General features: G+C 56.0%; 2 protein-coding genes across 8 annotated transcripts; one reads left to right on the forward strand and one right to left on the reverse strand.

Moving 5' to 3' along the window:
- The first annotated feature begins 13,425 nt into the window (after nucleotides 1-13,425).
- On the forward strand, nucleotides 13,426-21,076 carry DGCR6L (DiGeorge syndrome critical region gene 6 like). 2 transcript variants are annotated; one of them, XR_014234368.1, is made up of 6 exons: nucleotides 13,426-13,719; nucleotides 13,807-13,967; nucleotides 16,624-16,765; nucleotides 18,944-19,044; nucleotides 19,912-20,052; nucleotides 20,585-21,076. XR_014234368.1 is itself a non-coding variant. In XM_082355175.1 (5 exons), the coding sequence occupies exons 1-5, from the start codon at nucleotides 13,610-13,612 to the stop codon at nucleotides 20,666-20,668; spliced, it is 597 nt and encodes a 198-aa protein (XP_082211301.1). In that variant the 5' UTR covers nucleotides 13,468-13,609; the 3' UTR covers nucleotides 20,669-21,076. The 2 variants fall into 2 exon arrangements, 1 of the variants encoding a protein (XP_082211301.1); XM_082355175.1 differs by lacking the exon at nucleotides 16,624-16,765 and having other exon boundaries at nucleotides 13,468-13,719.
- Nucleotides 21,077-21,625: 549 nt separating this feature from the next.
- Nucleotides 21,626-40,488, reverse strand: PRODH (proline dehydrogenase 1). Of its 6 annotated transcripts, XM_082355172.1 has the most exons (16): nucleotides 40,207-40,318; nucleotides 37,822-37,931; nucleotides 36,689-36,900; nucleotides 36,300-36,508; nucleotides 32,532-32,566; nucleotides 32,009-32,158; nucleotides 30,159-30,223; nucleotides 29,843-29,959; nucleotides 29,340-29,419; nucleotides 28,715-28,796; nucleotides 27,476-27,568; nucleotides 27,240-27,386; nucleotides 26,538-26,713; nucleotides 26,061-26,159; nucleotides 22,197-22,327; nucleotides 21,626-22,161 (listed from the first exon to the last, which is right to left on the reverse strand). In XM_082355172.1, the coding sequence occupies exons 3-16, from the start codon at nucleotides 36,713-36,715 to the stop codon at nucleotides 21,974-21,976; spliced, it is 1,599 nt and encodes a 532-aa protein (XP_082211298.1). In that variant the 5' UTR covers nucleotides 36,716-36,900; nucleotides 37,822-37,931; nucleotides 40,207-40,318; the 3' UTR covers nucleotides 21,626-21,973. The 6 variants fall into 6 exon arrangements, with proteins under 6 accessions (XP_082211298.1, XP_082211300.1, XP_082211296.1 ...); XM_082355174.1 differs by lacking the exon at nucleotides 36,689-36,900 and having other exon boundaries at nucleotides 40,207-40,312; XM_082355170.1 differs by lacking the exons at nucleotides 36,689-36,900; nucleotides 37,822-37,931 and having other exon boundaries at nucleotides 29,843-29,953; nucleotides 40,207-40,488.
- Between the last annotated feature and the right edge of the window lie 22,253 nt (nucleotides 40,489-62,741).

The following is a 62,741-nucleotide window of genomic DNA, read 5'->3' on the forward strand; positions in this document are numbered from 1 at the left end:
ATGTGAAAGCAAACTGAAAACTGTAAGACAGTGATGAAAGAAACTGAACAGACACAAATAAATGGAAAAATATCCTGTGCTCATGGATGCAAAGAATATTGTTAAAATGTCCATTCTAGGGACTTCCCTGGTGGTCCAGTGGGTAAGACTCCGTGCTCCCAATACAGGGGGCCCAGGTTGGATCCCAGGTCGGGGAACTAGATCTCACATGCATGCCGCAACTAAGAAGCCCGCATGCCACAACGCAGATCCCGTGTGCCGCAACTAAGACCCGGCACAGCCAAAATAAATAGATAAATATTTTTTTTAAAAGTCCATTCTACCCAAAGCAAGCCTGGTCAAATGCAGAGCAAGCCTGGTCAAAACTCCAATGGCATTTTTCACAGAAACAAACATTCCTAACATTTGGGTGGAAACACAAAGGCCCCTGAATAGCCAAAGGGATTCTGAGAAAGGAGAACAGGCTGGAGGCACTTCCCTCCCTGACTTCACACTACATTATGAAGCTACAGTCACCAAAAAGTGTGGAATTGGCATAAAAACAGGCACGTGGACCAGAGGAACAGAACCAAGAGCCCAGAAATAAACCTACGGGCATGTGGTCAGTTAATTCACAAGAAAGGAGCCAAGAACATACACTGGGGAAAGGACAGTCCCTCAATAAACGGTGCTGGGAAAACTGGACACCACACACTAAAGAACAACACTGCGCTCTGTCTACACCACACACACAAAAACTGCTAAAAACCCAGTTTTCCACATCAAGCCCTTCCTCTCCTGGGTCCTCTGAAGACTGACACCCTCAGCGGTCAGCCACGCACAGGAACCTTCTCCCCACTTTTCCGCACCTTTTCCTTCAGCGGCATCACCTCCTGGCAGGTCCTGAGGAGACCGGGCTCCTGTCAGCATGAACTGGACCCCACAGTGTCCCAAAGCTGAAGCCCCAGTGGGTCCTGAGGAGACCTGTTCCCGTCAGCTGTGCGCAGAGCCAGGTCCACAAGCACAAGCCGGATTCCAGAGGCGGGTCAGGGAGGCGGGCTCTCGTTCCCTGCCAGCCAATGGGAAAGGGCAGACCAAGCCGCCCTCACAGTTCAGCGGAGGCCCCGCCCTCTGAGGGCTGTTCTGCTACATCCATTCAACTGTGGAAATTCAAATTAAAATAGAGCCAAATGTCCCATGACTTCTCCAAAATAGTTGAGGAACAATTAACTGGAAACCGTATGAAATGAAATGACCGTAGACACTAACTTTAAAACTTACACCAAATTCACTAACAGGCATTTAAAATGCAAAACTGTTGGGACTTCCCTGGTGGCACAGTGGTGAAGACTCGGGGCTCCCAATGCAGGAGGCCTGGGTTCAATCCCTGGTCAGGGAACTAGATCCCACATGCGTGCCTCAACTAAGGAGCCCGCCTGCAGCAACCAAATAAATACATGTTTAACTAATAATAATAATAAAATGTGAAACTGTTAAAATTACAGAGAAACATAGAAGAAAATCTACATGACCTTGGCGTTGGTCTGTAGATCATGAGCTTGGAGTTTTAACACACAAAAAGCCAATCCACAAAAGAAAAAAATATTGTGGACTTTATAAAATTAAAGATTTCTACTCTGAAAGACCTTATTCAAAAAGTCAAAAGACAAGCCACAAACTGGAAGAAAAATATTTGTAAACAACATATCCAGTAACGGATTTGGACTCAAAATAGACAAAGACCTCTAAAACAACCCCATAAAAAATGGGTAAGGATCTTGTTGCAGCAAAAATAGAAATGAGACTTTTCTGATAAACAAGGAAGATAAGCAACAATGAACAGCCTGGGGAAACAGCATAAACAGGCCTGAAAGAGTTAAGCAATCTTGGTTTTTCTTTAGCTGTTACTACTAACAAACACTTGTAGCTGGACTTGTCCTTCACAAAGCTAATTACTCTCTGATTCCATATGAATTGGACCCTGCACCTGGCATTTTCTCTCGCAGCATTCTCTTATAGCAAATCACCCCTTGTAGCTGTTTACATTTCAGAAAGAAGGTCGCAGGCTGATAACCCAGAGATGAACGGACCCAATTACCAGGCTGCCTGATGCCAGAAGTGACTGATTTAAAATATTGCAAGAAGAAGAAGAATGCAAGACCTTCACCACTTTGATCCTTACCACTTATCCTGGACTGAGCGTTCCACCTATAAGACCCCCTGTAATTCCCCAGGACAGGGGGGCACAGTTCTTGAATCGATAGCCTTCTGTGTCTTCCCTTCTGCCTGGAAGGAAAATAAAGCCATCTCTCTCTTCCTCCAAAATCTCTGTCTCCATATTTCTGTTCGGCATCTGTGCACAGGGAAGCCGATATTTTGGCAACAATCTGAACAGACACCCCGCCAAAAAAGATATACAGATATTAAAAATCATACAAAAATTATACAAAAATATCATACTATTAGGGAATTACAAATTAAAATCATGAGATATCACACCACACCTATTAGGACTGCTAAACTCCAAAAATATGACAATACCAATTGCTAGAGGGTGAGGAACAACAGGAACTCTCCCTCATTGCTGGTGGAATGCATGTACAGCCACTTTGTAAGACAGTTTGGCATTTTTTTTTCCAAAGCTAAACAAATCTCACTTTGGGATCCAACAATCATGCTTCCAGTAGTTAGGCAACTGCTTTGAAAATCTATGTCCAAATTCAAACAAGGATGCAATTATGCACAGCAGCACTATTCATAATGGATGCAAACTTGAAGAAATCAAGGATATCCTTCAATAGATGAATGCATAAGCAAAGTGGGGTCCATCCATGTCAAGGAGAGTAGAATATGCCACCCCAAAATACGCCTCTCTGGCATAAGGATTATTTCAGTCTCATTTTTAAAAAAAGAAAGGAATCTCAGAAAACTGAGTACAGATTGCCCTTTTGTGAAGGACACGTACAATAGAGAAATCTCTATTTGTAAGGGTATGTCCCTCTTTGCACCAGAAATAGAAGGATAATTAAACCTCAAGTAACTCTTATCAATGTAGAAGTCCTGACTTAAATCTGCAAACAACCATACCCTGGTGCACTGTGTTTTGCATGATAACCTGCCATAACTGGCTTCCCCCGTTCCCCAAGGTCTTTCTTCTGTTTTTATCTGAAGATGATATTTAAGGTGATGGCTTTCGCCATTTGTAACCGAGCAGGACCCTATGGGGCCTTCTCAGGACAGGCCTTCCCCCATATCCTCTGCTTTAGCTCCTCTCTGAAGGACCTAGGTAATAGCATTTGATGCAAATTTCCTGAGTTGCTTTGCCAGTGTGAACCCCCCCCCCCCCCCCCCCCCCCGCCCACCAAAAGGGAGAACTATTTAAAGACCAGGAGCGCATAGCCCCAGGCCTCCTGGAGCCTAAGGACTGATAAAGTTAACCCCTGTGACTCCACCCTGCTGCCTCACCAGGAGCTAATCGGAGAATTGTGCACAAGCTCATCACGTACCCTGAGACCCCGCCTCTCCTGGCCTTTAAAAATGCTTTGCCGAAACCCTTCGGGGATCTCGAGGCTTTTCAGGGCATGAGCCACCTTGTCTCCTTGCGTGGCCTTGCAGTAAACCTTTCTCTGCTCCAAACTCCGACTTTTCAGTTTGTTTGGCCTCACTGTGCATCTGGCACACGAACTTGCATTAACAATTTCAGGGAGTGACTCAGTTTTTCTGGGTAGCTCCCCTGTATACAGGAGGTATACATGCTATTAAACTTCTGTTTTTCTCCAGGTAATCTGTCTTTTACTACAGGTGGCTTGGGTGGGGGGGAGGGCGGGTCTCAACAAAGAACCTAGAACGGCAGAGTGAAAATTGCTTTTCCTCCCATACACATGCAATGGAATATACTCAGAAAGGAGTAAACCATCAACCCGTGGAAAGATACGGATAAATCTTCAGTATATATTGCTAAGTGAAAGAATCCAGTCTGAGGAGGCTGCACACAGTAAGACCCCATTTATGACATACTGGGAAATGCAAAGCTACATAAATGATAAGCAGATCATGGGGTGGGGGGTTTGAAGTGTTCCATGTGATACTTTTGGATGGATACCTGTCACTATGCATTTGTCTAAGCCCATAGATATGTATAACCTAAGGGGTCAATCAAAATCAATTCAGATTTTGTTATTTAGGGTGAAGGAATATTGCAGGATGGAATACTCAATATGACAGAATCTAACTCTATCAGAAATGCATGGACAAAACTCTAGGGGATGGGGTAAAAGGTGCTGACCTAAGTTAACTTTGGAAATGAATCGAATCTGTAGACTAAAGGCAAAATGGACCATACGTAAACAGTGGGCTTTACTTTATGGAGTTCTCTTCAGGGTGTAGTAGCTAACAATTCTGCCCCCTTTTGAGTTCTTGCGCCTGAAGTAATAACAAAATTACAGAAGACATATTAACAGGAGAAAAAGAAACAAATTTTTATTCCTGCACACAGAGTCTCATTGAATTGGGTCCTAAGAATAGTCAGACCAACATCTTTTATACTTTTTTGACAAAGAAACAATAAGCTTATGAGGAATTGACAGGCCAAAGAAACTTAGGTTTTGGGTGCTCAGCTACTGAAGAATCTAAACAGTTTGGTCTTGGGGTCGTAAATTAAAGAAGTAAAAAGGTTTGTTTATGCAGGCTTCTGCACCTTGCACATGAGAGACTTATTTCATGCTTTCAGGGAGGCAGAGAGTCAGAGTGTCCCTCTTGCATCAGCCATTTATTAAGGAACTTTAATTCAAAATAATCAATATGCCATTGTGGAGCAGCCCTTCCTGAGACCCAAAAATACACAGAGGTGGGAATACATGCATATATTTCCTTGCATTATCAGCTGAGCACATTTACCTCCTGTATGTAACTTTTATTTATTTATTTTTTTAATTCAAGACCCATTTATTCTCTAGTTCTGCCCACATGGAGACACCCTCCTTGAAAAGGCCTTAAATCCTTCCGTTCACTTTAACACCTTGTGCTGAAAACACGTGTTCCAAGTTTTCAACTATGAGATCCACATTCTTAAAGCACTAATTCTTAAACCTCATCTAGATTTCTCCCCTTGCATGGGGGGAGATGACCCAAACACAGCGAAGAACAGCTCAGGACTGTGGGCTCTGCTCGCCCAGAAGACTTTGCAGCTCCCCTGACCACCCGGCTGGAGCCAGGATTAGGGCCCTGAAATGAGGGGCGCCTGCTGGGCTGCCACCACCGCCACCGGCCCCCTAACTCCTGTCCTCTTCACTGGCTTGCTGTCACCTCCAGTTTCCCTGGAGTTTGGGGATTCCAGACGGTCTCTGCTCACACTTCTGCATCACACCTGCAGCCTCAGCAGTGCTGATCCACACCACGGGGGAAAAGCACACAGAACTGCTTTTCAACATACCAACGTTCCACACAAAGGTTATTTTATAAGCCTGCAGGTTCTTTTTCATCAGAGGACATTCCCAAAGCCATGACTTGCCCTGGCTCCCCACTGCCCTTGCCGGCAGACTGGACGTGCGTGGCCGTGCGTGGCCGTGCTGAGTCGGGCACACCCCCCTGGCTCCACTCAGGCGCACTCTCCTGGAGAACTGAGGGCGGTGCCCTGGGCGCATCAGCAGGATCTGTCCTGAAGCCAGTCCTAGAGTGACAAGAGCCACACCTGCAGGTCTATTCCACTGACCAGCCGCACAGGACCGAGCTGGGCCCACGGACCTTGGTCTGGACTGTGTTGGCTGGTCATTCTTGCCTAGGTTCACAGGCCAACCGCCAGTGTCCTTCCTTTCCTGTTCATCACTGCACCAGCGGCTCACTCCTACCTGCTGCCGTCACACGCCTGGCAACCTCGTGTTCCGGGGCCAGCCAAGAACTGAGACCCCAGCAGGCCCCTAGTTCCCAGCAGGCAAACTCTCCATTAAACTACTGCTGCCTAGCCGTGTTCCCGAGGCTTCAGAGCCGGGAAAGTGCGGAGAGCATAGCAAGCCGCGGCGCCCCAGCCCCGGACCCGCGATGCTCCGCGGAGGCGCCGGAACCTCGTCGCACCACCCCCAACACAAGAGACCTCTGCGCCCGCCTGTCCTGCGGTCCTGGGCGCACCTCCGGCTACCGCGACCCTGGACGGAGGCGCGGGGCGCAGGGCTTGGCGGTCGGCGGCCGCTGGGGCGGGCGGGGATCCCGGCTCCAGCCCCGAGGCCGCGCGGACCCGCCAAGCCCACCTCCGTCTCCGCCGCCCGGAATTCTATATGTAACTTTTTAATACCATTTTCTAGTAAAAGGAAGAGCTCTTTGAAGAAATGGCTGACACTAGGACTGAGACAGTAAATATATGAGCCAGGACAATCTTGAATCTTGTATCAGAAAGTAAGGAAGTACCAAGAAAACAAATCCACAGGATGAAATGATGTCAAAGGAAAACAGGAGCCAATGTAAAGAGCTCTCAGTAGCCAAAGTGGGAATGAACTTAGCAACCAAATCTGGATTGCTGGATAATAACACAAAGTTTAAAAAAAAAAAACAAAAAACAAAACTATCCATAGGTGTCCATGTTGGTAAAAATAAGTAACTGCATAGGGTTTTTTATGAATGGGGTTGAATAGAAATCTCCTATGTAGAAGAATTCCAAATAATTGATGTAGACACTCAGCCATCCATGGAGTGTGGAGGTGGCGCTAACTCCTGCCTCCATAGGTGCTGGTTCCTAATGTGACTTCCTCCTAAAGAAGACATACAGTATGGAAATGGGAAAAAAATTAACTTCATTGTGGGGAAATCTGACAAGCACTACCTCAGGCAGGTGACCAAAGTTAATATTAACAGTGATAAGTTGCCTTGAGAGCCCGTTCCCTTGATATAAAGTGATGAGAAATCACTTTACCTCTGTGATCTGCTTACTCAAAACCCATAACTCAAGCCTAATCATGACAAAAACACCAAGTAAATCCCAGCACAGGACAGTCTACAAAATACCTGACCAGACCTCCTCACCAATGTCAGTGTCATAGAAACAAGGAGAGTCTGAGAAACTGTGAAAGCCCAGAAGGGCCTAAACAGACATGATGACTAAATGTCACGTGATACCCAGGATGGCATCCTGGAAGAGAAAAAGTTAGAATGAAGGAAACCCAAATGAAATATGGACTTCAGTTAATAATAAGGTATCGATATTTGTTCATTAATTGTGACAATTCTGTAGAAAACACTCTCTTGCGGTGTGATCTGGTCTCTCTCCAATCCTTTGTCCTGCTTTGGGGTGACCCCATTCACAGGAACAGTCTCTCTCACTGCATCCAGGGCCTCCTGGAGCAACTCCAGGCTGATACCACTCAATGACCATTTTACCAGAAAGGGTCTCTCCTTCCCATGAAAAGCCATGGTCTAAAATGCCTTTGGTTTGGGTCACATTCTCATTCTTGAACCCATCAGAGCACCAAGAAGATAGAACATAGGATTGGCTAGACGTGGATCAGAAGCCCATCTTCAATGTGGGTGGAATGTGGGGTCTGCCCTCTGGAAATGTTTGGATTGGAAGCAGGTAACAAGCAGTTCCCCCAAGGAAAGCTGAGCTGCTGGACTGGGCCATGAGAACAGATACCCAGTCAGGGAAAGCAGCTGCTTCTGTATCACTGACAGATCACTGCACAGCTGTGGAATCTGAAGCCCAAAGAAGGAAGGGGTTCAGTTAGGGTCAGGGGCTGCAGCCACCCATCCACGGCTCTTGCTGTCCTCCCTTGATGGCAAGAAGCTCTTCCACTTGCTAAAATAGCAACTTTGCTTTTGGTGGTAAACTCCAGGCTCTTGCTTTGGGCATCGGGTCCTCACATCAGAGACTGGCCCTGATGGCCCGTGTGCCTCAAAAGGCACACGGACTTCATTCACGTCCCTGGTGGTGGGAGCCCAGGAGTCACACCTGCCCCCTGGCCACATTAATCACCCATTCCTGAAGAACAAAATTGCTCATTTTCCAGTCTCTTCTCTCTCCTTTACAAAGAGCAGAGACCAAATACTGGGTGGTAAGTAAACTCTTGCTCAGTGAAGCAGTGGGAGCTTCAAGGGTTATTCCATGCCACACAATCCACAGTTGGCAAGCTTTCTGGAGGACACAGGGGCTGAGCCCTAAACTCACATGGCTCACTGAGACCATGTGGCCTCAGTGAGAAACTGCCCACAGGGAGGCCCAGTGTCCCCCATATCTTTGAGTCTTAATGAGTATGAGTGTCAAAGTTTATCACAACTGGAAAGCCAAAGAATTTTAGGGTAATAGTCTGCTGTTTGGATGTTGTGGCCAGGGCCGCACTCTATGTTTGGAGGGTTATTACCTCTCTTGGCCGGCTACGAGGCTGTGAGGGAAGAGACACTTCTCTCAATCACATGGATGTAGGGAATTGAAACATCCAGGGGGATGTCTACACTGCCTGGGAGCTGTTCAATTGCACAGCTGCATGGTCAGCTCAGTAATTGGCAACAAGAGCTTGACAGGGCCCAGGCTGGCCTGAGCTGAAGAACCACAGATGCCTGCCTGGATGCTCAGAGGTCAAGGGCTATCCTGTCTGAGACTTGATTTTCTACTGATGCCCGCTCAGATGGGACAAAGGATTCATCAAGTCCCAGGAGGGCCTCAGCAGCCCTCAAAAAGGCAGCACCTGAGGGCCAGCCAGTCACTGCACCCAGTCCTGAATAAATCCACACATGCCTTCTGAGTGCCCTCGCGTCAGAGCTGTGCTGGAACCTAGGACTGCCCAGGCAGAGTGGGGCCAGCACCATCCTTTCCAGGCAGGAGGGAAGGCTGACAGAAACTGCTTGATTTCTGATGCCCTCCACAACCCTTGACTGAGGTTGAGTTGGATTCAAAACAGAGACAAGTACAGACATTCATTCTCTCAGAGCCCAGACTCGGGGGCAGAAACACAATGATACAGCTCACCTACCTGACTAATGTGTGACCCTGGGAGAATAATGTCCATCCTGGAAGCCTCAGAGAAGGAGAAGGGGGATGAGGGTGGGTTATGCTTAAACCTAAATCTAACCCTAACACCACAGCCTATAACCCTAACCCCTAACCTATAACCCTAAACCTAACAACCCTAACCTTGGACTCTAGACCCTCGATCCTGACACCTAAACTCTAATCTCTGACCCTGACCCTTTAACCATCACCCTCTATCCTGACTCTCCAACCCTGACCATAATCCTAACCCTAACCCTGACCCCTAAGCCCTGACACTGACTCTGACCACAGACCTAAACCCTAGCAAAGTGGATACCGAGGGATGTCTCTATAATCTCTCAAATAAACCAAGGGAATAAATCTTTATCACCTTACATTTAGTAATAGTTTCTTAGATCTGACACGAAAGTACAAGCAATGAAAGAAAAAAATACATAGGATTTCCTCAAAGTTAAAAACTTTATCATCAAAAATGCTATCCACAAAGTGAAAAGACAGCCCACAGAATGGAAGGAAATGTTTGCACATTTTATATCTAATAAAAGTCTATTTTTAGAATATATCAAGAAACTTACCAGGGACTTCCCTCGTGGGACAGTGGTTAAGAATCCGCCTGCCAATGCAGGGGACACGGGTTCGAACCCTGGTCCGGGAAGATCCCACATGCTGCAGAGCAACTAAGCCCGCGTGCCACAACTACTGAAGCCCTCGCGCCTAGAGCCTGTGTTCCACAACAACAGAAGCCACCACAATGAGAAGCCCGCACACTGCAACGAAGAGTAGCCCCCGCTTACCGCAACTAGAGAGAGCTCACGTGCAGCAACGAAGACCCAACACAGCCCCAAAAAATTAATTAATTAATTAATTTTTAAAAAAGAAACTTAACGACAAAAACATAAAGAACTCAATTTTTACAATGCACAAAGGACTTGACCTGACTCTTCTCCAGACAAGATATACAAATGGTCAGCAAGGACATGAAAACATGTCAAACATCAGTAGTCATGATGGAAATGCAAATGAGTACCACGATTCAATACCCCTTCAAACACACTAGAATTGTTATTGTCAAGAAAAATAAAAAATAATGAATATTGGCAACAAGGTAGAGCAAATGGAAATTTTAACCATTGCTTGTGGAAATGTAAAATGGTGCAGCCTATGTGTATAATATTTTGATATTTCCTCAAAAAGGTAAATGTACAGTATGATATGGTGCAACAATGTAACTCCTAGTTATAGACACCAAAGTATTGAAAACAGGGGTTCAAACAAAAACTTGCACATCCATGTTAAGGGGAGCGGAATAGGACACCCCCATATATACCTCTTTGGCATAAGGATTATTTTGAACCAATTAATTTAAAAAAACAGACACAGGAGAATCTCTGAAATTCGAGTAGGAGTTACCCTTTTGGGGAGGGAAATTTACATTTATAATGGAAATCTACATTTATAAAGGTGTCTCCCTCTCAGTACCAGGAATAGAAGGGTGACTATCTCAAGAAACTCTTTTCAGTGGAGAAGGCCGGGACTTAAATCTGCATAACAACCATACCCTTTTTTTTTACTGTGCTTTGCCTGATAACCTCCTTTAACCTGGTTCCCCCCTCCCCTAACACCTTTCTTTTGTTTTTAGCTGAGGATGGCATTTGAGGAGATGGCTTGGGCCATTTCAGGGACTTACTTAGTTTTCCTGGGTACCTCCCAAATTCACAGGATGTATGTACATTATTAAGTTTCTGATTGTTTTTCTTTTGTTAATGTATCTTATAGGAGTGATCTCAACTAAGAACACAGAAGTATAGAGGGAAAATTATTTTTCCTCCCATACACATGCAATTAAATACTATTTAGCAATGGAAAGAAATGAACCATCAATCTATGCAAAGACATGGATGGATCTTACATGTATAATGCTAAGTGTGACAACCAAAAAAAAAAAAAAATGCAGGAGACTGCAAACAGGAAAAGGGTTTATTTGGGATCTTAAGAATTGCGTTTGGGAGTGTCCACTGGGAAAAAAAAAAAAAAGCACAACGTGAAAGTTGTGAGTTATGTTTTATTTGGGGGCAAAATGAGGACTACAGCCCGGGAGACAGCCTCTGAGATAGCCCTGAGGAACTGCTCTGAAGAGGTTGGGCCGGGGGTGGGGGTGGGGGGGTCAGTATATATGTGATTTTGGTGAAGGGAGATACGTACAATCAAGCACACATGTTGGCAGAAGATTGCAGCTGGTCATGAGGCGGTTGCTGCTAGTCACGAGGAGCAGATGTCTCAGTTAATGATTTTAGTGCTTTTCTTTTTTTTTAATTAATTAATTAGGCTGCGTGGGGTCTTAGTTGCAGCACGTGGGATCTTTCATTTGCAGTGTGTGGGCTCTTGGTTGCAGCACACGGGCTTCTATAGTTGCAGAGTGGGGGCTCAGTAATTGCGGTGCGTGGGCTTTGTTGCCCCGTAGCATGTGGGATCTTAGCTCCCCGACCAGGGAATCGAACCCGTGTCCCTTGCATTGGAAGGCGGATTATTAACCACTGGACCACCAGGGAAGTCCCGATGCTAGTGCTTCTTTCCATATGAGAAAATGCAAGAAATTGGGCTCATAAAATCTCCTGTCTGAAGACTTGTTCTGCCAGTTTTCCCAGAGCAGAGTGCCTCATTCCTGATCTCTACCCTGAACTCCTTTCAGGGTGTGTTTTGAGACTGCAATGGCTGGTGACCTCATCCTGGCAGAGTCAGATGGCGAGTGACAATTTTTAGGTGGCAGGAGACACAGATTCAGGTAACCCTTAAAGAGTGTGCTAGGGAAGAGAAAGGGTCAGGGGCTTATGAAGACAAAAAGACACAAGGTTGTTAAAAGTTGCCTGGCAATAATTGTTATTGACTCTGGAGGGAGTCAGAAAATATTTGTCCTTAAGAAATCACAAGTTTTGGGGACTTCCCTGGTGGTGCAGTGGTTAAGAATCCGCCTGTCAATGCAGGGGACACGGGTTCGAGCCCTGGTCTGGGAAGGTCCCACATGCTGCGGAGCAGCTAAGCCCGTGCGCCACAACTACTGAAGCCTGTGCACCTAGAGCCCACGCTCCGCAACAAGAAAAGCCACCACAATGAGAAGCCCGCACACCGCAACCAAGAGTAGCCCCTGCTCGCCACAACTAGAGAAAGCCCACGTGCAGCAACGGAGACCCAACACAGCCAAAAATAAAAAATAAATAAATAAATTTATTTAAAAAAAAAGAAATCATGAGGTTTTTTTAGGGTAAGGATTGTTGCAGCAAAAGTAAAAATGAAGTTTTCCCTCTCCTAAGAACAAGGAAAATAAAGGGAGCAGTGAACAGGCTAGAGAAGAAACATAACGTGGCCTGAGAGAGTTAATCCTAGTTTTATTTTAACTGTTACTGATCTGTAGTGTCTGTAGTTAGAATTGCCCTTCACAAAGCTAACCTGTCACCCCCAATCCTTTGTAATTTACATTCTGCACCTGGTATTTGCTCCCCCTGTAACCTCTTGTAGCAAATCACCCCTTGTAGTTGTTTGCATTTCAGAAAGGAGGTCGCAGACCGATAACCCAGAGACTAACAGACCCAATTACCGGGCTGCCGGACACAATTACCGGGTTGCTTGACTCCAGCGGTGACTGTTTTGAAATAATGCAAGAAGAAGAATGCATGACCTTCACCATTTTGATCCTTGTCTCTCACTTCGGACTTCGAACTCCCCATAAGAATCCCTGTAATTCCCCAGGAAGGTTGGCGGGGTGGGGCACAGTTCTTGAGGCACTAGCCTACTGTCTTCCCTTTGCCTGGCAAAGAAAATTAAGCCTCGCTACTTCCTATCTTCCAAACCTCTGTCTCCATATTTTTATTTGACATCGGTGCACAGCGAGCCAAGATTTTGGCAACAGGCTTGGGATTTAATCCTTGTAGAGGTAGATGGCAAGTGCCAAATTTTAGTTGTCGGGTTTACTGTTACCATTTTACTCTAGTCTTTGTGTAAAACTGAAAAGTCTGAAAAGAACCAATGTTTTAGAAGAAGCAGTGTCACTTGTAAACATCCTGCTACTTAACAGGACAGCCTCTTCTTCTCCACCCATGACTTGATAAGACAGGAAGCTCTCAACACACAGGCCTGGAGAAGATGGATTTCACAAGTCACTGTGAGTTAAAACTGTTCTAATGCAATGGAACTACTAAATACATATGCTTGTTCTTAAGAAAAATTATAAAACTAACAAATCCTTTTCTCCAGATATAAAAAATAAAATCTATTAATCACTACTGTAATTTGATTCCAGAAAAATAGCCAATTGAAGGAAAAAAAAGCACAGGGTGCCCATAGCACAGTCTACAATGCAGGGCGGGGCAGGGGCGGGGCCTCGGTCCACGCCCACCGCGCGGGCGGGGGAGAATTCTCAGAAATCTCGCGATTTTGAGGCTGTGGAGTAACGTCTCGGAGGTCGCGTGGGCGCGGAGGCAGGGTAAGGGGCGGGGACAACGCGGGACGCTGCTCGCTGGGGCCGAGACAGCCTCCTTCTGGATGACGCAAAGGCGGGCCGCGCCGTGCTCAGAACTGTCGTGAAAGGGGGCGGGGCGCGCCACGCTCTGGACTGACGTAGGAGGCGCGCGTCGCTTCGGCGGCGGCTGGCGGGGTGTGGGCGCCATGGAGCGGTACTCCGGCGCCTTGGAGGAGGCGGTGGACGGAGCCCGGCAGCAGGAGCGGCACTACCAGTTGCTGTCGGCGCTGCAGGGCCTGGTCAAGGAGTTGCCCAGGTGCGCGGCCGCGGGGCGCGCGGGGTGGGCGGGGCGCGCGGGCAGGCGGCTCGGCCCCGCCCCGCTCACCCCGCCCTCCTCCCGCAGCTCCTTCCAGCAGCGCCTGTCCTACACCACGCTCAGCGACCTGGCCCTGGCGCTCCTCGACGGCACCGTGTTCGAGATCGTGCAGGGGCTGCTGGACATCCAGCACCTCACCGAGAAGAGCCTGTACAACCAGCGCCTGCGGCTGCAGAACGAGCACCGAGGTGCGCGGGGGCGACGGGATGGCCCAGCTCCCCGCGCGGGAGCTCGGCCTGCCCCGGCAGTTCCGGTCTCTGCGGGCGGAGGCCTTCCCCGGGTACCGTTCGAAAGAAGCCCTTGAAATTGACCGGATCGAGGGCGCGGGGCCTTTGATGACAAATGGGTCAAGTCGGTTTTACTTTGTCAGTTGCACGGTCATCTTTTCGCAGGACATCCAGAAACTCCCTGCTCGCGCTCCCGCGTGCCCTCACTCCCCTTCCAGGCAGGATGGCCCGAGGCCTCTGTGCTTGGTCAGCCCACCGGCAGGTCTGGTGTTGGCGGTTGGCCCCCCGCAGTGTTGACAGCTCTGCAGCGCCCTTTAGTGTCAGTTCCCTCTCCGCCGCGCATCAAGTTCCCTTGCTCTTAGCCCTGAGGCACCCTCCAGGACCCGAAAACTTTTCCACTTGAGCCACGCGTTTGGTCAAAGCCTTGGGAGCCTTGGCCCCGCCCAGGCATCCCTACTGGGAATGGGAGGGGCCTCCGGAGCCCCTTCCTGCGAGGTATGCTGGGCAGCTCTTCCCGCCCCCTCAGATTTCCCACCTTTCTTATTTTATTTTTCCCAAACTTTTTATTTAAAAAAGGTTAAGTATTTAGAAAAGTTGGAAGTATAATATAATGAATACTTAACGTTCTCCAGCTACACTCAATAACTGAAGTTTTGACAAAGTTCTTTGTGTCCGTAAGTATGTGCAACACCACAGGGCTTCACCAGGGGTCCTCAGCATTCCTCTAGACGAGGGTTTTCAACAGCAGCACTGTTGGCATTTGAGGCTGGACAGGTTTTTTTTTTTTTCTTCTTTCTTTATTTTTGGCTGCATTGGTTCTTCATTGCAGTGCGCGGGCTTCTCATTGTGGTGGCTTCTTTTGTGGAGCGCGGGCTCTAGGCGCATGGGCTTCAGTAGTTGTGGCACGCGGGCTCAGTACTTGTGGCTCGCAGGCTCTAGAGCACAGGCTCAGTAGTTGTGGCGCACGGGCTTAGTTGCTCCGCGGCATGTGGGATCTTGAACCCATGTCCCCTGCTTTGGCAGGTGGATTCTTAACCACTGCGCCACCAGGGAAGTCCTTGGCCAGGTCTTAATGGTTATTTGCTGAATGTTTAAAAGCATTCTTGGCTTCTAACTACTAGATGATAGTGGCACCTTCCCCCAGTAGTGACAGCCAGAAATGTCTCCAGACATCCTTGGGGGTCAGCCTTGGTCCAGTACTGAGAACCAGCGATCTAGAACAAGAACGCTCTCCTCTGTAACCACAGTGGATAGAAATGAATCATTCCAGGGTGTGTTCTGACATTGAGTCCACGGTCACATACCGAAACTTGTCTCAAATTGTCTGTCCCTTTATAAGGATCCAGTGTGTGGTCATGCATTGCCATTGGTTACTTTGGTCTCTGCTTCTGAAACAGTTCCCAACATTTATCGTGGCGCTGACTTTTTGAAGAGTCCAGGGTATTCTGCCTTAGAACGTCCCCACTGTGGATCTGTTGGATTGCTTCCTCGTGTTGACATTTTACCTCTTTCTCCACTTTCTGTGTTTCCTGTAAACTGGACAGCATGACGATACACACGTTAAGCGTTTGTGGCAAAAATTCCTCCTAGTGATGTGAGGTCCCTTTCCTGTGGGGGCAGATGATAGACATCTGCCCCAGGATTAGTGTGTTTCTATCAGGAATGGATGTTGGGATTTGTCACATCTTTTTTCTGCGTCTATTGAGATGATCAAGTGGATTTTTGGTTACTACGGTGAAATACATTGATTTTTAAAATTCCTGGGATAAACTGCATTCCTGGGATAAACCTTACTCAGTCATGATGAACTATTCTTTTTGTCTGTGTTGGTTTGATTTGCTAAAATCTTAAGAATTTTTACTTCTATGCTAGTGATGGACATTGGTCTGTAGTTCTCTTGTAACATTTTTGTCTGGTTTGAGTATCAGGGTGATGCTCGCTTCACAGGATGAGTTGGTAAGTGTTCTCTTTGGTTTTCCAGAAGAATTTGTGTATAATTGGTACTACTTCTTCCCTAAATGTTTGGGTGGTGGTTGTCTTTGTACACATTGTTTTTTTATAATTATATTTTATTTATTTATTTTTGGCTGCGTTGGGTCTTCGTTGCTGCGCACGGGCTTTCTCTAGCTGCGGTGAGCTGGGGCTGCTCTTCGTTGCGGTGCCTGTGCTTCTCATTGTGGTGGCTTCTCGTTGTAGAGCATGGGTTCTAGGCGCGCGAGCTTCAGTAGTTGTGGCACAGGGCTAAGTAGTTGTGGCTCATGGGCTCTAGAGCACAGGCTCAGTAGTTGTGGCGCACGAGCTTCGTTGCTCCGCGGCATGTGGGATCTTCCCAGACCAGGGATCGAACCTGTGTCCCCTGCATTGGCAGGCAGATTCTTAACCACTGCGCCACCAGGGAAGTCCCTGTACACATTGTTATTGAGGAATGAGATGCAACTCACAAATCCAAAGTACATAGTTGGTGCCTTTTAATGCTCAAATCATGCCACATTTGGCCAGTGGAAGAACAGTGGGCTGGCTCCTGTGTCCTTTTTATGTGTCCCCATTATTGTTGGAGCACTTCTTGCTTTCTGGTACAGGAAGGTGTTCAGGCTCATCTTTTCTTGTTCTTTCCCAGCCTCAACCCCTCTTCTGACAGCCTGCCTCCAGCTTCCCCACACCAACAACCTTCCATCAGGATGGACCTTTCCCCTTTGCCACTGTAAAGCTTTCCCACTCCTCCTGCCTTTGACTGGGTCTGTGCCAAATGCAGATTGTCAGTAAGTAGTATTTGCTCTCGTTTTGGTGATTTTTGTTTATCTCCAGAGCTTAGTAGCTCAGGGAGCAAATCAAGCACTCAGAATAGTTTTTTCAAAGGGGGAGGGGGCAGCAAGGGAACAAGCCGTGTCTCCATGGAGCCCTGGTTCCTTTTAGTGGGGAGTTTTGATAACTCTTCAGACACTTCGCTTCTTGTCCTTTGGAAGGTTTTGTGCTGTCAGCAGTGGGAAAGTGCCTGTGACTTTCTGCTTTTCCTTTCTCTGACTTAGCAGGTGGTGGTTGGCTGCCATTGCTTTCCTTGGTCATTGCAAAGGCCAGGCCCCAGCCCGGGCAGTGGGCACAGCTCTCTTTTTGCCTCTGGTTGCTCACCCCGTGGAATCTGGAAGTTTGTAGCAACGTTGATAAATGGGGTGAAGATGACATTTCCCTGCATTTATCTGTTTCCTTGCATCCTGCCTCCACACATTGTAAACGTTAACTGGGGAGTGTCTTTCTCATCTCTGTGTTTATGGAAATGTCTTGAGGGTGGCCCTCAGCTTCAGACTCACTTAGTGTGATAACTGCCATAGTCAAGATGTGCACACACTGCGAAGAAACAGGAGATTGGGGAACCTCAGGGGCCCTACAAAGAAGGGCTGTAACGTGAGGTCTCTGCCGAGGACAGAGTGATGGGCTTGTGTCTTATAGCTGGGACCCCTCCTCACAGGGGAGATCTGGCCACTTGACACTTACTAGTCTAGGATTTTGGCTGCATAGTGCTGAGTGTTCTGTTTTGTGATTGGTTTCTTTCCATCCCATGCTACCTTTCTCTTCTGTCCAGTCCTGTACAATTAGTGGGGACTGTGGAAGCTTTGCTTGGTGGTCGTGGTGGCCCCTCTTGGAGCAACACAGACTTCCTGGCACATGGCCTCTGCCGGCTCATGCCATTTATTGAAAGATTAATCAATAGTCAATCTAAGAAAGAAATGGAAAATTTTAGTCGATCGAACCTGAGGATTCTAACCTGGAGACAGTCTTTCCGAAAGCTCTGAGGACTGTTCCAGAGAGGTGAGGGGGGGAGGCCAGTATATATGTGATTTTGGTGAAGGGGTACATGTAACCAAGCACGCAGCTTGGTAGAAGGTTACTGCTATTCATGAGGAACAGATAGCTTAGTTAATGGTTTTAGTGCGTTTTAAGTATGGGAAGATGCAAGAAACTGTATTCATAAAATTTTCTCCTGAAAATATCCAAGTGTCTGAGGGCCAGTTCTGCCAGTTTTCCCAGAGCACAAAGTGCCTCATCCCTGTCTTCACCCTGAATTCCTTTCAGGTAGGTCAGCGACTGCAGTGGTTAATGACTTGATTCTTGTAGAACTGGGTGGTGGGCAACATTCTGTATGTTACAGTCCCTTCTCTTTCAGTCTTAATTTCGACCAAGGTTTGGAAGGCATTTCATGACCAATTTGTCCCACGGTGTTAGGAATGCTCATTCCCAGGTCAGGTGAGGATTTCCTTGATAGGCCACTCAATGTGCTGTTACCAGACTAGGCCCTGTTAACTAACAGTAGCCCAAGGCCTCCGGGCCGCCTGTTCTACTAGTCTGTTATTGCCCTGTTGCTTCTTCCCACATCTAGAGCTACACTATTACAATCACTGATCTTACAGAACTATATATTTGGTCAGTTGTTTCAGGTCTTCTAGTCATCATTATTTTTGTTGGAGGCTCAGCCACACATTTGGTCATGAAAGAAACAATAATCTTGTAAAATAGGCAGAAATATAGCTAGTGACATTAATAAGGTCATCAGTAAGTATTTAAGCTGGGAACTCCAGCCCAGTATCTCCCCAGGTCGTCTGACCAGTCTGTTCTGCACCAATCGCTGTCTTTAAGGGAAATGATATAGTGGCCTTGTCCATAAAGTCCACCAAAGATGTCTACCCCCGTACCACACTCTTGGCCTCACCCTCCTCTAGTGCCCTGGAGCCCTGCTGCTGGAGAAGGGCTGTACCCTGGGTGAGGGCCCGCCTGAGTGGGCTGGGGGCTGGGTGTCCAGAGCTCCACCCAGCTCCCGGTGCAGGCCTCCCTCACGTCCACGCCTCTGCCCTGCTTCCCTGTGGTGGTGGGACAGCTGGAGCAGGCCCCCTCCTTCTTACCCCTCTGCCACCTGCTGATGCCTCTCTGGTCTTGTCCCCGTCCAGTGCTCAGGCAGGCGCTGCGGCAGAAACACCAGGAAGCCCAGCAGGCCTGCCGGCCCCACAACCTGCCTGTGCTCCAGGCGGCCCAGCAGCGCGAGCTAGAGGTAGGGGTGTGGGCAGGGTGGGCACCACCTGGGCTCTGCTGAGAGGGCCGTAGAGGAGGGGCTCCGGGTGGCTTGGAAGCTGCTGGCCAGCCTGGGCCTCAGCCCGGGGTGGGCCACGAAGGCTCGATGTGCCCACATGTGGCTCTTCACTGTTGGGGGTTTGGGGTGTGCTTGGAGTGGGTGGAGAGTGTGTGATCCCCCCACTCCCCTCCACCTGCTCCTCAAGACAGCAGCTCCTAATGGGCTGGGCCTGTACAGGGCAGGTGTGAGTGGGGGCCATTGTGCCCCGTGGCCTTGGGGATGAGGGCAATGGTGGGATGATGGAGCCAGCAAGTCCTGCTCCCAGGTTGCCTGGGAACAACGCAGAGGCCCACCCATAACCAAGAAGCCACCAGTGGTGGGGTCCATGTGGAGGTGTGTGCAGCGTCCTGAGGCAGCCCCAAGCCAGGGCATGCAGGGAGGAGGTGCTGAGCTGGGGTTGGCCGCAGCTCCAGTGGGGAGGAAACATACGCAAAGGCCCAGAGATGGTGGCCAGCTTGACAGTCAGCAGAGGTGGAGCCAGCATCTGGCCTGCTCATGGTGGTCCCGAGCTGTCAAGGCTGGGCGAGGCCTGGCACAGCAAAGGGAGGACACCTGACAGGAGGTGCTGGAGTAAGGGCATTTGGGGCAGGGCATCTGAGCCCCTCTGCAGGGTTGTGTGTGGCCAAGGAGGGACAGACCTGGGTGCAGTACGGGCTCCATCCGTAGTCTGGGAGCTGGATCCACTGGGAGGTGGAGAGGGGCCAGAGGAGGTGACAGGCCAGGAGTGTGTGTGTGAGGCACTGATGGGCAGGAGGCTGAGCCCCTGAGCTGCCTTTACCGTGGCAGGCGGTGGAGCACCGGATCCGTGAGGAGCAGCGGGCGATGGACCAGAAGATTGTCCTGGAGCTGGACCGGAAGGTGGCGGACCAGCAGAGCACACTGGAGAAGGCAGGGGTTGCCGGCTTCTATGTGACCACCAACCCGCAGGTCAGTGGCATAGGCCTGCCCCGGCACAGCCCAGGGGATGCTGGTCCCCAAGGCCAGATTCCATATGGGGTTTTAGCTGGGCGCTGGGGAGCCCAGGCCCAGGGTGTGTGGGGACAGGGTACGTGGTGAGTTAGGGAGGCTCCAGGAAGGGTTTCTGCGCTGTGCTCAGCATGGAGGCCGGTCACACTGCCTCCGCCACAGGAGGGTAAGCCATGTGGCTGCAGGGCATTGCCCACCTTCCCTGGGTTCGCTATGCCCTACAGGGCCTCGTGTGCAGTTCCCCTACATCCCTGCACACACCTCCATTTGTGCCGAGCCAGGGCAACTGCAGGCCCTGCCACAGGCGGAGTCCCAGCTCCTGCCTCTTTCTGGCAGGAGGTAGCCAGGCTTCACTGGAAGTCAGCCCCATGGGCTCAAGCCTGGTGCTCTCCAGGTCCTGATATCTGCCCCGGGTCCTTGGGTAAAGGAGGCTGCTTCCTGGGGCCTTTGCCAGGGCTAAAGGGGACCTCACAGTGGCCCCTCTGCATCCCAGGAGCTGACGCTACAGATGAACCTATTGGAACTCATCCGGAAGCTGCAGCAGAGGGGCTGCCAGGTGGGGAAGGCGGCACTATGACCAGGCAGGGTTCCTGCCAGTGACCCGCTGCCCATCTTGGCTGGGAAGACAGCCCTGTCCCACAGTCACCAAAGGCAGCAGAAAGCTGAGTGGCGCTCATCTTCCTGAAGTCTGGCCACCACCTTCCCAGCTGCTTGCAGGAGGGGCACCCCGTGAGGAGAAGCTAGGTGGACCTGGGCTGCGTCTGCCACCCACCTTCACCTGGGCTTTTTTGTCCAAAGCTAGGGTGGGAAGGTAAAGGGAAGAGTGGGCTCAGCCTTCCGGCTGTCTGCCCCAGGCTTCTGATGTGTTCTGCTCTCAGCCCCTCCCTTGGCAGGTGCAGCCCCCGAGTGGGAAAGGCTCATGAGCTGTATGTGACCCCGAGAAATAAAGATGCCTCAGCATGGCCTGCATGTGGCTTGCATGACAGCTCTGTGGTGCCTGTCGTGACCAGGGCCTAGCTAGGGCCCTCGCCGGGGGGTCTGTGGCCTACAGAGGAATCAGCAGAAAATGCCCCTACCCCCATGTCACAGAGGCCCCTCCCTGGGGCAAGTCCCAGGGCACTAGGGCCACATCCAGTCGCTCTGTGGGGCTGTCAGAGCAGCCAGAACCTGGTGTGGGTCACTGGGGCCACTGGGGTGAAGGGCACAGAGCAGCAGGAAGGGTCTGAGAGAGGAAGAGACTGAGGATGGGGAAGCACCAAGCCCACTCTGGGGAGTGTGCTGTCTGCATTGGTCTGAGCCCCAGCTGTGGGGTTGGAGGTGAGGGTATCCAGTGCCCTGCATGGCCGGGTCTGCAATATGGCCTGAAGGCAGGTGTTGGTGGGTCCACCCTGCCCAAGGTGTGCTGGGGGTGCGTGACACAGGAGAGGCCGAGCCTGAGTGTGAGGCTTCTCGGGCCATCGGAGCCACTCCCTCTGCCACTGACTGCACGTGAGGGCTCTGCAGGGAAGAGCATCGTGGGCCTGGAGTCAAGGGCTCTTAGCTGCAGATATAGTGGTTTATTGACAGGCCAGCTTCCCCAGCCAGCCACTGCCCACCTGTGGGGCTCGGGGCCCATGGGTTGGACCCTGCAGAAGGTGGTTCTTCAGGCCCAAGGTCGTGGGGGTGGGCAGAGATGCAGCCATGCTCGCTCACTGGAGGGCGGTTTCTGAGTTCCCAGCAGCTCTGGCAGGTAATGGACATAGCCCACACCTGGGTGCCCATGGGCAGGGGCCAGCGGGGTCTCACAGTTTGGGATGTAAAAGGTGTGTGTGAGGTTGGGGTCGGGCTGTAGCCCTGGGTGGTCGCAGCCCAGGTCAGGATGCGTTGGGAGGCAGCCACAGCACTAGGCCGGGCGGTGGAAGAGGCTGCCCGTGCGGAGCCTCCGCTTGAGCTCCTGCCACAGCAGCTGCCACTCCCTCTGGGCGCCCTTCATGACTCCGCTGTTCTCCAGGGCTCGGCGGGACAGGTAGGGCAGCACCTCCATCACAGGGCCGTAAGGCACGTACTTGTACACGGGGAAGCCTGCCTGGCCTGCACACAGGGGTGGAGGCGGTGAGTCCCAGCGCCTCCACCCCTGCCCCCCGCCCCCCACAGGAAGCCCAGCTCACCTAGTGGGAAGCTTATTTGGTCACACATGCCCAGAAGCTGTCCAAAGTACACCTGGCAATCGGCAGGGTGCAGGCCCAGCTCCTCCATCCTGTGAACAGGCAGGGCGGTGGGTAAGCCCCTCCCTCCACCCCCAGATCCCCACCCACAGGGTAGGGCATGGGCATAGGCTCTCTCCTGCATAGACCAGGCCTCTTCTCTGCTGCTGCTGCCTCAGCCCAAGGCCACCAAGTGCCCCCCTTCCCCAGCCAGCCTCCCTCTTGCTGTGCTTGCTCCCCGATGGCCCCTTCCCTGCTGCCCACTATGACCCAGCAAGGCAGACTCATCCAGTGGCCAGCCCTTGGTGTGGCCTGGGAAGCTCTCAGCCCTCCCACCATCCCCTTCTCAAACCCCTCAGAGTTCCACTGCTGCTGTGTTCCCAGCCCTGCGACCCCACCTCCAGCTTCTCATCCTCCCCTTGCTGGCTGCCCTGTCTGTAAGGCAGTCACCAGCTACTGGTGGCAACTGAGCCTCTGGCAGGCGGGTGGTCTGAATCGAGGTGCACTGCAAGTGTCAAACACATGTGGGCTTTTGAAGACAGTGTGAAAACTGAATGCAGAGTATCTCACTTTTTTCTGAAAACGTTTAAATGGTACTATTTTGGATATGTGGGGTTAATTAAAATGTATATCAAAATTAACTTCATTTTTTTTTTTAACGTGGCTATGAAACATTTGGGGTTAATAGATGTGGCTCGAATTTCTATTAGTGCTACTCAGACGTTGAGGTGGGGGCCCCCAACTCTGTCCACACCCTCTCCTATCCTCACACCTCCCCTTGTAGGATCTTTAAAAAATTCCCAGGGTTTTGAAATATCTATGCATTGATGATTCCCACGTTTTTATCTCTGGCTTCCTGTACGTGCAGATACAGACTCGGCCTATCAGCACCAGCACTCTATAGCCCGCCCCCCATCCTTCCACCCCACAGGGGCGTGTTCAGCCTGGGTCCTCACACCCACCCAGGCTACAGGCTGGGCCTGTTGGTCCCCATCCCTGCCCCTGGAGCCCCCCTCCCTTCTCACTGTCTCAGGGCCCCACCCCAGGCCCCCAGACCACTTAGCACCTCTCGCCCTGGGCCTCTACATGAGGGGCATCCTAGATCGTTTTTCTCCTTCCCCCAGGGCTAGGCTCCAAGGTCGGGGCCCCAGTCTGCACCGTGTTGCCCTGGTATCCAGCTTACATGTCTCTGTCCCCTGTTGAGAGCAGGGCTGCCACAGTGTTGCTGCCTGATGGTGGTGGGAACACTCATGTGGCGTCCTGCAAAAACTGACCCCTCCCCTGCTGCTGCCCCTTCCCTGCCAGTGTCCATGCCTGCTGCCATGTGACTGTAGCTTCGCCCAGCACAGAAAGAGGCTCTCTCCATCTGGCTGGCAATATCTGGGCTGGGCATGACTTCCTTTAGCCAACAGAACGATAGCAAATGTGACATGGGCAGAGGCTTGCCCCCTCCAGGGCTTCTGGTAGCCTAAGACCACCTGTGGAGAAGCCTAAGCTGGCCTGTAGGACACCTGACATGTGATGCAGTGCCCTTTGCTGTCCCAGCCACAAATGAGGCCATTTAGGGCCAACCAGACCCCATGTGACCACGGATGCAGGATGGGCCCCAGGCAAGGCCAGCAGAAGCAGAGCCCAGCCCACACTGCTGGCTCACAGAACATATGGTGTTCAGGCCTCTGAATTTTGGGTTGGTTTGTTACTCAGCCAAAGCCAATCTGACTGAGGTCTCTAATGTGTGGCATCAGAGGCCCACACTGCTGCCCCTGGGAAGACCAGCCCAAGGTGTTCAAGGCTCTGTGGCTCCTGGAGCAGGTGCCCAGGACCTTGGCCTGGCGCGGGCTGCGGAGCCTGTGAGAGACGGGCAAGCGCTCAGCTGGCACTCGGCATGGGGGGAGCCATGTCTAGGGCAGGAGGCCGCCGCGGCCAAGATGGGGAGGCCACACATGCTCCCAGTGACAAGATCCAGAAATCAGGTGAAAGGAAGCCCTTCTGAGGGCAGGTTATACCTTTAGACGTTTCACTGTCCTCGCCTAGTCAGTCTGAGTGGACTAGCCTGTGACCAAAACCTAAAACGGGTCAACCACAGGCTGCTGAGATGGTGATGGAAACCTCAGGAGGTAGGCACTGCCAGGCAGGGGCCAGGACCTCTGTGCACATCGTCTTGGGGAGGACCCTGGTGCCGGACGGACCAGCTTTGATCACGGTTCCATCACAGAATTGTACTTTTAAGCCTAAGTGAAAGCCAGCTTTTAAAATTTTCAACTCAGCCCTGTGTTCCTTCAAAAGTCAAAGAAGCCAGAACTGGGGCTTCCCTGGTGGCGCAATGGTTAAGAATCTGCCTGCCAATGCAGGGGACACGGGTTCGAGCCCTGGTCCAGGAAGACCCCACATGCCGCTGAGCAACTAAGCCCGTGCACCACAACTACTGAGCCTGCGCTCTAGAGCCCGTGAGCCACAGCTACTGAGCCCGCACGCCTAGAGCCTGTGCTCCGCAACGAGAAGCCACCACAGTGAGAAGCCCGCGCACTGCAACGAAGAGTAGCCCCCGCTCCCTGCAGCTAGAGAAAGCTGGCATGCAGCAACGAAGACCCAACACACGCAGCCAAAAATTTTAAAAATAAATAAATTTAAAACAAAACAAAACAAAACAAAACTAATCTTCCCCAAGCACAAAAGGTGTCCCTGGCCATCCCACGTCCAGGGATAGGATGGGGCGTCCAAGGAGGCCCCAGGGATGGAGGGAAGAAAGCGGAACAGTCCACCTGGCTAGGACGCCAGTCAGAGCCAACCACCAGCAAGGAAACAGCCTGACCCCAGCCCAGCAGGACTCCAGAGGGAGCCTCGACACAATCTGCCCTCCACCTGGCAGCCCCGCTGGCCTCAGTGCTCATGTTCACAGCCAGGCAGCTTCAAGTGCAGAGCATTAGAAATCGTGGCCTTTAGTTGCAGTTTCACACCATGAAAAAGCAGCCCCAGCATGAGAAGGACAAGCACGACATTAATGAATGGTTTAGGATGACCAGAGTCACCCTCCAGGCAGAGCCTGCAAGTGCCTCTGGGTGCACGCCCTGCACCTTCACTACTCGGCCCAAGCCTTGGGCTCAGGGTGCCCACTGTGGGAGGGGTGGCCCCTGCCTTGCTCCTGGGGAAGGCGAGGGCCAGCAAGGCCACCACCCGCCCAGCTTCCTGTGGCGGGGGGAGGGGGAGCTGGACCCCGGCTGTGGTCCAGTTTGGGTTAAGATATGAGATAAAAGAACGTGGTGATTGGAAATTCCCTGGCAGTCCAATGATTAGGACTCGGGGCTTTCACTGCCTGGGGCCTGAGTTTGATCCCTGGTCGGGGAACTCCCAGAACACGGCCAAAAGAAAAAAATGTATATTTATTTCACCTCATTCCTATATCTGACTTATAAGGATGCTCCATGGGACAGGCGTTTAAAGAGAAAACAGACTATCTTAAATTCTAAACACAGTTTAAAGTGTTGAGAAATTGTTTATAAATGAGGCGACACATCTGAGGGCTCCAACATTTCACACTTAAATTTCACCTAATGAAATTTATTTTTTAATTTGAAACTTTAGTAAGTCTGGTATTAATGTTAAAAACCCAAGTAACTGCAAACAGCCTTTTGGCTACTGCAGCACAACGCCCAGCCGGCCTCGAGGGGTCTGGGGGCCCTAAAGCCGCCACTCCAGCTCGTTCCACAGATGTCCCCCCAAAACCCACTGCCTGCCCACGCTTCCTGCCCACCCAGAAGTGCCCAGCGGGAAGGGGGCGGGGCCAACCTGCACAGCGTGAAGCGCACGGTGTCTTCATTGTGCGAGGCCACCATCACTGCAGCCCTGGCGTTGTGCTTCAGCTCCTCTAGGACATAGTTGAGGCACCTGGGGAGGGTGACGTGTGAGGCAGGCCTGCACAGCCCCTGCAGGGGCAGAGGCAGAAGCAGGTGCAAAACAGTGGACGATCCTGGCGTGGAATTAAAAAGCAAACAGGCCTCGTTCCATTTGGGGAGGGCTGCCAGGGTACAGCTCTCATCTTTGTCAACATAGGCAGTTCAGTAGACGTTTATATTAAAAAAAAAAACCTTAATGGTTTTGGAAAAAGTAAAACAAAGGCAGAGGAGGTATTGGTTCTGACCCCAGGGTTGCTCCCACGTTGGACAGGGTCACGTCGGGTCAGCTCCAGCCCCTTCCCAGTTTCTCCCCCCCCCACCCCACCCCCGGGAAGCTCTGAGGCTCCGGAAGCCAAAGAGGGCAGCGCACCTGTGGTACATGGCGTTGGTGGCCTCGTACGTGGGGTTGATAGGGTCCTCATACCCAATCTCCAGGGCGCGGGCACGTTCCTGGGCCATGTATGCGCCACGCACCAGCTTGGCCCCGAAGCACCAGCCCTCTCGGCGAGCCAGCTCCACATCCAGGGTGACATTGTCGTAGGCGTCCTGTGGGCCGGAGCCAAAAGTTGAGGATGACCAGGATGGGGCCCCCTCCAGCCTGTGTCCCATAGGGCCTTCCTGGGGCCCGGGCACCCCCCAGTGTGTAGTCAGCAGGGACACCGGGGCCAGCAGCTGTGGTGACGGGGGCTGTCAGCGCCTGCCTGGACCCACACCCACCCACTTCCCCTTGTCCCCGCAGCGCCTACACCCACCCCACCCTGAGTCCTCCAAACACCTGGCTGGTCCCCGAGCGGCCGCCAGAGTTTGTGCTCAAGGGTCCCCGAGGCACACGCACGAGTCTGGGGAGTGGCCCAGAGCCTTCATCATACCCTTAGAGGGAACCAAGCTAAAAAGGGCGGGAGGAAACAGTCACTTGAAATCTGGCGATTAAGGCACATTACGTGGACTCCAAAAGCTCCTTCATCGTCCTCCTGCCCCTTCAACACCCTGTCTGGGGTCTGAGGCCCAGGGGACGGGTCCGCTGGCAGCTGGTCCTGGGGGCCTGTCTCCCCGCGGCAGACGCTGGGCGCACCTTGAGGTAGCACTGGTACGTGTTGAAGATGAGTGGCCTCTCCACGTTGAACCTGCGCTGCATCTCCAGCGTCAGGCGGCTGATGGCCGGCTGGAAGTAGGTCTGCTCGGCGTCCACCATCAGCCGCACGCCCACCTCACTGGCTTTCTGAGGGGCACAGCGGGGAGAGAGGGTCTGTCTGGGGCTCAGGTGACACAGGTGCCCCCCCCACCCCGGCACATCCCAGGGTCCTCGACCTTGGCCAGGACGTCCATCCTCTGCAGCATCCTTGTCATCTGCCGTTCCTCCTCCTCAGTGAACCGCGACAGCAGAGGCTCCAGCTGTCCTGTCTGAGGGGGCAGTGCAGTCAGGCCATGGCAGGGCTCCAGACCTGGGCTCTCGAGGCCAGCGCTCCCCCCTCCTGTGGGCACCCTCTCGCCCCCAAGGCCAGCGCTCCCCCCTCCTGTGGGCACCCTCTCGCCCCCAAGGCCAGCGCTCCCCCCTCCTGTGGGCACCCTCTCGCCCCTGGTGCAGGGCCTACCGATACCCAGTGCCTGGTGCCCAGGACTAGTGGGCCTCATCCCCGCGCCCCCTTCTCCACCCGCCACCCTGTTTGTGCATTAAGGTCAGTGTCCTGTCCAGGGTCCCGCCGGCCACACAGCGTCCCGTAACCGCGCTGCCCGCCAGCACACCCTTCCTCACGGGGCTGGCTGCCCCAGGTCAGGCCTGCACCCAAGGAGTCGGCTCCCACGGCCTCCAGAGGATCCTCACGATGGGTCCCCTTTCTGTTCCTGCGCAAAGTTCAGGAAGTGACCCTTGACCCACCCGATCACCTGGAAAGACTCAGCCCCTAGCAGGCAGAGGACATGGAGGAAGAACTGTGCCTACAGGCAGACTTGGCTGGCCACACAGCACAGACTGACATGCAACAGGGGGACGGAGGCATCGGCCCCAGATGGTGGCACTCAGGGCGCTGGGCAGGTCAGCAGTGGGCACCCACCCTGCAGGCCCGTGAAGCACAGGGGGCCCTCTGCTTGCCCTGCTTGTTCACTAACACTACCCAGGGCACTCCCGGCGAGGCCTCGAGCACACCCCTCCTGGGCCCTCTGTCGCCAGGCTGGAGCTTGTGAAAGGCAGCGTCTTGGGTGTTTCCCAAGGCACCTCTGCTGCTTCCTCCCATCCCAGCTCAGGGGTGCGCTCAAGCACGGCCACAAATGCCCGGTCACCCTCCCAGGGGCAGGTGGAGTCTCATTCTTCTCCCCCGAACACAGGCCAGTCTAGCAACTCCCTTTTAACAAACAGCACTGGGCAGAAGGGACGGCATGGGTCTCCTGAGGCTCGACTAGAATAGGTGACAGCTTCCGCCTGGCTTGTGGGGAGACTCATGCTGGGGACCCAGCGCCACTCTGAGGAAGCCCTGGCAGTGTGAGCGGGGACCCTCCATGACGACCCTGCGAGAACCGTGAGGTGGGGGGCACGGACGCGCACAGCGTCACCTGCATGTTGGGGACCACCAGGTGCTTGGAGAGCTCGGTCCTGCTGTCAATGAGGCTGCCCCAGTCCAGCAGGTCCAGGGTGCTGAGGGAGAAGGCGCGTCAGCATGCGGACATGCAGCCTCACCACGGCCCCAAACCAGCCCCCTCCCTGCAGGAGCACCCCCAGACCCAACCCCACAGAACCTGCTTCAGTGTTCAGTTTTGAAAGACTGGTAAAATGTAAACACGGTCCTCTGTTTAAAAAACAGAAACCAAAACATGAATATTCTTACATCAGGGCCGAGACCACTCAGGCCACATCAGGCTCGGGTAAGAGCTGAACATGGGAGACCAGGCAGGAGGGGACGGCACACTGCTGCCAGCCCCCAGCTCCTCACAATGAGGCTTGGGACCCTCCAGGATGTCAGCTGCCCTCACCCTTCACCCGTCTGCCAGATGGGTCCTGGGACTGCTGGGTGTGGCACCCTCACTCCACGACCCAAATAATTCTGTAAGAAGCCCTAGGGTTCGAGGGGGCCCATGCCCTGGAAGAGGGCGACCAGGATTGGGAGACGCCATTGGGGCTCAGCCAGAACCTTGGCTGAACCAGGGCGGCCCGAAATCTCAGCCCAGGGGCTACTCTTACCCAGACACGCCAAGGGTCTCCACAGTGAACCAGTTCTCAATCTCCATCCGGGACGCGATGCCCATCTTCACCACGCTTTCCTTCAGAAGCGAGAGGGTGTTGGTCCCACTGCCATCTCCCAGCCCTGCTCACAAACATCTCCTGCCCCTGCCCACTGGCCTGTGATGCTAGGCTGACTTTCTTAATGTCAGTACTGAGACTGGCTACACTTCTGCCTTGGGTTTCTGCTCCAGAGATGGTCTCTCCCCGCTGCCCACCCCCTCCACATCTCCCCATCCCTGCGGGTCCACAGAGCTCGGCTACTGGCAGGGCCAGCCCCTCTCCAACCCTCCCACCCAACACATCCTCCATCTCTGCTCAGATTCCCTCCCCACTGACCCAGCAGCTGGGGGCTGGGCAGCAGGCCCTGGGAACCCACCTCAGACACCGCCTGGCCAATTCCTCCTGGGCAGGGCTCCTCCCCGGCCCACCTTCTCACACCCACCAGGGAGGGGCGGCCCCACCTGCAGTGCAGCCACCTCCAGCTTCGTGTCCATGGCAGCCAGCCCGGCCTTGCCCTGCTCTGCGGCCATTTGGTGGAAGAACCGTCTCCACTTGGTCAGCACATCTGAGAACTGCAGCTGCGGACGTGGGCCTGAGCTGCCATCCCAGGCGCACACCCAGCCCCCTCCCAGGACCCCCGTGTAGGCTGAGCCACCCCATCCCGCCCGTGTGCCTGGCTCCCAGGGCCAAGGCACCAGCGCACGAGCTTTCACTTAACGCTCACGGCAGCCCCAAGTTCTTACAAACTCCCTGTGGGTGGAAGGTTTTGACACTTACCAGAAACTGGGGTCTCCCCAGTGCGGTGAGCTTAATGGCTGAGAAGCCATCCTCGCTGGCGCCACCTGTGAGAAGCCACAGGAAGAGCCATCAGTGCTGGGGGTGTGTGTGGGGCGGGGACCCTGAGCCTGTGCCCGGAATCTGTGCCACTCAAGAGTTAGGACACTTCTGGGACGTCCCTGGTGGCGCAGTGGTTAAGAATCTGCCTGCCAGTGCGAGGGACGCGGGTTCAAGCCCTGGTCCGGGAAGATCCCACATGCTGCGGAGCAACTAAGCCCACATGCCACAACTACTGAGCCTGCACTCTAGAGCCCGCGAGCCACAACTACTGAGCCCACGTGCTGCAACTACTGAAGCCTGCGCACCTAGAGCCCGTGCTCCGCAACAAAAGAAGCCACCGCAATGAGAAGCCTGCGCACAGCAACGACGAGCAGCCCCCGCTCGCTGCAACTAGAGAAAGCCCGCACGCAGCCAAAAAGAAAAAAAGAAAAAAAGAGTTAGGACACTTCTCATAGACATATAACAGACTTCAGGAGGCTGGCGGTGGCCATTCTTCCTATTAGTTACCTACAACACATGGTACTGGGTCTACCTTGCACCTGGGCCCTGAGACCCCCAGAGCATGAACAATCCAGCCACCCAGTGAGACGGTGCAGTGGCACCAGCGCATCTTTCCTCCCTCGCCCACCAGGCCCGAGCGGGCCCACGGTGGCCATGCTTCCCGGGCAGGCTGCCTGGCCCTCAGAAGCAGCTCTGGTGGCTGCCTGGCAATCTCAGGCCAAGTGGGGTGGCAACAGGAGGAGAGAGCCCACCGAGGACCCAGACGCCTGGGCTGGCTGACCACCCATGGCAGAAGGACAACGACCCTACGCAGCCCACAAACACCCTGCACTCGGCTGCTCCGGATGCCTGACCATGCAGGTGGGAACCGGTGACTCAGCAGGGTTTGAGTTTGCCACGTGGGTCCAGGAATGCAGTGGGCAAAGGTGCTGGTGAGACCTGCCCACTCAATCCCTGCCCGTTTCCTCTCCAATGCCCTCGGCACCCGGGGCTGCCCCTGGGGGTTCACCGAACACAGAAACGCCCAGCAGAGCACAAACTGGAGGCAGAAGGCACTCAACCACCTCCCCCATTCTCTCCTCTGGCTTCTGGAAGCCCACGACACACATCTTTGCTTCTGTGGAGCCCTCCCCATCTGTCTGCCCCCAGGCAGAGTGGGCAGGGAACCAAGAAGACGCCCCTGGCACTGGACACTGCGCAGCCGGGTGTCTGCCTGACCACCCGGGGTGCCCAGCGCTGCTCCTAGGAGGTTGCCTCTGGGCGTTGCTCACTCCCACTCCTTAAAGTGTTCAGAAGGTGTGGGACCCACTAACAGGAGGGCTGCTGGGGACCTGATGGACGCTGAGGCCTCTGTGACCTCCCAGCTTAACTCACCTCCCTAGCAGGTGTTCCCACCCAGAGGCCATACGGGGAAGAATTCTCTGTTAAAGAGGACGTGGCACCAGCTCCCGGAATGGTGTGGCCCTCGGCAGAGCCAGGGGTCATGTGACAAGAGTCAGGCCCCTGCCTGGGACTGGGGGCCACTTGGCCCACTGACAGGTCCACATCTGGACACCTGGTACCCGGGAGGGGGGAGGTGCCCTCCTGCGGGCAGCCAGGCTCCTCAGGAAGGAGCTGGACTCAGGTGTGAGCCCACGTCATCCTCACGACCAAGGCCACAGAGATGGGGATGGAGCCCTGAGCAAACACTCCGGGCCCAGCCTTGTGTTCCCACACCAGCATCTCCTCGAGCGGAGGTCAGCCCAGGCAGAGCCTGGCGGGCGGCAGGCCAGCGACAAGCAGGGCCCCACCTGAAGCCTCGATGCAGCGCAGGAATGTCTCCATGTGGCTGTCACACTTGGCCTCGCTGGCGTAGAAGTAGGTGCGGGCGCTGACGACGCCATCCCTGCGGTCTCCGAATGCCCGGTGGGCCTGGAACTGCTTCTCCCTCTTACTGGTGCCTGGAGAGGTGGGTGTCCGGCCTGAGCCACCTCCCCACCCCCCAAGCCCCCATCCCGCCACCAGCGCCGCACTCCAGCTCCAGCCCCACCCCACCCCGAGCACCCGGCCCCCTGCCTGTGCTGCTCCCCAAACCCACCCGCCCTGGCGCCCACTCTTCCTTCTCCTTGGGTCACCCTAGTCACGTGGCAAACCCAGGGCAGGGAGGCAAAGCCCAGACCCACCGAGGGCCGAGTGCACCGGCCCCCAAGGCCGGCCGTAAGGATGTGTCAGCCACTCAGAACGATGGCCTGGGTGCCCAGGGACACGGGGAGGAGCCGGGGGTGTGTGCGGGTGGGGAGCGGGCTCGCTCCTGAATGGTTGCCTCGCACTCACCATGGCCGTCCCTCTCTGATGCTGAGGTACAGGACCTGCAGGAGGGAAGAAGAAGAGGGTTGCGGTCACGCCACCTCAGGTACAAGTGACAAACGCGTCCCATTGAGGAGGCACAGGTGGGAGGAAGTAGAGGCTGAGCCCTGACCCTGACCCAGGAGGGCTGAAGAGGAAGGCAGGGTCACCTGGCCAGGTAAGCGTGACTCACCCCACCCCACCCGCCCCTGGCCTCTGGGGTCACCTTCTCTGAGCCTGGCAGACAGGACCCAGCCTACAAGCCCTGCTCCGGAGGAACCTGGGTCTCCCCCTGGGTGAGGCCCCCTCCCTACACTGGGTGAGGAGGAAGTAAAGCGATACACAGTCCAGGGCGTGGGTAGGTCCTTGAGGCCCGCTAGCCATGGGGTATTCCTTCCTGTGAGGAAAAGGAGGGGCGCGGGCCACTCAGGGCTGAGGATGGCGGAGAGATGGAAACCACCAGCTTCTTGATCCCCAGAGTCAAGGAGCAGGGCCCCTTGCTCTGCCCTCTGCCCACAGCCAGCCTCACCTCCACCCGCACTCCTCAGGATTATTTTCAAACCAGCAACCACAATTTATCTTTTTAATGCAAACCCTCCCCTGGCCATCATACCTGAATATACCCAGTCCTCATGAGGACAGGACAGAGAGGGCACCTGTAAGGCCAGACCCAGGCTGCCCCGCAGCTGTGGCCCACTGAGGTGGAGGCAAGACATGGCACCTGCCATCTGCACCAAGGCAGGGGCCTCATCCCGAGGTTGGCAGCTGCGGGAGGCTCGGGCCTGCTCTGTCACCACACAGCCCATAACCCGCAGATATCCACCTTCTAGGCAGACTGCCCTCCACTGAGGGGACACCACTACCCAGAGGCCCCCAGGGGCCCGGGGCCGTGTGACGGTCCCAATTAGCATTTCCACAGCTGGCCTTCTACCCTCCAAGCCCCAGCCTGGCTCCAAAGGCACAGGGGAGCCAGCTGGCCACACAGCCACGTGGTCAGGGGGCAGCGGCCTATCCCAGAGCAGACAGTACTTAGCATGGGCAGGGCTGCACTCTTGACCAGGCCCGGCGAGTGGATCACGAGGAGACAAAGATGGCAGTTACCAGGCTGAGGGGAAGGGGAGTGTTGTGTCACCATGAAGAGAAGGAAGAGCATGCTCTGTACACACACACACACGTGCAGACACATGTGCACACATACACACATGTGCAGACACATGCGTGCACATGTAAGTGCACGGCCCAAGATGTGGAGGAGGGAATGGAGTGCCCCGGGGGGCAGGGGGCAGGAGAGGACTGCAGGAGCGACCCAGGGGCTTGCAGGGGTGGCAGGAAGACCCCAACCATCCCCTCAGCCACCTCCAAGCTCAGCTCTGCATCAGGTAATTTGTTGGCTGGACACCTTTTAGAAAAATGTGAAAAGTGAGGGGAGACCACGCCGGCTGCCCTCACACCAGCTCTCCCCTGGTGAAACGCAGGAGGCAAGAGAAGAACGCAGAAAAGCCTGTGGGCCCCCAGGACCTGGCTCCGGGCAGCACCCAAGACACTGCGCACACCAGTCCCGAGGAGCGGCCTCCACCCTGGGGACCAAGGCCCAGGCCTCGCCCCCGGCCAGCCCTGGGTTTGCACAGCCAGGACACACACACCTGCTGGCTACACTGTCCCCAGCCATCCTCATCACAACCTCATCACAGCCAATCGTCAAGAGGAACCCAGCCCTGCGCCCTCTCCACAGGGCCCTCAGCCTGCTGGGGGACCCTGTGAGGCTCCTCTTCTAGAGTTAGGTTCCTGGCCTCTGCCTTCTAACAAGTGTTCTGGGAAACGCCATCCCACCCCCTCCCTGGATGGCTATTCTCCCTCCTGCGCCTCCGGCCTCCTACCTCCTGCTTCCTAACCTGGGGAAGACCCCCGGACCCCCTCCTCCCAGGGCCACGTCCTCAGGGCACCTGCTGGGCCTCTTGCATGTTCAGACACCCCCATCTTTACTGTGCCTCTTATGGTTATGCCTGGGGCAGGGCCCCACCACCTGCGCTCGCTCCCCGCCCCAGCCCACTCCACTCCTGTGGCGTTAACTTGGGGCAGTGGCCTCTACATCATTCCCCAGAGCAGGGTCTAGGGGCCTGTGACCCCTCTGTTCCCCACACAGGGGCTCCTGATGGAGAATGCGTGGCATCTCGATGGCGTGGATGTTCGATCAGTGCCTATGAGCCTGGTTCTGCACCCTCAGCCGGGCTCCACCGAGCACACAGGGCTGCCTCGCAGCAGCCCTGACGCTGGCATCGGACGGCGGCCACCATGTTAGGACAGGAAGGGACTGCCGTTCACGTCCCAAAGCCCACAAAGCAGGGCTTCTGCAGGACAAGGGGCACTAACAGCAGGGTGGCCCAGGGTCACAGGCTCCAGTGTCCATGGTAGGGCGAAGCCGGCCCTCCTCCCAGCGCTCCCCTGCAGGGCAGGGAGGAAGCCAGGCAATCGCCCTGGGAAAGAAGTCTTTTCATACCAGAGAGAGAAAATCCCATTGTGAAACCACTAGCCCTCACCCAGACCCAGCGGGGATACAGCCCACTAGTTATTCAACAGCCCCAGCCCACAGCCCCCCTAGGAACACCGGGGTGCTGAGCTGGAGAGCCCCGCCTTCAAGAGAGCAAATCGCGAGGCAGGGGCTTGGCTCCCCAGGCCAATCCACCAGCAGCTCGGCTCGGACATTCCGTTCCCAGGGCAGGAGCCTCATGTGACGCCTTCCCCTCCCCTCCGTGCCCCTCCCCACCCCTTCCCTCCCCAGGCCAGAGCAAACACCAGAGCTTGAGACAGGGCAGTTTACTCAGCAAGCCTGTCCCAAGCCTCACATGGTCGGGCGCCGCTGCTGTCAGGACTTAGTGGCCCAGATGCCAGTGAGGGGTGGAGGGGTGCAGGCACCAGCCCAGGAACTGGGCGTTTTGCAAAGAAAGGGCTGGTTCTGCCTGGATCTCCCATGAGGCTCCTACTTCAGGAAGCAGAGGGTGAAATGATCCTCGAGTTCTGTCCTATGGCCCAGGAGGGTGGGTCGGGGGATGCCCATCTGTCCCCATACTCACTGCCCAGAGAACGGGCCCTGCAGGCAGTTGGTGACCTCGGCAGGAGCCGCTGGGCTGGCCTGCCTCCTGGCAGCACATTCCCTTCTTCTTGGACCCCCAGGCAGTCTCCACACCCACCAGGTGGGGCCCACCTGCTAATCAGGAAATCATCTCAGGAGCCAAGCAAGAGTGGGACAGTGGGACCTGCCCAGTAGGTCAGAATCCCCAGAAGAGATGCTGCAGGAGAGCAGGAAGCCAGAGCACCTCCAACATCAGTGTCAGCAATCATATTTTGTAAACTGCCGGGTAGCACCCAGCAGCCACCATTGAGTCACGGCCACTCAATTCTGCCCCTGTAGGGTGAGAGCACTTTGAATTTCATATAATTTTCACGTGTCACAAAACATTACTTTTGCTTTGTTTCAACCATTTAAAAATACAACAATGATTCTTAGCTTGCAGACTGTACAAAACCAGGCTGATCGGGCTGGGGACCAAAGTTTGCTGACCCCATCCTCGCCCCTCCTCCAGCCTCGGCACACAAGGCCTCGGTGGAAGCCCAGAGCTGTCATCCTCACGGGGCAAGAACACAACCCCAGGCAGACCCAGGAGGGCTGCCGTAAGTCAGGTGGACAGAGTTCTCCCAGCCAGGCCCAGCCCAGCCCCGGGGTGCTGGGGTTGCCAGCAGGTGCCACACGGGCCTTACTCCATCTCCTTGCGTTCAGCCTCCTCGGGGGTCAGGTCCTCCTCCACACCGTAGTCCAGGATAGAGCCCACGCCGAAGGCCCTGTTGTGCTGGATCAGGGGCCGGATGGACTCCTGGTCCTCACCAGCCACAAACTGCCCGTAGAAGGTCATCTTCATCAGTCTGTTGAACAACCTTTGCCCCAGAAGTCTCCTGGCAAGACGGAGCAACTGAAAGGTAAAGGGCAGAGGCTATCCTGGGCCACCTGGCCTCCCATGTCCCCAGCAGGACACTCCTGCTTCCCCGCCCGCCCGTCACAAAGCCTTGACGTGCTCTCCCCAGGGCCAAACTCGGCTCACGGCCTTGGTTTTACGGTGACACCACCCAAAGCAGATTGCTTCTCTGCTCACAGTGACTGTCCATGCCCCGCTCCTCATGCAGGGTGGCCGGTCCCAGGCGCTGCTCTTGCCTCCCTGCCCTGCACGCTCATGGGTGACCCCAGTGGTACATGGCAGTCGCCTGACTACCGCTTGGTGGATAAAGAAGTGAACGGCAGGTCTCTCTGGGAACAGCAGTGGGCGTGATCATAACATTCTCTGTATCCACACCTCTGCAGGTTATGCTGGAGAAGAGGGGGATTTGGTGTGAGTTTCTAGAAGGTGAGAACCCACATTTTTCAATGTTTTGTTCACTGCTTATTCCAAGTCCCTAAAACAGTGCCTGGCAAGGGGCCGGGCCTCCAGTGGCTGCTGAACAGATGAACACACAAAACTCCGAGTGAGTATGAGCTCCTCTGGAGAAAGCATAGGCTAAAAGTGGGCCAGGTAACCACCCACAAAGGTCTGGGAGATGACCATCCACCCAGGACCGGCGGGGACTCAGCACACTCATCCAGGCCGCAGCAGGCCGGCAGCCTGAGAGTACGTGCCCCAGGGGAAGACAGCCTCCCAAACGACTCAGCTTTCTCCTCCAACCATATCTCGCCACAGCCCAAATTTCTGCCATCATTATTCAAATGTCCCAAGCAACTGCCTCCTGCCCGACACAATTCTAGGGTGAACAAAACAGATGACGGGCTCCCATCCTAGATGCAGGGAGACCCAGAAGGAGGGAGGGGCAAGGTACCTCCATGGAATTCAGAATGGGGGTGAGGGAGTGCTGGCCCGGGCAAGGGCGGGAGGTGTTTGCTAACTTAGATCCAGAGTGCGGGGCTTGCCAGGCTAGGAGGTGACGCGGTGCTCCTGCACTGGGGACAGTGGCGGGAAGGAATGAGGTCAAGGAGGGGCAGGGGGATGACCACTGGGAGGACACCTGTCTGGGAATTCCTATGTGTCTACTACCCCAGGCTCCAGGTACAAGGCAGGAACAGTCTAAGGTTTCTCAAACCCAATGAGTAACAGAACCCCACTTTTTTGTGGGGAACATCTCTTGGGATCAGGGTCTCAGGGAGCAATCTCTAGTCTAAGCAAAAGCATGAGTCAGTCACACACCTTCATCCACAAACCAGTCCCAAACAGCCCAAGCCTCTCAAACGCCAACACACCTGAACTGTGGCTGGCACCCAGACGGAGATGCTTAAGGAGCCGTGCGGCAACACGAGGGTGAAGGTTTCCAGGCCATCACCTCTGTCTCGCTGCAGCCTCTGTGCCGTGTCTGATTTTATTGCATCTCATTATTTTTATAAAGAAGAATAGAAATGGAAAGTGAAAGTGCCAACCCGGGAGACGGGCAGGCCTCCTCCACCTCACAAGAGCCCTGGCCAGAAGTCACGAGTCTGTGGGTCAGAGCACCCTCGCAGGAGTAAAAGCCAGGTCTTGGACATATCAAAGTTCACCCCAGAGGCAGGCCAGGCGGAAACAGGGACCTGAAAACCATCATTCAGCTCTGGAAAACCCCGGACATCATACAAGTCAATTCTGAGGACTGTCAGAAACACAGTGTGTGTGGAAGTGGGCCAACTGTCTACTCTAGGGCCGGCAAACTTTCCTGCCCAGGAACACATGGTAAATAATTTAGGCTGTGCGGGCCACCCAGTCTCTGTCATAACTACCCAACTAGCATGAAAACAGCTCTAGCCAATGCTCATAGAAGGAGCAGGAGCAAGGCTGATGCTGAGATGTGGTCCAGGGGTCATGGGCTGGTGACCTCCCGCTCCCCTCCTGTTACCCTGTTGTCAGAGGGAACAACAGTGAAGGCCACCCAGGTAACCTGAGCTGGTCACCGACCGTCTCACCCTGGCAAAGGGGAGGCCAGCCTGTCACAGAGGGCTATGGAAGCACATGGCGCAGGGCTGGCAGTTTTAAGCCAACTCCAGAGCAAAACAGCCCCCTTAAAACCATCCTGGCATCAGGCGTGCCCTGGGGTGGCACTAACTGAGACGACGGTAGCCCCACCTCTTCCCCAGATAGGAACATCCTTCCTGGATTTAGGAACTTGCACCAGTAACACAAACACTGTAAAAGACTCAAAGACATGTCTGCAGAGAGAGGACGGGTAAAGCCGGTTCTCTCCCCTCCCTGACTGCCCCCTTCCCCCACACTCTCCTGCACTGGCTCACACCCAAGCACAGAGGCTTTCATCATGGAAGACCTGAATTTTCTAAACCCTTCTCAAAAAGGCCTGCCTTTGGGCAAGTGCGGGCCCCCACTGGGTCCTGAGCCAATGCCACAGCTCAAACTGGGCTCCTTGCAGGCTGATACTCCCTGGGGCATGAGCTGCACAGACCTGCACTGGCTCAGCAGGAGGAATTTTTGCTGCAGGCCAGAGCACAAGAAGGACCAGGTTCTAGTGAGCGGCCCACAACTCTGCAGTCTGGCCTCTGCCCCATCTCCTTCACCACCAGGCACCAAGGCCACTGTCACCAGTGGGACCACCAGCAATTACGACAGGGGGAACAGGTCCCACGGAAGGCAGGCAGAGCACACCGCACAGTTACTGGGCTCCCTAAGGATGTCCCCAGGGCACAGGTAGAACACGAGGGGAGCGTGGGAGAAGCCCCCTTGCTCCTCCAGGCACCCACAGCACAGTCCCAGTGCACTGGCACTTGCCCCAGGCAGGCACCCAAGGGACGGTGGAGCTGACATGTCCCTCCCACTGTTGCCCACAGTACCCAAGGACCCACAGCTCTGCTGGCTTCTCTGCTGGTTTTGAACCTAGCACCTTCAGAGCCACCCAACTCTAACTCTGCCCTCATCACCCATCCACCTTGGGTGGCCTCACCTTCACCTATGCCCAAGGTGTGGCTTGGTGCTCCTCCTGGGTCCAGTCTCCCTAGCCTCTGCCCGGAGCTAAGGTGTCCTCAGCACAGTCTCACTGAGAAGTCAACACCACCTGCATGAAGTGCCTTCGGGACCCTCAGCACCAACTGGACCCTTGCTTTTAAACTGTTCCCAGGATCACCTTGACCAAGAGCGGCTAAGACACTTCTGCTTTTTACTTCCCCAAAGCCCTCACACTTTTCAATGTAACTGTGTTAAAGTTTCAAAAGTCGGATATTTGAGCAGCGAGCGTCCCATTCTCCCTCAACATTGTTCAGAGTGACCATGTCTGGGGATCCCCTGTGTCACAGCGTCCAAGAACTCTGGGGTCCCAGGCTATGAGCCGCTAAGTACGGCCAGGCTTCCCTTTGGGCAACATAGACGACACTCAATTTTAAATTTCGGGTGAACACTGTGTATTACTGCAAGCAGCATATAGCTTAAAATTTAAATTAATCTTTGTTTTTAGCTGCCAGTAACTGACACGTAGTAAAATTCACGGGCCCGAAAGGGCGTGCAGGAAACACCTTCCTTCCTGACTTCCCGGCCACAGGCGATGCTCCAGAGGCCCCGCTTTCCACTTTGAAACTTCATAACGGCTCCCAGGACCGGCGAAGGCCCGCGGGGCCCTGGCCGCACCCCACCCCCAGCGTCCCCGAGCCCCCGCACACCTGCTCGTGGCGCGCCAGCAGCGCGGGCGAGGCGCAAAGGCGCAGCACCAGTAGGCTGCGCGCCAGCTCCCAGGTGCGCCGGCTCCGGTACGCCTCCTGCGTGTTGCCGAAGTCCACGGCGGGCACTGGCGGCCGCGCGGCCTCGGCCGCCCCGCGCCCCCGCACGGCTTCCAGGCCCGCGGCGTGCTGCTCGCGGGTCGCCGGCGCTGTAGACAGCGGGGCTCGGCGGGAGAGGGCGGAGCGCAGCAAGGGGAAGGTTCGCCTAAGGCTCATGGCTGTTGTGCATGTGCCCCTGGGCTGATTAAGTACGCGCCGCCAGCCCCGCCCCGCGCTCGGCCCCGCCTTTTCCCGAGAGGCCCCGCCCCGCGCTTGGCCCCGCCCCCGGTCGCGCCCCACCACACCCCGAGCTCGAGCCTTGCCCTCTCCCCCGGAGGCTCCGCCCCGCGCGTTCCTGAAAGGTGTGGGTCCCCTGGCAGGCCCCGCCCACCGAGCGGCGCCACGTGCGCCTGAACCCCTCCTTCTCAGCTAGTGGCCGCCCCCCCCACCCCGAGGAGGCCCCGCCTACTTGGCTGACCCCCTAGCTCCCCTTGCTCCGCTGGAGGCCCCACCCTCCCCATCCCCTGCTCACCTGTACACCTGGGCGCCTCCCTGGGCGTTGAGCTGCAGGAACTCACAGCTGAGGCCGGGTCTGCGGAGAATCCGGGAAGGCCGAGCGCGATGCTGCTTCTCTCGTGTAAAGGGGCTTTGGGAAGCCCTCCGTCCTCTCCCCTGGCCTAAGGCTCGAGCGTGGGAAGGAGTCTCCTTAGGGGCTTGCCAACTCCGTTCTCTCCCGTCTTTCCGGTCCCACTGCCCACGCAACGGGCAGGCGTGGACCACCAGGCTCCCCTGGGAAGCCCTGCAGCCCCCATGGTTCCAACACGCCCTGCTTCTCCCCTACAGGTCCTGCCCTCTGTACCACCTTTGGGGCTGACAGCAAAGCCCCTGCTTTGCCACCTTCCACCGGCCTCCCTTCACTCCTAAGGGCCTTCAGGGCCTTCCCACCCTCTGTCCCTTTGCCTTGGATTCCCTTCCTTCCAACATCATGCTAGGCCTGCTGTCCCAGCCCCAGATTTCACCTCCTAGGAGGAACCTGTCTTGACCACCCTCCCCATCACTCCCCCTCCCCCCACCTGCATCTCCTCAGGATGTTCCTGCACACCCACAGGTGCTGGGTCTGACTGTGTGTGGCAGCCTCACTCCATACCTTGCCCACCTGTTTCACCTGGTTCTCTGGGTGCTCCACGCATCTTGGTGCATGGGACATCCTGACCTGTTTGGCACTTGGGACTGAATAATTGTGCATTGCAGGATGTTTATCAGCATCCCAGGCTTCTACCTGCCAGATGTCAGTAGCACCCCTCCCCCAGACCTTGCTCATGTCTCCTGGGGGACACCATCACCACGCCCTATATTGAGGGAGGCTTCTTGACATTGTCACCGGCCTCTTGCCCCCCTTCCCCCTGTTGGAGTTGAAGAGAAAAAGGGAGAGACACAGGGGGCAGGTGAGTCAAGGCCCAGGGGCAGGAACTTGGGGGTCCCTCCAGCAGCTCAGAAACTTAGCTCCCCAAGAGTAGGCCAGCCTTGACAGCTGGCCATGGCCACCAGACTCCCCCATTTTCCTGTCATGGATAAACTTCCCTCCTCCCGAAAACCCTTCAGGGACTCCCCGCTGCCATCTGGAGAAGGCTGCTGGTTCAGCCTGGCTCATCGGCCCTCAGTGGCCAGGCCCCGCCTACACCCACCTTACCTCTCACCATTCTAGTCAATCTGCCGGCCCCTCCTCTGAGCTCCAGGTCATTCGCACACTGCTCGCCGCTCTCGGGCACCTGTCCCTCCCCTTGCACCCCAGCCCCCTCCCTTCTCCTCTTCCTCAGGGTCAGCTTGGCGGGCACATTCCCAGCTGGGCACCAGCTTGACCACAGCTCCCTCTTCTTGCACTTGACTCCCAGCCACCTGCTGTGTCCCTCCCCAACTGCCTCTTGATGTGTCTTTATTGAATGAAGGAAGGAAGGAGCACATTTGATGTGGGAAGTTTGATGCCAAGCTCTAGACTGGTGACTGGGTTGGAGACGTCCTCCAGGCCCCGCCCTGAATCCTGAGTTGCCCTGGACCACACCCAGCCCTTGCCTAGCACCCTGGCTCCTGCTTTACAGGCAGACACCCCGTTGGTGCCATGTCTCTCCTCTGCTGGGCACACAAAGCTGGCCTGGGCTGTGTTCCCCCAAGAGCGTCTGCACCCAGTTACCAGGATTGGACCCAGGTTCCCAGCCCTCAGCGTCATGTGTCAGGACAAAGTGCAGCTGAGCAGTTCTGTGGGCACCTGATGACGCACACACCAATCGGTGTTGGTACTTAGTCCCAGCTGACACACAGGGCTGGAGCTGACCCTAACCTCAACCCTTCCCACCAGCAGCCAGTACTGTGCTTGGCCCATCTTCAGGATAATCTTGTTGAGCTCATCTGCCCCTGCCAGTGATCTCCCTCTAATGCACTCGTATTAGGGGCCAGGGTGGGGGGTACCACAGCAGCCCTGGCTGTGCCACGGCTCACTGCACTGATAGTGAAGAATGCTGGTAATCATCCACATCACACACACTTTTGGCAAAATGACTGTGCATGTGAAATGCCAGGTCAGCTCGTGGGCTGACCTTCCCACGCACCCGTCCTCCAACATCTCCATCCCTGCTCTGACTCAGGGAATAGAGGGTGGAGTCTAAGCCAAAACACAGCTGACAAGGTCAAGGCAAGGTCCAGGCAAATCTCACAGACCAGGCAGCAGAGTCGTGGTCAGTGCTGGGCCCAGCCTGGTACCGCACCCCAGCCAGGGACAGTCCCCAGGGACATGTTCAGCCCTGCCTCCTGTGTGGGAGGTCGCACTGGGTTCCTTGCCTCACATCAGCACTGGATTCCTGTCCTCCAGCTCAGGAGACTGAGACAGATCTGAGAAGGCCAGACCTCTGGGGTCTTCGCCATGTGGCAGTCACCTGCTGGTCACACCTGGATGAGGGCCAGTCAGCAAGGGCTCCGAGGAGGAAGCAGCTGGGCGACAGACCCTAGTGGGCAGGTCTGTCACACTCAGTGGACTGTCCCATCTCAGGACAGTCACTGACCCACTTTTGCCACAGTCGTGTGGCCCGGCTCTTCCCAGAGAGCACACCCTCGGAGTTCCCCCTGTGCCTCGTCTCCTATGGACACCCGGTAAAATGTTTGTTTTCACCTCATTGGTGAGCATGACATTGGAACTCTGTCAAAGTTATTATTTTGCCATGGGCCTCTTACCCGTATTTCCTGAAATATTTGTTTGCCCGAATCGTGGCTCCCTGTCAGAACTCATTCTAATTTATTACAGTTTGCTGCTTGCTCTATACCCATTTTCACTGATATATTTGCTCTGTCTGCACACAGAGGAATTCATTCACATTTGTTTAATTTGGGGATTGTCTTCCTGTTATCAGCCTGCACCAAACACAGGCCAGTATTTGCCCCCCCCGGAGCGTAAATTCCCTCATGGGCACATCATCCCCTTATCCACTCCCTGCCAGTATTCACAGATTCTGCCCGAGCTCTGTTTAACTCTGTGATTTTAGTCATTGTTTTTCAGAGCTAGTAAAATATGATTGCATTCCCTGACATTAAGATTGTCTGCTCGATCCCAGAACACGCTGCTGTGTTTACGTGGATGCCGTCACTCTTCACCACACAGGCCGCTTTGTCTGGTGACTTTCAATACATGTGAGGAAAGGCATTCAGATTTCCCCCCCCAATTCTTTCTCTGTAAAATCAAAGTGTCCTCTGTGTGCTGACAAGCGTGGCAGTCACAACCTTCCCCTTCGGGAGCTATGATTGCTGACCCGGTTTATGCAGGAGAAACTGAGGCCCAGAGGGGAGGAACAACCTGCCCAGGGCCCACTACAGGATTGGAAGCCTGGGTCACTGTCCCCAGAGCCTTCTTCCACCTTTTCTGGTTGTCAGGCGTGCACTAGGTCTGCGGAGCACACGACCCCCGGTGACGCACATGGCCGGCACCGGGCTGGGGACCTGCAGGCCAAGGAGGCAGGAATGTGGGGACCCCGGCCTGGGCTCGGGCCTTGAAAAGGGGCCAAGCCCAAGGGACCCGCAACCCCTGGTGACAGAAGGGAGGGCATGACAGCAGAGTTGAGGCTAAATAAGCCTGTGCATCTGAGGTCAGTGGAGTGGAATCCTGCCCACGAAGAGGGCAGTTGGCTGGGGGCTCCAGACGCCTTTAACAGGACGGAGCAGGCACGTGTCATGTGAAGGCCGGAATGACACAAGAACAGGAACAGCAGCCCGCAGCGACCCAGTTCAGGTTGTGTCCTGGGCACACCCACACCTGGAGTGCAGGGACTGCAGAGCGAGGCCGCAGACTGTGGCTCTGGGCCAGAGAGAGTTTGGGACCTCTTCCGTGGGGAGATGAGAACAACAGTAATCCCCCCCGGGGGTTACTGCCAACAATCAATGGGCACCGAAGGCGTTTAGCACAAGCCCTGGCACCCACCAAACTCCTGACAAACCAGAGCTCTGCTCTCGCCAGCTGCGTGGGGCACCTGGGAGGTACAGGGAAGCCTCAGGAGACCAGGTCTCCCACAGGCTGGAAGGGGGCCCCAGGGGACCGCAGGACTTGACAATGAGCAGGTTGCAGGCAAGGATCCCGTGTGGAAGCGGATACCCTGCTGGCATCTGTCCTGGGGACACGGACATGGCAGTCCCCTCACACAGAGCTTCCTGCATGATGGTTGTTCCCTCGGGGGGTGGCGGCAGGTCACCAGGGCCCTGGACCTTGTGGATGGCCAACGGGTCCTGGGCCGAGTCTCAGAAGCAAGGCCATCCTGGGAAGCTGTGACTTTGGTCCTCCTGCCCGCAGCCCTCCCTGGGTGACCCACACACACCCTGTGAGTCTGGGTGGGATGTGAGAGACATGCCACCCATGGTCCTCTGCAGTCAACTAGAAGCCAGGACTCTTGGTGACCCTGGGCCAGCCATACCCTCTCTGCTCCAGCCTGGTGATGGTGGCACCCCAGCCCAGGTGGAAACCTCCCCGGGGAGCAGGAGCCAGCTGCCCCATGTGGCTCCTTTGGGGCATCCACCTGGCTTCTCCCTAAGGCCATGGGGCAGGATGCAGGGTGATGCCTGTGGTCTCTGCACGTGCCATGGGCCCAGCAGGGCCTCCCGGGAGAGTGCAGTGGGACACACACAGTCACTCGTTCCTTTACACACCTGTCTACTTTGAGCTTTTTATCCCAACAAGCAGGTGTGACTTCTGTAATTTAAAAAAATATTTTTAAAGTGTGTAAATAATAGCCATAGAAAGAAAAGGCAAAGCAGGGGCTCTGGCTGAAGTCCTGGATGTTCGTGAGGAGCTGGCTCAAGGCAGGGTTACACGACCGGCCTTTCATGCCTTTGGACACAGGTGGAAATGGCCCTGGCCCTGCCAGGTGCCTCGCACACGTGGGACTTGCACAGCTCCCTGTCCCTGGCGGTCTCTCTCCCAAGGTGGGAGGCCCTGGTACGCAGGGATGAGCTTGTCCAGAGTCCCCAGGGCTTGGCCTGGCTGCGTGTGCCAACTCGGCCACCAGCAACGGCCTCAGCGCTGGCCGTGCTTCCTGGGCACCCACGCAATGACTGGTTGGCTTCCTGGAGGAGGTGACAGCTGAGTTGGAACAAGGAGGACCCTGGATTGGTAAGGGAGAGCTGGGGGTCTTCAGGGGGTCACAGTGAGACTTGGCCCAAGATGCGGAGGCTTGCAGTCCTCCTCTACCAGCTGGATGCACCCTGAGCATCCTCCAGCCCGCGGGGGTCCTGGGGGCGGCTTGCAGCCTTTGCTTCTGACTTCTGACCCTTCACCATGGGTGCCCCCATGCCCCTTTGTCTGCCTTCAGCAGTACTGGAATGAGCCCCCGCCGCCAGCTCCCATCAGTCCCAGCTCCCGAATTAGTGCCAAACCACAGCCTCTCCTGGGGGTCTCGGCATGGGGGGAGGTCGGGGGCTCCCTGCCCTGCCCGTCCCCTAACAGTAGCTACATCAGAACTTGCACGGGGGTCCCCAAGATGGGTTCCCTTCGGTAGGGGTCGGGGACAGATGGGGGCTTCACAAAGCATGACTGAGGGCCCCAGTTCCTCCTGCTGCCCCAGCACCTCTCGGGGACTTCAGGCCTCCTGCAGAGCCATCTCCTTGGGCTGCATGGAGGCATTTTGGCCCAAGGTCTTGCTGGGGGTTGCGTGGCGGCAGGGGCAGGGCCGGCCTGGCGCACTGGGTCCTGGGTGAGGTCTTGGGCTGGGATTTCTCACAGAGCCCCCTGATAAAGAAGGTTTGGGACATCCTTAAATGTCACCACAGGGGTTGAAGGGCTGGGAGCACCTTGGGGCATCCACATGATGATAAATGAGTGTCTTCTGTGTGTTGGCCACAGTGACACATGTCCCTAGTACACGGGGGTGAGGAAGGCCTGCACAGGTGAGGCTGCGTGCCCACAAAGGCCGCAGAAGGGGGTGGGAGTGGGGCAAGAACAGGTGAGTCGAGGAGGCCAGGACTCAGTGACTTTTGTCTTTTACAGTAATGTTTTTGTATCAACTGCTCTTTTATAAAGAGTTGCCATCATTCTTTTTCAAAAGTTATAACGTCGTAAAATAAGCTTACAGCTTACTTTGTAACGTGTAATAATCAGGGCCAGTCAGAGACGGAGACGAGGCCCCTAGGCTGACCCCTCACCAGTGCCCTTCACCCAGTCCAGGCTCGCCGGGACTTTTTGGAGATTGGTTCAGCTGGCGTGGCTGGAGCTGGCCTAGGGCGTCTCTGGATCGCTGTTCAAGGCCCTCGGCTTCTCTCCAGATCTGCCCCAGTGCGTGGTCAGCAGTTCTGCTCCAGCTGGGCCAAGAGCCCGACCACCCCCAGGGGATGTCCAGGGCCCAGGTGGACGGGCTCCCGGAGTGCTGTTCACCTGGCCGCCCCTTCCCCGGGTTCCCGTGGAAAGTGGAAAGGCGCAGGGACCTGTGGAGCCGGAGTGGGTCTGGCGCCCCCAGCCCCGCCCCCAGCCCTGTCCCCTCTCCGCCCCCACCCCCATTCCTGCAGCTGCGAATAGTCCTTCAGCCCAACATTGATTTTCCTTCCTTGCTCCGGCCACACTTTGAAGTTGGTACGAGCTGTACCTCCAGGTGCTCAGCGATGCTGATCTTGGCCTCCCTGCCCCTCAGCAGAGCACGCTGTTCTGTGCATCCGGCCGCCCTCCTGGAGAGGCAAGGCACGGACGACCCGGCCCCCTGGCCGTCCACGTTAGACCCCGTATTGCAGAGAGCAGCGCAGACAGGCCTCCCCCTCCTCCGATTAATGTTTAAACACACGTGTGGGGGAATGTGGTGCGGGGCAGGGGGCCAAGGGGGAGAAAAGCTGTGTCCTCTGTCCACTCAGATGCTGCCGCCTGCTGAGGCTGAAGGGGAAGCAGGAGGCCGTGGGCGTTGGGGGTTGCATGCCTTCTCTGGGGGCTGAGCCTGGGGAACGAGGGTGCCCACCCCAGGCGAGCCCCAGCAAGTTCCCTGAGGGCCAGGGGTGGGTCTGGAAGGACTAGGTTGGGCGCCCTGGGGCAGAGCAGAATGTGGGGCACAGTGGGAAGGCCCCACCTCCAGGCCATAAGGACATCAGACAGGCGGACCTGGTGAGGACAGGGCCCAGAGGTGCAGGGTGGCTGGTGAGAAATGCAACACACAGGGCTTCCCTGGTGGTGCAGTGGTTAAAACTCTGCCTGCCGATGCAGGGAACACGGGTTCGAGCCCCAGTCCGGGAAGATCCCACATGCCGCGGAGCAACTAAGCCCATGTGCCACAGCTACTGAGCCTGTGCTCTAGAGCCCGCGAGCCACAACTACTGAGCCTGTGTGCCACAACTACTGAAGCCCGCGTGCCTAGAGCCTGTGCTCCACAAAGAGAAGCCACCGCAATGAGAAGCCCATGCACCGCAACAAAAAGTAGCCCCTGCTCACCGCAACCAGAGAAAAGCCTGCGCGCAGCAGTGAAAACCCAATGCAGCCAAAAATACTTAAATAAATAAATCAAAAAAAAAATACAAAGAAATGCAACACACACACACACACACACACACACACACACGCAAACGATACTAAAACAGAGCCCTGTGGGTCCCCCGAGTCCCAGTGCAGCCCCACTTCTGCCTTAGCCGCCCTGCCAGGTTCCTGGAGCCTCTCTCTGGACCACCTGGACTTACCCTTAGCCTCTCAGAGACCTTCATGTGCTTTGAACACTGCCTGATGTTTTGAAAAAGCTCGTTTCCTTTCTGATTATAGAGCTAGCCTGTGCTTTCTGTAGACATCTTGATAAACACATGGAAGGTCAGCAGACAGAACAGCACTGTCTGAGACCCCAAACCCAGGGCTGGAAGCCAGGGCTGAAATTCAGGCGTGTCTCTCTCCAATCTCTTCTTTGCAGGTGTGACACTTGTGCACACGTGCACCTGTACCCGAGGCACACTGGCCCCACCCCACACATGTGTTCATGTGTGCACACCCACCCTCTTTTCTGGAACTTCCTGTCCCTCAGGGCTTGGGGCTCCTGGTGCTCTCAGAGTGTCCATGTCCTCACAGGGACCTGCCACGTGGCAGGGCTGCCTCAGGACGAGTTCTCTAGGCGCCCAACAGCCCTGCACCAGCTCACGGCAGCTCAGTGGGTGTAGAGGCCCCACAGAAGCCAAGAGACGCCTTCAGCTCTGTCCCCCCAGCAGCCTGTGAGGGATGTGGTCTGTTTGCAAACTGCGAGGGTGGGTGGACTCAGGAGCAGCAGCACTGGGGGCACGAGGCCTGTCACCCGCACCCCCCGAAGAGCAGGGCAGGTTCTGAGTGATGTCCTGGGGGAGTGGAGCCTCGGGGGCGCTGAGAGAAGGGGGGGTGGTGTAGGGGGAGGCCCCGGGGCACTGAGGGCTCTTAGCAAACAGAATCTGCCCTGAGCCCTTCACAGCCCCCAGTGATCACAGGTGAAGACCTGGCCTCAGCTCAGCCCTGGGCTGGGCACAGGGTCAGCACCAAAGTCACTGTTCATCCAGAACAGCCCACTGGCCTGTTTTAACCAAGTATCAAACTCCATTAGGATTGATGGAATTCATTACTTGTGTACAGAGCTCTGGGGCACACAGAGGAAGGTCCGCCATAAAGAGGGTCTGGGTGGTGAGCGCCCTCTGGGAGGGGCTGGGGGAGTCAGGCCACGTTCAGGGTGATGTTGGGGGCAGAAGGGATGGATCCCCTGCCCTTAGCTTCTCCTTAGATCTCTCACCGAGGGCCCAGATGGGGAGCCACAGTGCCAAGTGCTTGGGGTGGGGTTTCCTGTCCTCCTCCTGGTGGCAGGGCACCTGCCAAGCTGGCCCCTGCTGTCCTGAGACCTTGGGTGGCAGCCCAGCCTTTCTGAGCCCTTTCCTCTCAAGCCACTGTGGGGCAGTGGTGGCGGCCCCCAGGCTGTCCCACGGAGTCCCCAGGACCTCCTGCCCCAGATGACGCTGGGCACAGGGATCGGCACAGGCTCCCAGCCCCCTCAGACCTCAGCAAGTCAACCCCGTGCCTGCCCCTGGCACCGCCTGGCCTGGTCTCTTGGGGGTCCATGCCCTTGGGAGTGTTGGGGAGCTGAGGGGCTAGGCCCGCAGTGACAGAGCTGGCCAGCAGAGGGCAGCAAGAGGGCCATGGAGCCCCCTGTATAGAGCCCCCCACCCCACCCCAAGGGGCCTTATCCCGCCTCTAGGACACCCAGACCCTGACCCGCATCTGCAGAGGGAGATCAGGCCTCACCCCTCCCCCACTCCAGGCCACCTCCCCTTCAGGCCTCTATCCTGCCGCCTGCCCCCAGCACAGAGCTCTCCCCCACTGCTCTCACCAACCCCCACGCACGGGTCACCCCCAGACACTGTCCTGGCCCATCCCAGAGCCCAGCACAGGGTTTGCCTCCTGTACCCCTGGGCCCCCAAGGACCGGGTGAGGCTCCAGAACATTCTGGGCGGCAGCCCAGGGGCCATAAAGCACGTTTGTGTTGCCTCTGCACCACGCATCCTGAAAAACGCACCTCCCAGCAACTCAGAGACCCCACGTGCAGCCAGCTGCTGAGGCCACAGGTAGGGAGCACCTCCAGGGCGCAAGACTGGGCCTCCAAGGCCTGGCCAAGCATCCTCAGGGGCCAACTTCTCCCAGTGGGGGTCCTGACAGAGATGGCTGTACCCTGCACCAATGTGAGGCTCCCTGGACCCAGCATCTTGAAGGCTGCAGAGCCTTGCTGCCTCAGTGGGTGGTCAGTCTCTTTGTGTCCTCCAGTGACAGGGAGCTCACCCCTTCAAGGCTGCTGGTTCCAGAACCTCCACAGCTCCTTCCCATAAGTTCAGGTTTGGTGGTATCAACCCCCTCGGCCCCATGGGTGGTGTTCTGAATTTGCCATCAAGCCCTCCTCCTCCCACTGCTGGATCCGGCCTCTGGCCTGGGACCCTCCCTTCACTGTCCACCTTCTTTCTCAGGTGAATGCATTGGTGTCTTGGCTGTAACTACAGTCCACAATGGTCCTCCCACCAGCCCAGCCACTCCCAGGACCCACCCCTGGGCCCAGGCTCCCACTGTAGGCTCCACACAACTGACCCTCCTCAAACAAGCCCCGACCCCATCCCCCCAGCCACCACATGGCACCACTGGCCCTAGGGACATCGCCCCCCCCATTCTTCTTCACTCACCCCAACTTCTGTCTCCCTCTCCCTCCTTCCCCAGCCCACTTGCTTGGCCCCCATCCTGGACAGAAGCTCCTAACTGCCCTCCTGCCCCCAGCCATGCCTGAGTAAACCTCCCACGGCTGTTCCATGCACTCAGAATCAGTCCGGGCTGCCCTCCACCCCCACCCCTCCCCAGCCACACTGGCAAGAATCCCACCCCACCCCCAGCAGCTGTGACCTGGCTGGGCCTGGCCCATTCCCACTGTGAAGACTGGGGCCTGGCTGGCTCAGGTTGTCAGCACAGACTTGTACCTGCCACAGAGGCTGATCTGGACCAGGCAGAACTGAGGCTAGCCAGGTCGCTGTGGCCTGCCCTGGGCATGGAAATGGGACAATGAGGGTGGAGCCGAGGGTGGCTGCTGAACAGCTGAGGTGAGAAGTGCACTGTGGGCTTCCAGGAAGGTAAAGCAGGCACACGGGGCAGCATGGCCGAGGGAACCTCTAGGAGCAGAGTGAGCCTTGATCAAGCAGCACCTGAAACTTAGATCGCTGCAGATCTTCTCAGTTACACAAGCCCATGAGTTCCCTTCACCATCCAGCCCAGTTTGCAGTGGGTTTTCTGTTCTTTGAAGCCAAAGGCTCACTGTGGGTGTATCACCACTGTCTACCCCACCTCGCCCCCACTGCAGCCCAGAGTTTCTCCCCACAGTCTTCCCAGTATGTGTGGCTGGCTTGCCTGGGGATGATTGGGTCCCCACAGCCCCTCTTCAGGCGCTCCGCGTCCAGAGGAAGCCGGCAAGGAGCGGGCTGGGTGGCACCTACTGCAGAGCAGTCACGCTGGCCCACAGTGAGCCCCAGAGACAGAGACACCCGGTGGCCTGCAAGGGCCCAGGGCCAGCCAACCAGGATGCCCATCTGGAGGGGCAGACAGGTGGAGGGTGTGCTCCCTGGAGGTCACTGTGCCAAGAAGGAGAGTGCCCCCAACCAGGACACTCTGGTCTGGACTCTGGGGGGCTATCTCCCCAACCCACCCCATCACCCCTAGGCCTGCAGCCTCTCCAAACCCCACACCATGTCCACACACAGGGTCTCCTGCCCCAGCGCTGCCCACTGCCCCACACGGTTCCACACCCTCACCCTCTGGGGCCTGCAGCCCCCCGGTGCCCGCAGCCCCACGGTGCCCTTTGTCCAGCCTCCCGAGCCCACACTGAAAGTCGCAGCCTCCTACCTGACACAGAGGCACCAGGAAGATGGGCTAGGTCTGACGTGCCCTATGTGCAGAGCCGGGTGTGCGGCCATGGCCTTGGCCGGGCGAGAAGCTGGTGAGACCTACGAGCTCCCTCGGGGAAAGGGCCCAGACTCCAAAGCTCGCCTCCCTCTTCAGAGTGTCAGGACAGACACCTGCCCAGGGCACCAGCTCGGATGCTGAGTGAGTGACAGCCTGAACCAGCGAATGAGCCTTGAGCTGCCCCTCGTGGTGGCTCAACCTGGAGCCCTGGGCCTGGTGACCGCAGGCCCTGTGTCAGCCAGGGGGTGGCCCAATTCTGGGCACCGTTTTCAAGGGGCAGCCCCAGGGGCTGAGGGCTGGCCGGGTGGGCGTCTTAGGCCCACTCCACCGAGGACAGACTTGAACCTGCCTCACCTTCCTCCTCCCGAAGCACATTGTCTTCGAGGATGGGGCATTTTGTAACAAAAGGGTTTGATGATCAATGGGAGCAACTTCCCCCTTACAAAAAATTGATTAGATTATCACAGCATTGTTAATTGTCTATACTCAATATAAAATAAAAAGTTAAAAAAAAAAATTGAGGGACTTCCCTGGTGGCACAGTGGTTAAGAATCTGCCTGCCAGTGCAGGGAACACGGGTTCAAGCCCTGGTCCGGGAAGATCCCACATGCCACGGAGCAACTAAACCCATGCACCACAACTACTGAGCCTGCATTCTAGAGTCTGCGAGCCACAACTACTGAACCCACGTGCTGCAACTACTGAAGCCCACGCACCTAGAGCCCGTGCTCCACAAGAAAAGAAGCCACCGCAGTGAGAAGCCCATGCACTGCAATGAAGAGTAGCCCCCGCTCGACGCAACCAGAGAAAAACCCACGCTCAGCAACGAAGACCCAACGCAGCCAAAAATAAATTAATTAATTAATTAATTTTAAAAAAGCATTGAATAGAGCCACTGGCCCAGGCCACAGCATCTAGCCCCTTCCCATTCGGAACAGAGGCCTCCTACCTGGCCCAGGTCTCTGTTGGGGTAACCCTGCCGTTGCCCCATCTGACTATGTGTCCCCCTATACCACCAGTGCCAGCCTGGGATCTCCCATCCTGTCACTGGGTTTCCTCGATGTCTTCACCTCCAGTGTCCCCGGGAGTGGCTCCCACTGTGCTCTGCTCCATAGCACCCACTGATTCATGCTGCCAAGGGGGCACTGGGGTCTCCAGCAGCCTTGTGCCCTTTCTCATCAAGGTGTAGGGCAGGGGCCACTACTCCCAGCCTCTGAGGGAGGAAAAGAAGCATGTGGGGGCCTGAGGCTGTGTCCGGGGAGAGTCTGGCCACACAAAGGCCGGAGGGGGTGTGGCAGGCCCTGGGTGGCCTGGCCTGCGCTCCGTCTCCCCCCGCCCAAACTTCACTTTGCTGCCCCTCATCTCTGCAGGGGAGCTGATGTGGATGAAATGGGAGCGTGAGACACGTCTGGGGAGAGGACGTCCCCAGTGGGGTCGGAGAGGGTCGACGGGGATGGGGGGAGCAGGTGGCAGCCCGCAGCCCTTGTTCTGAGCATCAGGAGGAGCTGGGACTTGTCTGGGCTGGAGCCCCACAGCGGTGGGCAGTGGCCGCGGCGGAACATGCCATTTGTTGCCCCTGACAACGTGGTCTTGGAGGGGGTGGTGGTTTGAGGAACATGCTCATCCAGGCTCCCTGAGCTGGAGGGTCATCTTTGGAATGGGGGGTCCGGGGCTGTTCCAGACATGGTGCCCCTGGGGAGAATGAGCTCTGAGCCGGCCACCTGCTCCCCCCGGGCCCCCTTCCTCCCACTGTGTGTTGGTCTGTGCTGGTCCAGCCCTCGTCCCCTCCCTTCACCTTCAGTCCTGCCTGGTTCCCTGGAGCCCTCACTCTCCTGTCTCTGGGCTCAGAACCCAAAGCTGAACTTGGGGGAGACAAAACTGAGCCAGACCTCACCAGGAGAGAGGCAGCCTGGCTCGGGGCAGAGGTGGCTGTGAGCGGGTGTTGTCTCCAGATGCGATGGGAGGAAACAGCACCAACTGCCCTAAATTGCCCTGAGGCTTGAGCACAGGGCGCCAGGAGCTGTGGGAACGTGGAGGGGACAAAAAGGCAGACGTACATTGTGGGTCTCGGGACGGGCCCCAGGCTCCTGGGGACAGAGGGCTTGCAGCTTCCCAGGCAGGCCCGCCCAGGTTTCGGGTGGAGGGAACACGGCGTTTCCCACAAGCCCCCCTCAGCCCGTGGTTTGGCTCCTCGTTAACATCTGAGGACTGAGGTGGTGGGTACTCCAGCATCCCTCCTTTGCCTCAGAGGACATGCGGGTGACTTGTTGAACATGCTGGGTTTGAATTTCCAGTTCGGTTCTCCCAGTGTCATAAAATATTGACCCAATCTCGACATTTACAAGGAAAGGGCGTGCTGCCGGGAGGCACGACAGGCTGTTGTGGGGTGGGTCTTGGGGAAGTAACCGCAGGGCTCTGACACTCGTGCCTGTCTCTCTCTCTCTTCAATCTGGCTCAGATATTTTTAAAAGGGAAATAAAATCTCTGCTTCACGATGGTGGTTTCTGCACTGCTTCCAGGTCTCTGGGGTCAGAGTCCCCCTCGTGCACCCTGGGTGCAGTTCCCTGCATCTGGGGGCTCAAGGAACAGGGTGTCAGCACTGAGGGGAGGAGCTCGGGGGAGACAGGGCTGGCGGCTGGAAGCCAGGAGTGGACGGTGGCGGCACCGGAAGCGGGCAGGGCGTACACCTGGTGGCCCCAGCGCCCAGTGTCAGAGGCCTGGCACCCATGGCCCTGTGGGTGGGGGGAGAGGCTGCAGGGGGCCGGTCTGCCCCCTCAGGTTCCTGGCTTCCTGCCTACCCTTAGATTCCCGCAGGTCTGTCTTGCCTCAGGGCCTTCGCACTGATAGTTCTTTCTGCCCATGCCTGGCTCTTTCTGGTCTCCTCTTCTGAGAGGCCCTTTGGTAGCACCTGAGTTCGGCCACATTTCCTCACTGCCTGCACCTGCCCTAGCACCTGGCATGCACCTGTCCTAGCAAGTGTGCCCTATAGACTGGGGTGCAGGGGAAGGAGGAGGCTCCCTCACCCCTGGGGTCCTCTGGGGTTGCTTCTCAGGCTGGATGTGTGCTGGACTCTCGCTCCAGCTTTGCCCTTGATTTGCCCACGCTCCATCCTCCCAGACTGGCCGCGTCGCTCGGGGGTGCCGGGCAGGTGCTGGCTCAGAGGCCCTGGCTATTGGGCAGGGGGCACAGCCTCAAGACCTCGGTCTGGCCACAGGCATGGGCACAGTCCAGCTCCCCGACGCCCTGTCCCCACAAATAAAAGATTCCCTTCCTCCTTCCAGCCTTGCACAGCCGCCGCCGCCTGCTCAGGCCCGGCCCTTTGTGCCCACACGTTGCCATGGAGACGGCGATTCAAAGACCTGGCACTTCAAGGCTTCCCTCCTCTCTTGGCGGGCTGGGCGGGGGTAGCTGGGACGGTTGGTGGCAGGTGCCGCCTCCTCTCTCCGTCCAACTAAACGCCAGGCTCAGCCAGGACTGGCGCCCACTCCCTCTCACCCAGGGACAGGTGCACTTTTACTGGGATCTTATTTGAAGCTGTATATAATGAGGGAAACGGAGGCCTGGTGGCCCCTGGCTCCTTGGTCTCTCTGCAGCCCAGCGTGGTGCTGGGTACACGAGGGCTGCAGCGTACTACATGGCGGCCACAAGACTCTGCATGTGCCTTCTCCATTCCCCGGCCAAAATCACCATCTGTGCAGTGGGCTGTTCTCAGCCTGAGTGCCCGCAGGGTGTCTGAGCCTCTGGGACCCAGGCCCAGGCAGATGCTGCCCCTCCCTCCGTACCCACAGCACCTGACGGCCCCGGGACTGACAGGCAGGGTGTGCTGCAGGGGGCTCCTGATCCAGTACTACTCCATCCTCTCCTTGTCTCCACGTCCGCTGTCTGGTGTCTGTCTCTGACTCACCCCATTGGGGGTGTCGCGGGGTTTTTGAGGCTCTTGTGCTTTCTCTACGCCCTGTGCACCACTCACACTTTTTATCTCCCCATAATCCACCCTTTAATCATCTCCTCAGACTCATGCAACTAAAAAAGTCTACAGCAGAATTTTCTGGTTGCAGCCACTGCCCTCCCACCCCCATGGTGTGGCAGAGGAGAGATGACCATTTGGGGTGTCACCCACTCACTGTGGCACGTGGGGGCATCTGGAACAACTTTGAGCCTCAATTTCCTCTCCTGCCTAATGGAAGCAGCCACCTGCTCTTTAACACATGTCCCCAAATGTCTGGGGGGCTGGGCTCTTTGGGGGCCTCATTTCTTTGGGGGAGACGCTGCCCCTTTGTTCCAATCCAGGAACTCTGGTGAGGGCGGCTCATCCGGACCTCACTCCCCTGCCCATGTTTCAGAGCAGGCCGGGCCAGTGAGGGACTTCCTGGGAGTTTCCTGATGGAGGGACGGAAGCCAGGGAGAGGCAGCAGGCCTGGCTGCACCCCAGGCTGGCTCCATGAGGCCCAGGCTTTGCACCTGCCTTCCCTGGCCTGGACCCCTTTTCACTCGAGCAGCTTGGCCCAGGGCAGCCCTCACCCTCACGGGCTGTGCCCATGGAGCCATGGTCCTGGCTTCTGGAGCAGGCAAGTGGTGTGAACACAAAGAAAGAGTATACAGGCCAGGGCCCTGTGACAGGGCACAGCGGGCGCCGGGCAGCTTCACTAGGTATTGCCCCAGCACAGCATCTAGGTGACCCTCTATGTTTTACATTAAACTCCTGGGAGCGGGTACTCCCTTCTGGAAAGATGTTGGCGATGGTCTGGTGTCCCTTTTCAGTAGAAAGGTCCCCATGACCAGTCAGCGTCCTCACACCCCATGAGAAGCTATGAGACACAAGTTTGTGGGGTCTAGTGACATATCTGGACCCAATCTTAGCAGAGGAGGGGCCACGGCCACCCCGAGGTGCTGCCCCTTAGTGTCCTGGGTCCCCAAATGGGAGGTTTCAGTGGATGTGTGTGCCTTGGGGCTGGGTCAGGGCTCCAGGCTCCCAGATGAGCCCCGGGTGAGCCCTTGGGCTGTGTAAGGAGAAGGAGGGGCAGAGGCTGGGACTGATGGAGCCTCTGGCGTGGTGGGTGCTAGGGCCTGGCACACAGAGGTCAGTAACAGAGCTGGGCCCTCCACCCCATCCCCAACCCCTCGTCGCTCCTGGAGATGAGCACATGGACATCACTTAATTTGGACTAATCTGGGCTCCCCAGCCCAGTAGAAGAAAATCCTGCCACAGGCAGAGCCCTGCTTGGCCCCTCGTTGGGTGGGCACAGTTAGCTGAGGACCGCTGCCCAGGTGCCACGTCCCCGGAGCTCAGCGGGAGCTAACTGGTCCCTGTTCTATCACAGGAGCCCCAGCCTGGCAATGAGGTCACTCAGCTAGGGAGGGATAGGGCAACAGGGGGTGGGGTTGAACCCCGCCCGTCTGACCCTCAGGCCTGGGCATCACCCACCACACTCTGTTTTCTGAAGAAGAAACTGAAGGGGACCACAGCCTCACGGGAGAGGGCCAGCTGGGCCCCAGCCCATGGCCCCCACACCCTGGGAGCTCAGATGGGGCCACCCCCTCGTCCCACCTGGAAAGGTGGCCGGGCCAGGTCCTAAGTGCAGGGATACTCTCTGCAGAGTAAGAGCCTGCCTAACTCAGAACCCACTGCCATGTCCAACCGTGCAGGGTTCATGGATTACAGCCACCAGGCCTCACACGGCCAGGAAGAGGGGTTCAGAGGGTGTCCCAGGCAGCGGCAGGTATCGGTAAGGGGAGAGCAGGGAAGGGCAGCACAGGACTGGGCCCGACGGGGTGAAATGGGCGCGCACGGCCTGGGTTGTCACTGGAGGGAGGGTGTCCTCCTGCTCCATTCTGTATATCCCAGACTTTTGCTGACAAACCCATCTCTTCTTCTCCTTTTTTTTTAAAAATAAACTTTAAAATTTTAGAAGTTTTATATTTACAGAAAAATTGAGAGGATAACATAGGGAGCTCACATCCCAGTTTCCCCTATTGTTAACATTTTACTTAGTATGTGTAATTGATGAACCAATATTGATACATTATTATTATCAACTAAAGCACATACTTTACTCCTCTTTCCTTGGTTTTTACCTGATGTCCTTTTTCTGTTGTAGGATCTGCCTTTTAGTCATTGAAACTTCTCAAGAACAAAGGGACACAGAGGTGTGGTTTGTCACCTGGGACCCAGCCCACCAGGCATCCGGGGGGCTTCCCAGGAGTCAGGCCTGGACAAGGTGGAGACAGTGACCCACCACACATCTGGCTGTGGCCCTTCCCCACTCCTTACTTCCTGTACACCACAGAGAGCCTCCTGGACTTCAGTCTCCTTATCTGTGACATGGGCCACGTCCACACCATGCTCCATACCCGACAAGCACGTGGAAGAACCTTTTCCCCAACTGTGGCCAGATGCTCTCGGGGCTGGACTCCCCCCTCTCAGGAGCGTGGGTCCCCCAGACGGGGTCTCCCTGTCCTAGGACCTGGGTGGGGCAGGGGCGGCATAGCCTGCGCCCTGAGGGGCACACAGGAGGCGTTCCTGACCTGGCAGGCAGAGTGCCTGCTGGAGGTGCCTCCTCCCAGTTCTCACCCCCGAAGTCTCACTCCTCCGCACCCGGCCCTGCTGCCATCCTCCCACCTCCACTCAGCCTCAGCTGAAAAGATGACCTTTTCCCCAGAAAGCTCTGCCAGGACAAGACAAGCTGGTGAGTTATGGGGCAGGGGAGACCCAGGCTCTGCTTCAGTGAAAGCAGCTTCTGCCTCACTCTGGTCCCTGAAGCTCAGCCCCGGGGGCTACCCAGAGCCCAGGCTGGTCAAGCATCCCCTCCTTGGTCCAGCGGGGTGGGGGGGGGCAGGCAAAACTAGGCAAGTGGGTCCCTAAGGAGTGGACAGTCAGCCTTGGTCGCCCTGGCCCAGCACTCAGGGACCAGCTATCTGCCTCTTCCAGGCAACCCTCCTGGATTACCCACCTCTTCTCCAAATGACTGTTGTCTTTGCACCTCCCAGATGGACATGCCTAGGCAGGACCTGCAAACTCAGGGACCCCCAACCCACTTTGGGACCCTGGCAGGGTTGCTCCTCTCACATCCCACCACTCCTGCCTTCCCTATTCTTGTTAATTCTACCTCCTAAGAAGTAGGTCTTACCCCATTTCACCAACAGGGAAACTGAGGCTGAGAGGGGAAGGAACTGCCCAGGGACATGTGGCCAGTCTATGAGAGGCCAAGGATCTGCTAGCGACCTGTGACAAGTGGGGATAGCTGGGGTGTGATAAAGCAATGTGGGTGAAGCTGACTGGACCCATGAGGAGGGGCAGTGGAGCCTCTGGTGAGGGGCTGCAGTGGGAGCCGGGGAGCAGGGCCCCTGTGCACCCGTTAATCTGGCACTGCTGCCTAGAAGCAGGACAGCTGGACGACAGACTAATTAAAGCAGGTCTTGCTAGCACAGCGTCAGTGAAAACGAGGGTGGGGGAGGCCCTTCCAGGCGCCTGGTGGCAGCTCTGCACAGGTGGGCACCAGGAGAATCCCTGCCTGCGACCTTGTCAGTGGTGGCAGCCAGGAGGGGATGGGGTCATTTGTTTTCTTTTTAAATAATGCTTTATTCCTATTTTGAGTGGATCCCCAACCTGTAATGTAGGTAAAAGGGGCACAAGAGTGTGTCTCACTCTCACCCCATCTCCAGCCATCTGACAATGCAGCCCTACCTGCAGATGCCCTCCCTCACGCCCCATCCCTTCCTACAGGTGTCCCCCCACCCCCCATCCCTACCTGCAGGTGTCCCCCTACCCCCCATCCCTACCTGTGGGCCCCCCCAGCCCCCATCACTACCTGCAGGTGTCCCCTCTCTCGCAGAGTGAGTCCCCCAACCTTAATGAAATCTGTTGCCCTCTCAGGGGGTGGGGGTATTGCATCTTACAGCAATTTAAATTTGCATCTTTCTTATTTTGAGTGAAGTTGAGCCTGTTTTGATGGGTTCATTTCATATCTTGGTCATTTTTCTCTTGGTTTGTTGGTCTTTTTCTCACTGATTCGTAAGAATTTGTTATATGTAACAAGAAGTGGCCTTTTGTGAAATGTCTCCGATACTCCCACAGTATGTTGTTTATCTTTTTATTTTGTGCCCCCCTCTCACTGCCATGCACTGCCTTTTATTTTTATGAGGTTGAATATATCCATCTTGTACTTTATGGCTTCTGGTTTTTGTATAATTCTTAGAATGATTCAAGTTTACAGTTTTTTTTTTTCTTCTTCTAGTAGTTTTATGGTTTTTTACTTTTTAAAGCTTTAGTCCATTTGGAACTTATTTTAGTATCAGGAGTGAGGTAGGGAATCCAAAAATTTCCCCCAAACGTCTGTTTAGCTGTCCTAAGATGATGTATTTGTTATGTATTTTGAATTATTTGTTGAATAATCCATTTTTCCTCCTGGATTTCACCTTCTCCCTTCTCATATTCGCATTGGAGTCTCTTTCTGGGTTTTCTTTCCCATCATCTGACTGTCCATGGGCCGTGTTAATTATTGTGGTTCTAGAATATATTTTAGGATCCCACATGGCCCGTCTCCCTCGGTATGCTTATTTTAAAATTTTGCCTGGGTTTCTTTGCTTGCTCAGAATTACTTTGGCAAGGCCTCTTGATTTAGTCATAGAACCACCACTCAGAACTCCAGCGAGGCCCGGGACGCGCCCCAGGGCCCAGCGCCCGGACCACCTCCTCTGACCTGCGCCCGCGGCCCCGCCCCATCCCGGCCCCGCCCCCGCCCCGCCCCCCCGCGGCAGAGTGCGCAGGCGCGGCGCTGTCCAGCGTGCTGAACAGTGGTTCTGCCCCCTGGCCTTGGAAAGGGAGTGTGCCAAGGGAGTGGCCCAAGCGGAGGACATTCTTTCTGGGTGTCCTCACTTGTCTATGGGAAAGGAAGTGGTTGGTCCTGGCCAAGCCGGGATGCTCTGCAGGCCCAGGTGTGGGCCCTTCTCCTCACGTGCAGAGCCAGCCCACCCTGTAGGACAGGCTGCAGAGACCCAGTGGCCAGAGCAGGTGGACAGCACTGGGCAGGGATGTCCGGGAGAGGAGCTAGGCCCGGGGCAGGTGGCTATGGCCACTCTGCTGACCAGTCATTCCAGAGGATGCCTGCAGGCAGGTGGGAAGCAGCAGCCAGTGGGCCCTCAGGCCGAACTTACACATGCTTAGCCCAGACCCTGGAGCCCGGAGCCTGGGCATTGATTGGAGACTCCCAGAAACCCAGCTCTCAGGCCGGTCAAGAGTGGTGGCCGGGAGCCCAAGATCCAGCACACAGGCAGCCGATGGCTCTGCTACCAGGTCTCCCTTCACCAGATCTCAGCTGCACCCTCAGGGCCCAGGCTCAGTTCCCAGAATGCCTGACCTGGGAGAGCCTCCCCTGGGAGGAACTAGCCACCTGACTGGGAAGGGCTGCAGCTGGATGGGCTGATGGGGTGGGGGCCCTGAGCCGGGGCTGGACTTGGGTGGCAGACCCTGAATGTCCTGACGCAGGCTGGGAGAATTGCCTCTGTGGCTGGCAGCAAACCTCGGCCAGCCTGGCCTGTCAGCAGGAATCCTGGCTAAAAATACCCCAGTCTCAGAGGCCTGCCTGCTGCTGCAGCCGCCTCAGAGCCCCCTCCTCACGCCAGGCATTGCAAATGTGCCCTTCAACCCCTGTGAAAGAGGCTGGTGATAGGGCCTGTTGAACAGATGAGAAAACTCAGAACCTGCACCTGGTGAGTCCCAGCCCAGGACACTAGTCTCCAGGACTGGCCACAGAGACCTCCGTCTCACTTGAAGGGCAGGTTTGGCACCTGTCCTGCTCTCTGCTTGGGACCCTGGACAGGGGTCAGGGTGAGGCTCAGTCCAGGATAAGCTGGGGCATGGGGCATGGCTCTCTGTCCCATGGCTCTTGGGGTGCAGAGTCACTTGCTGGGGGGGGCAGAGCCTCAAGACCTTGGACTGAGCCACCCCAGTAGAATGTGGGGCACCAGGTGAGTGCCAAGCCATCTCTGTCCCAATTGCCTGCCCACTGTATCAGTCCCTGTGGGCTTCTGGGGGACCACTTGGCATGGGCACACCCTTTGTTTTGGGTTCATTAGCTGAGTGACCCCAGGACAAGGCTGTCTTCCCTGGGGCTAAATTTCCCCATCTGTACCCTGTGAGGGTGAGAGGAGTCGAGTCCAGAGAGATATAAGCGTATCTGGAAGCAGTCTTCCAATGTGTTTGTTGAATGACTAAGTGACTGAGCAAGAGAGAAGATGAAGGCATTGAGGAGAGGATGGCCAGGGGGTTCTCCACAGTACAATTTGGGTGGGAGTTCTGAGCTCCAAGTTGGACTGGCCCTTCTCTGTCCTCAGCCTCTCCATCTGAAAAATGGAGCAAATCTTCATGCCCCGTGGATCATGGCAGACCAGAGAGGGTCTCAGGGGCCCAGGGAGCCCTGGGAAAAGCAAGACTGGGCACTAAGCCTGAGTTGGCCCAGCAGGAGCCTTTCACTGTGACTTCAGAATGGGTCTGCAATGCCCACCCTGCCCTCCA

This window comes from Balaenoptera borealis (genome assembly GCF_965194805.1).
Source record: "Balaenoptera borealis genome assembly, chromosome: 14".
NCBI lineage: Eukaryota > Metazoa > Chordata > Mammalia > Artiodactyla > Balaenopteridae > Balaenoptera > Balaenoptera borealis.

Bases quoted from the DNA above. Each gene is read 5' to 3' on its own strand.
- DGCR6L (XM_082355175.1), top strand. From the start codon at position 13,610: ATGGAGCGGTACTCCGGCGCCTTGGAGGAGGCGGTGGACGGAGCCCGG. The intron at 13,968-18,943 runs GTGCGCGGGGGC...GTCCCCGTCCAG, and splicing joins GCTGCAGAACGAGCACCGAG to TGCTCAGGCAGGCGCTGCGG. The intron at 19,045-19,911 runs GTAGGGGTGTGG...TTACCGTGGCAG, and splicing joins CCCAGCAGCGCGAGCTAGAG to GCGGTGGAGCACCGGATCCG.
- PRODH (XM_082355169.1), bottom strand. From the start codon at position 40,479: ATGAGCCTTAGGCGAACCTTCCCCTTGCTGCGCTCCGCCCTCTCCCGC. The intron at 26,714-27,239 runs GTGCGCCCAGCG...TCCGGCCCACAG, and splicing joins CGTACCAGTGCTACCTCAAG to GACGCCTACGACAATGTCAC. The intron at 22,328-26,060 runs GTTGGCCCCGCC...GCCTGTTCACAG, and splicing joins GTGCGCTTCACGCTGTGCAG to GATGGAGGAGCTGGGCCTGC.